Source organism: Corythoichthys intestinalis, chromosome 14 (assembly GCF_030265065.1).
Source record: "Corythoichthys intestinalis isolate RoL2023-P3 chromosome 14, ASM3026506v1, whole genome shotgun sequence".
In the NCBI taxonomy this organism is placed as follows: Eukaryota; Metazoa; Chordata; class Actinopteri; order Syngnathiformes; family Syngnathidae; genus Corythoichthys; species Corythoichthys intestinalis.
The window spans coordinates 55,092,257-55,164,345 of record NC_080408.1 but is presented as its reverse complement, the minus strand read 5'-3'; positions in this window follow the sequence as shown (position 1 = coordinate 55,164,345).

The following is a 72,089-nucleotide window of genomic DNA, read 5'->3' as shown; positions in this document are numbered from 1 at the left end:
CTGCGCAGAAGTCAACCAAACTTCACCCAATAGTGTATTTTATCACAATCTAGTAGTTACATTTGGAAATTTAGTTTTAGGACATTTGGTTTGAGCGCAATTATTAAACTTAGGTCAAAAAAGCCATTTAAGCCTTTTCACAGTGAGATCTATGCGATATGGCCGAGAAATGTAATTTTGATGTTAACTCCCAAACCGCTGCGCAGAAGTAAACCAAACTTCACCCATTAGTGTATTGTATCACAATCTAGTAGTTACATGTAGAAATTTGGTTCTAGGACATTTGATTTGAGCGCAATCCTCAAACTTAGGTCAAAAAAGCCATTTAAGCCTTTTCACAGTGAGATCTATGCGATATGGCCGAGAAATGTAATTTTGAAGTTAACTCCCAAACCGCTGCGCAGAAGTCAACCAAACTTCACCCAATAGTGTATTGTATCACAATCTAGTAGTTACATTTGAAAATTTTGTTCTAGGACATTTTGTTTGAACGCAATCATCAAACTTAATTAAAAAAGTCATTTAAGCCTTTTCACAGTGAGATCTATGCGATATGGCCGAGAAATGTAATTTTGATGTTAACTCCCAAACCGCTGTGCAGAAGTCAACCAAACTTCACCCAATAGTGTATTGTATCACAATCTAGTAGTTACATTTGAAAATTTTGTTCTAGGACATTTTGTTTGAGCGCAATCCTCAAACTTAGGTCAAAAAAGCCATTTAAGCCTTTTCACAGTGAGATCTATGCGATATGGCCGAGAAATGTAATTTTGATGTTAACTCCCAAACCGCTGCGCAGAAGTCAACCAAACTTCACCCAATAGTGTATTTTATCACAATCTAGTATTTACATTTGGAAATTTTGTTCTAGGACATTTTGTTTGAGCGCAATCCTCAAACTTAGGTCAAAAAAGCCATTTAAGCCTTTTCACAGTGAGATCTATGCGATATGGCCGAGAAATGTAATTTTGATGTTAACTCCCAAACCGCTGCGCAGAAGTAAACCAAACTTCACCCATTAGTGTATTGTATCACAATCTAGTAGTTACATGTGGAAATTTGGTTCTAGGACATTTGATTTGAGCGCAATCCTCAAACTTAGGTCAAAAAAGCCATTTAAGCCTTTTCACAGTGAGATCTATGCGATATGGCCGAGAAATGTAATTTTGATGTTAACTCCCAAACCGCTGCGTAGAAGTCAACCAAACTTCACCCAATAGTGTATTGTATCACAATCTAGTAGTTACATTTGAAAATTTTGTTCTAGGACATTTTGTTTGAACGCAATCATCAAACTTAATTAAAAAAGTCATTTAAGCCTTTTCACAGTGAGATCTATGCGATATGGCCGAGAAATGTAATTTTGATGTTAACTCCCAAACCGCTGCGCAGAAGTCAACCAAACTTCACCCAATAGTGTATTGTATCACAATCTAGTAGTTACATTTGAAAATTTTGTTCTAGGACATTTTGTTTGAGCGCAATCCTCAAACTTAGGTCAAAAAAGCCATTTAAGCCTTTTCACAGTGAGATCTATGCGATATGGCCGAGAAATGTAATTTTGATGTTAACTCCCAAACCGCTGCGCAGAAGTCAACCAAACTTCACCCAATAGTGTATTGTATCACATTCTAGTAGTTACATTTGGAAATTTCGTTCTAGGACATTTTGTTTGAGCGCAATCCTCAAACCTAGGTCAAAAAAGCCATTTAAGCCTTTTCACAGTGAGATCTATGCGATATGGCCGAGAAATGTAATTTTGATGTTAACTCCCAAACCGCTGCGCAGAAGTCAACCAAACTTCACCCATTAGTGTATTGTATCACAATCTAGTAATTACATGTGGAAATTTGGTTCTAGGACATTTGATTTGAGCGCAATCCTCAAACTTAGGTCAAAAAAGCCATTTAAGCCTTTTCACAGTGAGATCTATGCGATATGGCCGAGAAATGTAATTTTGATGTTAACTCCCAAACCGCTGCGCAGAAGTAAACCAAACTTCACCCATTAGTGTATTGTATCACAATCTAGTAGTTACATGTGGAAATTTGGTTCTAGGACATTTGATTTGAGCGCAATCCTCAAACTTAGGTTAAAAAAGCCATTTAAGCCTTTTCACAGTGAGATCTATGCGATATGGCCGAGAAATGTAATTTTGATGTTAACTCCCAAACCGCTGCGCAGAAGTCAACCAAACTTCACCCAATAGTGTATTGTATCACATTCTAGTAGTTACATTTGAAAATTTCGTTCTAGGACATTTGGTTTGAGCGCAATCATTAAACTTAATTAAAAAAGTCATTTAAGCCTTTTCACAGTGAGATCTATGCGATATGGCCAAGAAATGTAATTTTGATGTTAACTCCCAAACCGCTGCGCAGAAGTCAACTAAACTTCACCCAATAGTGTATTGTATCACAATCTAGTAGTTACATTTGAAAATTTTGTTCTAGGACATTTTGTTTGAACGCAATCATCAAACTTAATTAAAAAAGTCATTTAAGCCTTTTCACAGTGAGATCTATGCGATATGGCCGAGAAATGTAATTTTGATGTTAACTCCCAAACCGCTGCGCAGAAGTCAACCAAACTTCACCCAATAGTGTATTGTATCACAATCTAGTAGTTACATTTGAAAATTTTGTTCTAGGAAATTTTGTTTGAGCGCAATCATCAAACTTAATTAAAAAAGTCATTTAAGCCTTTTCACAGTGAGATCTATGCGATATGGCCGAGAAATGTAATTTTGATGTTAACTCCCAAACCTCTGCGCAGAAGTAAACCAAACTTCACCCAATAGTGTATTGTATCACAATCTAGTAGTTACATTTAAAAATTTTGTTCTAGGACATTTTGTTTGAACGCAATCATCAAACTTAATTAAAAAAGTCATTTAAGCCTTTTCACAGTGAGATCTATGCGATATGGCCGAGAAATGTAATTTTGATGTTAACTCCCAAACCGCTGCGCAGAAGTCAACCAAACTTCACCCATTAGTGTATTGTATCACAATCTAGTAATTACATGTGGAAATTTGGTTCTAGGACATTTGATTTGAGCGCAATCCTCAAACTTAGGTCAAAAAAGCCATTTAAGCCTTTTCACAGTGAGATCTATGCGATATGGCCGAGAAATGTAATTTTGATGTTAACTCCCAAACCGCTGCGCAGAAGTCAACCAAACTTCACCCAATAGTGTATTTTATCACAATCTAGTAGTTACATTTGGAAATTTTGTTCTAGGACATTTTGTTTGAGCGCAATCCTCAAACTTAGGTCAAAAAAGCCATTTAAGCCTTTTCACAGTGAGATCTATGCGATATGGCCGAGAAATGTAATTTTGATGTTAACTCCCAAACCGCTGCGCAGAAGTAAACCAAACTTCACCCATTAGTGTATTGTATCACAATCTAGTAGTTACATGTGGAAATTTGGTTCTAGGACATTTGATTTGAGCGCAATCCTCAAACTTAGGTCAAAAAAGCCATTTAAGCCTTTTCACAGTGAGATCTATGCGATATGGCCGAGAAATGTAATTTTGATGTTAACTCCCAAACCGCTGCGTAGAAGTCAACCAAACTTCACCCAATAGTGTATTGTATCACAATCTAGTAGTTACATTTGAAAATTTTGTTCTAGGACATTTTGTTTGAACGCAATCATCAAACTTAATTAAAAAAGTCATTTAAGCCTTTTCACAGTGAGATCTATGCGATATGGCCGAGAAATGTAATTTTGATGTTAACTCCCAAACCGCTGCGCAGAAGTCAACCAAACTTCACCCAATAGTGTATTGTATCACAATCTAGTAGTTACATTTGAAAATTTTGTTCTAGGACATTTTGTTTGAGCGCAATCCTCAAACTTAGGTCAAAAAAGCCATTTAAGCCTTTTCACAGTGAGATCTATGCGATATGGCCGAGAAATGTAATTTTGATGTTAACTCCCAAACCGCTGCGCAGAAGTCAACCAAACTTCACCCAATAGTGTATTGTATCACATTCTAGTAGTTACATTTGGAAATTTCGTTCTAGGACATTTTGTTTGAGCGCAATCCTCAAACCTAGGTCAAAAAAGCCATTTAAGCCTTTTCACAGTGAGATCTATGCGATATGGCCGAGAAATGTAATTTTGATGTTAACTCCCAAACCGCTGCGCAGAAGTCAACCAAACTTCACCCATTAGTGTATTGTATCACAATCTAGTAATTACATGTGGAAATTTGGTTCTAGGACATTTGATTTGAGCGCAATCCTCAAACTTAGGTCAAAAAAGCCATTTAAGCCTTTTCACAGTGAGATCTATGCGATATGGCCGAGAAATGTAATTTTGATGTTAACTCCCAAACCGCTGCGCAGAAGTAAACCAAACTTCACCCATTAGTGTATTGTATCACAATCTAGTAGTTACATGTGGAAATTTGGTTCTAGGACATTTGATTTGAGCGCAATCCTCAAACTTAGGTTAAAAAAGCCATTTAAGCCTTTTCACAGTGAGATCTATGCGATATGGCCGAGAAATGTAATTTTGATGTTAACTCCCAAACCGCTGCGCAGAAGTCAACCAAACTTCACCCAATAGTGTATTGTATCACATTCTAGTAGTTACATTTGAAAATTTCGTTCTAGGACATTTGGTTTGAGCGCAATCATTAAACTTAATTAAAAAAGTCATTTAAGCCTTTTCACAGTGAGATCTATGCGATATGGCCAAGAAATGTAATTTTGATGTTAACTCCCAAACCGCTGCGCAGAAGTCAACTAAACTTCACCCAATAGTGTATTGTATCACAATCTAGTAGTTACATTTGAAAATTTTGTTCTAGGACATTTTGTTTGAACGCAATCATCAAACTTAATTAAAAAAGTCATTTAAGCCTTTTCACAGTGAGATCTATGCGATATGGCCGAGAAATGTAATTTTGATGTTAACTCACAAACCGCTGCGCAGAAGTCAACCAAACTTCACCCAATAGTGTATTGTATCACAATCTAGTAGTTACATTTGAAAATTTAGTTCTAGGAAATTTTGTTTGAGCGCAATCATCAAACTTAATTAAAAAAGTCATTTAAGCCTTTTCACAGTGAGATCTATGCGATATGGCCGAGAAATGTAATTTTGATGTTAACTCCCAAACCGCTGCGCAGAAGTCAACCAAACTTCACCCATTATTGTATTGTATCACAATCTAGTAGTTACATGTGGAAATTTGGTTCTAGGACATTTGATTTGAGCGCAATCCTCAAACTTAGGTCAAAAAAGCCATTTAAGCCTTTTCACAGTGAGATCTATGCGATATGGCCGAGAAATGTAATTTTGATGTTAACTCCCAAACCGCTGCGCAGAAGTCAACCAAACTTCACCCAATAGTGTATTTTATCACAATCTAGTAGTTACATTTGGAAATTTAGTTTTAGGACATTTGGTTTGAGCGCAATTATTAAACTTAGGTCAAAAAAGCCATTTAAGCCTTTTCACAGTGAGATCTATGCGATATGGCCGAGAAATGTAATTTTGATGTTAACTCCCAAACCTCTGCGCAGAAGTAAACCAAACTTCACCCATTAGTGTATTGTATCACAATCTAGTAGTTACATGTGGAAATTTGGTTCTAGGACATTTGATTTGAGCGCAATCTTCAAACTTAGGTCAAAAAAGCCATTTAAGCCTTTTCACAGTGAGATCTATGCGATATGGCCGAGAAATGTAATTTTGACGTTAACTCACAAACCGCTGCGCAGAAGTCAACCAAACTTCACCCAATAGTGTATTGTATCACAATCTAGTAGTTACATTTGAAAATTTTGTTCTAGGACATTTTGTTTGAACGCAATCATCAAACTTAATTAAAAAAGTCATTTAAGCCTTTTCACAGTGAGATCTATGCGATATGGCCGAGAAATGTAATTTTGATGTTAACTCCCAAACCGCTGCGCAGAAGTCAACCAAACTTCACCCAATAGTGTATTGTATCACAATCTAGTAGTTACATTTGAAAATTTTGTTCTAGGACATTTTGTTTGAACGCAATCATCAAACTTAATTAAAAAAGTCATTTAAGCCTTTTCACAGTGAGATCTATGCGATATGGCCGAGAAATGTAATTTTGATGTTAACTCCCAAACCGCTGCGCAGAAGTCAACCAAACTTCACCCAATAGTGTATTGTATCACAATCTAGTAGTTACATTTGAAAATTTTGTTCTAGGACATTTTGTTTGAGCGCAATCCTCAAACTTAGGTCAAAAAAGCCATTTAAGCCTTTTCACAGTGAGATCTATGCGATATGGCCGAGAAATGTAATTTTGATGTTAACTCCCAAACCGCTGCGCAGAAGTAAACCAAACTTCACCCATTAGTGTATTGTATCACAATCTAGTAGTTACATGTGGAAATTTGGTTCTAGGTCATTTGATTTGAGCGCAATCCTCAAACTTAGGTCAAAAAAGCCATTTAAGCCTTTTCACAGTGAGATCTATGCGATATGGCCGAGAAATGTAATTTTGATGTTAAATCCCAAACCGCTGCGCAGAAGTCAACTAAACTTCACCCAATAGTGTATTGTATCACATTCTAGTAGTTACATTTGAAAATTTCGTTCTAGGACATTTGGTTTGAGCGCAATCATTAAACTTAATTAAAAAAGTCATTTAAGCCTTTTCACAGTGAGATCTATGCGATATGGCCGAGAAATGTAATTTTGATGTTAACTCCCAAACCGCTGCGCAGAAGTCAACTAACTTCACCCAATAGTGTATTGTATCACAATCTAGTAGTTACATTTGAAAATTTTGTTCTAGGACATTTTGTTTGAACGCAATCATCAAACTTAATTAAAAAAGTCATTTAAGCCTTTTCACAGTGAGATCTATGCGATATGGCCGAGAAATGTAATTTTGATGTTAACTCCCAAACCGCTGCGCAGAAGTCAACCAAACTTCACCCAATAGTGTATTGTATCACATTCTAGTAGTTACGTTTGAAAATTTCGTTCTAGGACATTTTGTTTGAACGCAATCATCAAACTTAATTAAAAAAGTCATTTAAGCCTTTTCACAGTGAGATCTATGCGATATGGCCGAGAAATGTAATTTTGATGTTAACTCCCAAACCGCTGCGCAGAAGTCAACCAAACTTCACCCAATAGTGTATTGTATCACAATCTAGTAGTTACATTTGAAAATTTTGTTCTAGGAAATTTTGTTTGAGCGCAATCATCAAACTTAATTAAAAAAGTCATTTAAGCCTTTCCACAGTGAGATCTATGCGATATGGCCGAGAAATGTAATTTTGATGTTAACTCCCAAACCGCTGCGCAGAAGTCAACCAAACTTCACCCATTAGTGTATTGTATCACAATCTAGTAGTTACATGTGAAAATTTTGTTCTAGGACATTTGATTTGAGCGCAATCCTCAAACTTAGGTCAAAAAAGCCATTTAAGCCTTTTCACAGTGAGATCTATGCGATATGGCCGAGAAATGTAATTTTGATGTTAACTCCCAAACCGCTGCGCAGAAGTCAACCAAACTTCACCCAATAGTGTATTTTATCACAATCTAGTAGTTACATTTGGAAATTTAGTTTTAGGACATTTGGTTTGAGCGCAATTATTAAACTTAGGTCAAAAAAGCCATTTAAGCCTTTTCACAGTGAGATCTATGCGATATGGCCGAGAAATGTAATTTTGATGTTAACTCCCAAACCGCTGCGCAGAAGTAAACCAAACTTCACCCATTAGTGTATTGTATCACAATCTAGTAGTTACATGTGGAAATTTGGTTCTAGGACATTTGATTTGAGCGCAATCCTCAAACTTAGGTCAAAAAAGCCATTTAAGCCTTTTCACAGTGAGATCTATGCGATATGGCCGAGAAATGTAATTTTGATGTTAACTCCCAAACCGCTGCCCAGAAGTAAACCAAACTTCACCCATTAGTGTATTGTATCACATTCTAGTAGTTACATTTGAAAATTTCGTTCTAGGACATTTGGTTTGAACGCAATCATCAAACTTAATTAAAAAAGTCATTTAAGCCTTTTCACAGTGAGATCTATGCGATATGGCCGAGAAATGTAATTTTGATGTTAATTCCCAAACCGCTGCGCAGAAGTCAACCAAACTTCACCCAATAGTGTATTGTATCACATTCTAGTAGTTACATTTGAAAATTTCGTTCTAGGACATTTTGTTTGAACGCAATCATCAAACTTAATTAAAAAAGTCATTTAAGCCTTTTCACAGTGAGATCTATGCGATATGGCCGAGAAATGTAATTTTGATGTTAACTCCCAAACCGCTGCGCAGAAGTCAACCAAACTTCACCCAATAGTGTATTGTATCACAATCTAGTAGTTACATTTGAAAATTTTGTTCTAGGAAATTTTGTTTGAGCGCAATCATCAAACTTAATTAAAAAAGTCATTTAAGCCTTTTCACAGTGAGATCTATGCGATATGGCCGAGAAATGTAATTTTGATGTTAACTCCCAAACCGCTGCGCAGAAGTCAACCAAACTTCACCCATTAGTGTATTGTATCACAATCTAGTAGTTACATGTGGAAATTTTGTTCTAGGACATTTGATTTGAGCGCAATCCTCAAACTTAGGTCAAAAAAGCCATTTAAGCCTTTTCACAGTGAGATCTATGCGATATGGCCGAGAAATGTAATTTTGATGTTAACTCCCAAACCGCTGCGCAGAAGTCAACCAAACTTCACCCAATAGTGTATTTTATCACAATCTAGTAGTTACATTTGGAAATTTAGTTTTAGGACATTTGGTTTGAGCGCAATTATTAAACTTAGGTCAAAAAAGCCATTTAAGCCTTTTCACAGTGAGATCTATGCGATATGGCCGAGAAATGTAATTTTGATGTTAACTCCCAAACCGCTGCGCAGAAGTAAACCAAACTTCACCCATTAGTGTATTGTATCACAATCTAGTAGTTACATGTGGAAATTTGGTTCTAGGACATTTGATTTGAGCGCAATCCTCAAACTTAGGTCAAAAAAGCCATTTAAGCCTTTTCACAGTGAGATCTATGCGATATGGCCGAGAAATGTAATTTTGATGTTAACTCCCAAACCGCTGCGTAGAAGTCAACCAAACTTCACCCAATAGTGTATTGTATCACAATCTAGTAGTTACATTTGAAAATTTTGTTCTAGGACATTTTGTTTGAACGCAATCATCAAACTTAATTAAAAAAGTCATTTAAGCCTTTTCACAGTGAGATCTATGCGATATGGCCGAGAAATGTAATTTTGATGTTAACTCCCAAACCGCTGCGCAGAAGTCAACCAAACTTCACCCAATAGTGTATTGTATCACAATCTAGTAGTTACATTTGAAAATTTTGTTCTAGGACATTTTGTTTGAGCGCAATCCTCAAACTTAGGTCAAAAAAGCCATTTAAGCCTTTTCACAGTGAGATCTATGCGATATGGCCGAGAAATGTAATTTTGATGTTAACTCCCAAACCGCTGCGCAGAAGTCAACCAAACTTCACCCAATAGTGTATTGTATCACATTCTAGTAGTTACATTTGGAAATTTCGTTCTAGGACATTTTGTTTGAGCGCAATCCTCAAACCTAGGTCAAAAAAGCCATTTAAGCCTTTTCACAGTGAGATCTATGCGATATGGCCGAGAAATGTAATTTTGATGTTAACTCCCAAACCGCTGCGCAGAAGTCAACCAAACTTCACCCATTAGTGTATTGTATCACAATCTAGTAATTACATGTGGAAATTTGGTTCTAGGACATTTGATTTGAGCGCAATCCTCAAACTTAGGTCAAAAAAGCCATTTAAGCCTTTTCACAGTGAGATCTATGCGATATGGCCGAGAAATGTAATTTTGATGTTAACTCCCAAACCGCTGCGCAGAAGTAAACCAAACTTCACCCATTAGTGTATTGTATCACAATCTAGTAGTTACATGTGGAAATTTGGTTCTAGGACATTTGATTTGAGCGCAATCCTCAAACTTAGGTTAAAAAAGCCATTTAAGCCTTTTCACAGTGAGATCTATGCGATATGGCCGAGAAATGTAATTTTGATGTTAACTCCCAAACCGCTGCGCAGAAGTCAACCAAACTTCACCCAATAGTGTATTGTATCACATTCTAGTAGTTACATTTGAAAATTTCGTTCTAGGACATTTGGTTTGAGCGCAATCATTAAACTTAATTAAAAAAGTCATTTAAGCCTTTTCACAGTGAGATCTATGCGATATGGCCAAGAAATGTAATTTTGATGTTAACTCCCAAACCGCTGCGCAGAAGTCAACTAAACTTCACCCAATAGTGTATTGTATCACAATCTAGTAGTTACATTTGAAAATTTTGTTCTAGGACATTTTGTTTGAACGCAATCATCAAACTTAATTAAAAAAGTCATTTAAGCCTTTTCACAGTGAGATCTATGCGATATGGCCGAGAAATGTAATTTTGATGTTAACTCCCAAACCGCTGCGCAGAAGTCAACCAAACTTCACCCAATAGTGTATTGTATCACAATCTAGTAGTTACATTTGAAAATTTTGTTCTAGGAAATTTTGTTTGAGCGCAATCATCAAACTTAATTAAAAAAGTCATTTAAGCCTTTTCACAGTGAGATCTATGCGATATGGCCGAGAAATGTAATTTTGATGTTAACTCCCAAACCGCTGCGCAGAAGTCAACCAAACTTCACCCATTATTGTATTGTATCACAATCTAGTAGTTACATGTGGAAATTTGGTTCTAGGACATTTGATTTGAGCGCAATCCTCAAACTTAGGTCAAAAAAGCCATTTAAGCCTTTTCACAGTGAGATCTATGCGATATGGCCGAGAAATGTAATTTTGATGTTAACTCCCAAACCGCTGCGCAGAAGTAAACCAAACTTCACCCATTAGTGTATTGTATCACAATCTAGTAGTTACATGTGGAAATTTGGTTCTAGGACATTTGATTTGAGCGCAATCCTCAAACTTAGGTCAAAAAAGCCATTTAAGCCTTTTCACAGTGAGATCTATGCGATATGGCCGAGAAATGTAATTTTGATGTTAAATCCCAAACCGCTGCGCAGAAGTCAACTAAACTTCACCCAATAGTGTATTGTATCACATTCTAGTAGTTACATTTGAAAATTTCGTTCTAGGAAATTTGGTTTGAGCGCAATCATTAAACTTAATTAAAAAAGTCATTTAAGCCTTTTCACAGTGAGATCTATGCGATATGGCCGAGAAATGTAATTTTGATGTTAACTCCCAAACCGCTGCGCAGAAGTCAACTAAACTTCACCCAATAGTGTATTGTATCACAATCTAGTAGTTACATTTAAAAAATTTTTTCTAGGACATTTTGTTTGAACGCAATCATCAAACTTAATTAAAAAAGTCATTTAAGCCTTTTCACAGTGAGATCTATGCGATATGGCCGAGAAATGTAATTTTGATGTTAACTCCCAAACCGCTGCGCAGAAGTCAACCAAACTTCACCCAATAGTGTATTGTATCACAATCTAGTAGTTACATTTGAAAATTTTGTTCTAGAAAATTTTGTTTGAGCGCAATCATCAAACTTAATTAAAAAAGTCATTTAAGGCTTTTCACAGTGAGATCTATGCGATATGGCCGAGAAATGTAATTTTGATGTTAACTCCCAAACCGCTGCGCAGAAGTCAACCAAACTTCACCCATTAGTGTATTGTATCACAATCTAGTAGTTACATGTGGAAATTTGGTTCTAGGACATTTGATTTGAGCGCAATCCTCAAACTTAGGTCAAAAAAGCCATTTAAGCCTTTTCACAGTGAGAGCTATGCGATATGGCCGAGAAATGTAATTTTGATGTTAACTCCCAAACCGCTGCGCAGAAGTCAACCAAACTTCACCCAATAGTGTATTTTATCACAATCTAGTAGTTACATTTGGAAATTTAGTTTTAGGACATTTGGTTTGAGCGCAATTATTAAACTTAGGTCAAAAAAGCCATTTAAGCCTTTTCACAGTGAGATCTATGCGATATGGCCGAGAAATGTAATTTTGATGTTAACTCCCAAACCGCTGCGCAGAAGTAAACCAAACTTCACCCATTAGTGTATTGTATCACAATCTAGTAGTTACATGTGGAAATTTGGTTCTAGGACATTAGATTTGAGCGCAATCCTCAAACTTAGGTCAAAAAAGCCATTTAAGCCTTTTCACAGTGAGATCTATGCGATATGGCCGAGAAATGTAATTTTGATGTTAACTCCCAAACCGCTGCGCAGAAGTCAACCAAACTTCACCCAATAGTGTATTGTATCACAATCTAGTAGTTACATTTGAAAATTTTGTTCTAGGACATTTTGTTTGAACGCAATCATCAAACTTAATTAAAAAAGTCATTTAAGCCTTTTCACAGTGAGATCTATGCGATATGGCCGAGAAATGTAATTTTGATGTTAACTCCCAAACCGCTGCGCAGAAGTCAACCAAACTTCACCCAATAGTGTATTGTATCACAATCTAGTAGTTACATTTGAAAATTTTGTTCTAGGAAATTTTGTTTGAGCGCAATCATCAAACTTAATTAAAAAAGTCATTTAAGCCTTTTCACAGTGAGATCTATGCGATATGGCCGAGAAATGTAATTTTGATGTTAACTCCCAAACCGCTGCGCAGAAGTCAACCAAACTTCACCCATTATTGTATTGTATCACAATCTAGTAGTTACATGTGGAAATTTGGTTCTAGGACATTTGATTTGAGCGCAATCCTCAAACTTAGGTCAAAAAAGCCATTTAAGCCTTTTCACAGTGAGATCTATGCGATATGGCCGAGAAATGTAATTTTGATGTTAACTCCCAAACCGCTGCGCAGAAGTCAACCAAACTTCACCCAATAGTGTATTTTATCACAATCTAGTAGTTACATTTGGAAATTTAGTTTTAGGACATTTGGTTTGAGCGCAATTATTAAACTTAGGTCAAAAAAGCCATTTAAGCCTTTTCACAGTGAGATCTATGCGATATGGCCGAGAAATGTAATTTTGATGTTAACTCCCAAACCTCTGCGCAGAAGTAAACCAAACTTCACCCATTAGTGTATTGTATCACAATCTAGTAGTTACATGTGGAAATTTGGTTCTAGGACATTTGATTTGAGCGCAATCCTCAAACTTAGGTCAAAAAAGCCATTTAAGCCTTTTCACAGTGAGATCTATGCGATATGGCCGAGAAATGTAATTTTGATGTTAACTCCCAAACCGCTGCGCAGAAGTCAAACTTCACCCAATAGTGTATTGTATCACAATCTAGTAGTTACATTTGAAAATTTTGTTCTAGGACATTTTGTTTGAACGCAATCATCAAACTTAATTAAAAAAGTCATTTAAGCCTTTTCACAGTGAGATCTATGCGATATGGCCGAGAAATGTAATTTTGATGTTAACTCCCAAACCGCTGCGCAGAAGTCAACCAAACTTCACCCAATAGTGTATTGTATCACAATCTAGTAGTTACATTTGAAAATTTTGTTCTAGGACATTTTGTTTGAGCGCAATCCTCAAACCTAGGTCAAAAAAGCCATTTAAGCCTTTTCACAGTGAGATCTATGCGATATGGCCGAGAAATGTAATTTTGATGTTAACTCCCAAACCGCTGCGCAGAAGTCAACCAAACTTCACCCAATAGTGTATTGTATCACATTCTAGTAGTTACATTTGAAAATTTCGTTCTAGGACATTTGGTTTGAGCGCAATCATTAAACTTAGGTCAAAAAAGCCATTTAAGCCTTTTCACAGTGAGATCTATGCGATATGGCCGAGAAATGTAATTTTGATGTTAACTCCCAAACCGCTGCGCAGAAGTAAACCAAACTTCACCCATTAGTGTATTGTATCACAATCTAGTAGTTACATGTAGAAATTTGGTTCTAGGACATTTGATTTGAGCGCAATCCTCAAACTTAGGTCAAAAAAGCCATTTAAGCCTTTTCACAGTGAGATCTATGCGATATGGCCGAGAAATGTAATTTTGACGTTAACTCAAAAACCGCTGCGCAGAAGTCAACCAAACTTCACCCAATAGTGTATTGTATCACAATCTAGTAGTTACATTTGAAAATTTTGTTCTAGGACATTTTGTTTGAACGCAATCATCAAACTTAATTAAAAAAGTCATTTAAGCCTTTTCACAGTGAGATCTATGCGATATGGCCGAGAAATGTAATTTTGATGTTAACTCCCAAACCGCTGCGCAGAAGTCAACCAAACTTCACCCAATAGTGTATTGTATCACAATCTAGTAGTTACATTTGAAAATTTTGTTCTAGGACATTTTGTTTGAACGCAATCATCAAACTTAATTAAAAAAGTCATTTAAGCCTTTTCACAGTGAGATCTATGCGATATGGCCGAGAAATGTAATTTTGATGTTAACTCCCAAACCGCTGCGCAGAAGTCAACCAAACTTCACCCAATAGTGTATTGTATCACAATCTAGTAGTTACATTTGAAAATTTTGTTCTAGGACATTTTGTTTGAGCGCAATCCTCAAACTTAGGTCAAAAAAGCCATTTAAGCCTTTTCACAGTGAGATCTATGCGATATGGCCGAGAAATGTAATTTTGATGTTAACTCCCAAACCGCTGCGCAGAAGTAAACCAAACTTCACCCATTAGTGTATTGTATCACAATCTAGTAGTTACATGTGGAAATTTGGTTCTAGGACATTTGATTTGAGCGCAATCCTCAAACTTAGGTCAAAAAAGCCATTTAAGCCTTTTCACAGTGAGATCTATGCGATATGGCCGAGAAATGTAATTTTGATGTTAACTCCCAAACTGCTGCGCAGAAGTCAACCAAACTTCACCCAATAGTGTATTGTATCACAATCTAGTAGTTACATTTGAAAATTTTGTTTTAGGACATTTTGTTTGAACGCAATCATCAAACTTAATTAAAAAAGTCATTTAAGCCTTTTCACAGTGAGATCTATGCGATATGGCCGAGAAATGTAATTTTGATGTTAACTCCCAAACCGCTGCGTGGAAGTCAACCAAACTTCACCCAATAGTGTATTGTATCACATTCTAGTAGTTACATTTGAAAATTTCGTTCTAGGACATTTGGTTTGAGCGCAATCATTAAACTTAGGTCAAAAAAGCCATTTAAGCCTTTTCACAGTGAGATCTATGCGATATGGCTGAGAAATGTAATTTTGATGTTAACTCCCAAACCGCTGCGCAGAAGTCAACCAAACTTCACCCAATATTGTATTGTATCACAATCTAGTAGTTACATTTGAAAATTTTGTTCTAGGAAATTTTGTTTGAGCGCAATCATCAAACTTAATTAAAAAAGTCATTTAAGCCTTTTCACAGTGAGATCTATGCGATATGGCCGAGAAATGTAATTTTGATGTTAACTCCCAAACCGCTGCGCAGAAGTCAACCAAACTTCACCCATTAGTGTATTGTATCACAATCTAGTAGTTACATGTGGAAATTTGGTTATAGGACATTTGATTTAAGCGCAATCCTCAAACTTAGGTCAAAAAAGCCATTTAAGCCTTTTCACAGTGAGATCTATGCGATATGGCCGAGAAATGTAATTTTGATGTTAACTCCCAAACCGCTGCGCAGAAGTCAACCAAACTTCACCCAATAGTGTATTGTGTCACATTCTAGTAGTTACATTTGAAAATTTTGTTCTAGGACATTTGGCTTGAGCGCAATCATTAAACTTAGGTCAAAAAAGCCATTTAAGCCTTTTCACAGTGAGATCTATGCGATATGGCCGAGAAATGTAATTTTGATGTTAACTCCCAAACCGCTGCGCAGAAGTAAACCAAACTTCACCCATTAGTGTATTGTATCACAATCTAGTAGTTACATGTGGAAATTTGGTTCTAGGACATTTGATTTGAGCGCAATCCTCAAACTTAGGTCAAAAAAGCCATTTAAGCCTTTTCACAGTGAGATCTATGCGATATGGCCGAGAAATGTAATTTTGATGTTAAATCCCAAACCGCTGCGCAGAAGTCAACTAAACTTCACCCAATAGTGTATTGTATCACATTCTAGTAGTTACATTTGAAAATTTCGTTCTAGGACATTTGGTTTGAGCGCAATCATTAAACTTAATTAAAAAAGTCATTTAAGCCTTTTCACAGTGAGATCTATGCGATATGGCCAAGAAATGTAATTTTGATGTTAACTCCCAAACCGCTGCGCAGAAGTCAACTAAACTTCACCCAATAGTGTATTGTATCACAATCTAGTAGTTACATTTGAAAATTTTGTTCTAGGACATTTTGTTTGAACGCAATCATCAAACTTAATTAAAAAAGTCATTTAAGCCTTTTCATAGTGAGATCTATGCGATATGGCCGAGAAATGTAATTTTGATGTTAACTCCCAAACCGCTACGCAGAAGTCAACCAAACTTCACCCATTAGTGTATTGTATCACAATCTAGTAGTTACATGTGGAAATTTGGTTCTAGGACATTTGATTTGAGCGCAATCCTCAAACTTAGGTCAAAAAAGCCATTTAAGCCTTTTCACAGTGAGATCTATGCGATATGGCCGAGAAATGTAATTTTGATGTTAACTCCCAAACCGCTGCGCAGAAGTCAACCAAACTTCACCCAATAGTGTATTTTATCACAATCTAGTAGTTACATTTGGAAATTTAGTTTTAGGACATTTGGTTTGAGCGCAATTATTAAACTTAGGTCAAAAAAGCCATTTAAGCCTTTTCACAGTGAGATCTATGCGATATGGCCGAGAAATGTAATTTTGATGTTAACTCCCAAACCGCTGCGCAGAAGTAAACCAAACTTCACCCATTAGTGTATTGTATCACAATCTAGTAGTTACATGTGGAAATTTGGTTCTAGGACATTTGATTTGAGCGCAATCCTCAAACTTAGGTTAAAAAAGCCATTTAAGCCTTTTCACAGTGAGATCTATGCGATATGGCCGAGAAATGTAATTTTGATGTTAACTCCCAAACCGCTGCGCAGAAGTCAACCAAACTTCACCCAATAGTGTATTGTATCACATTCTAGTAGTTACATTTGAAAATTTCGTTCTAGGACATTTGGTTTGAGCGCAATCATTAAACTTAATTAAAAAAGTCATTTAAGCCTTTTCACAGTGAGATCTATGCGATATGGCCAAGAAATGTAATTTTGATGTTAACTCCCAAACCGCTGCGCAGAAGTCAACTAAACTTCACCCAATAGTGTATTGTATCACAATCTAGTAGTTACATTTGAAAATTTTGTTCTAGGACATTTTGTTTGAACGCAATCATCAAACTTAATTAAAAAAGTCATTTAAGCCTTTTCACAGTGAGATCTATGCGATATGGCCGAGAAATGTAATTTTGATGTTAACTCCCAAACCGCTGCGCAGAAGTCAACCAAACTTCACCCAATAGTGTATTGTATCACAATCTAGTAGTTACATTTGAATATTTTGTTCTAGGAAATTTTGTTTGAGCGCAATCATCAAACTTAATTAAAAAAGTCATTTAAGCCTTTTCACAGTGAGATCTATGCGATATGGCCGAGAAATGTAATTTTGATGTTAACTCCCAAACCGCTGCGCAGAAGTCAACCAAACTTCACCCATTATTGTATTGTATCACAATCTAGTAGTTACATGTGGAAATTTGGTTCTAGGACATTTGATTTGAGCGCAATCCTCAAACTTAGGTCAAAAAAGCCATTTAAGCCTTTTCACAGTGAGATCTATGCGATATGGCCGAGAAATGTAATTTTGATGTTAACTCCCAAACCGCTGCGCAGAAGTCAACCAAACTTCACCCAATAGTGTATTTTATCACAATCTAGTAGTTACATTTGGAAATTTAGTTTTAGGACATTTGGTTTGAGCGCAATTATTAAACTTAGGTCAAAAAAGCCATTTAAGCCTTTTCACAGTGAGATCTATGCGATATGGCCGAGAAATGTAATTTTGATGTTAACTCCCAAACCTCTGCGCAGAAGTAAACCAAACTTCACCCATTAGTGTATTGTATCACAATCTAGTAGTTACATGTGGAAATTTGGTTCTAGGACATTTGATTTGAGCGCAATCCTCAAACTTAGGTCAAAAAAGCCATTTAAGCCTTTTCACAGTGAGATCTATGCGATATGGCCGAGAAATGTAATTTTGATGTTAACTCCCAAACCGCTGCGCAGAAGTCAAACTTCACCCAATAGTGTATTGTATCACAATCTAGTAGTTACATTTGAAAATTTTGTTCTAGGACATTTTGTTTGAACGCAATCATCAAACTTAATTAAAAAAGTCATTTAAGCCTTTTCACAGTGAGATCTATGCGATATGGCCGAGAAATGTAATTTTGATGTTAACTCCCAAACCGCTGCGCAGAAGTCAACCAAACTTCACCCAATAGTGTATTGTATCACAATCTAGTAGTTACATTTGAAAATTTTGTTCTAGGACATTTTGTTTGAGCGCAATCCTCAAACCTAGGTCAAAAAAGCCATTTAAGCCTTTTCACAGTGAGATCTATGCGATATGGCCGAGAAATGTAATTTTGATGTTAACTCCCAAACCGCTGCGCAGAAGTCAACCAAACTTCACCCAATAGTGTATTGTATCACATTCTAGTAGTTACATTTGAAAATTTCGTTCTAGGACATTTGGTTTGAGCGCAATCATTAAACTTAGGTCAAAAAAGCCATTTAAGCCTTTTCACAGTGAGATCTATGCGATATGGCCGAGAAATGTAATTTTGATGTTAACTCCCAAACCGCTGCGCAGAAGTAAACCAAACTTCACCCATTAGTGTATTGTATCACAATCTAGTAGTTACATGTGGAAATTTGGTTCTAGGACATTTGATTTGAGCGCAATCCTCAAACTTAGGTCAAAAAAGCCATTTAAGCCTTTTCACAGTGAGGTCTATGCGATATGGCCGAGAAATGTAATTTTGACGTTAACTCAAAAACCGCTGCGCAGAAGTCAACCAAACTTCATCCAATAGTGTATTGTATCACAATCTAGTAGTTACATTTGAAAATTTTGTTCTAGGACATTTTGTTTGAACGCAATCATCAAACTTAATTAAAAAAGTCATTTAAGCCTTTTCACAGTGAGATCTATGCGATATGGCCGAGAAATGTAATTTTGATGTTAACTCCCAAACCGCTGCGCAGAAGTCAACCAAACTTCACCCAATAGTGTATTGTATCACAATCTAGTAGTTACATTTGAAAATTTTGTTCTAGGACATTTTGTTTGAACGCAATCATCAAACTTAATTAAAAAAGTCATTTAAGCCTTTTCACAGTGAGATCTATGCGATATGGCCGAGAAATGTAATTTTGATGTTAACTCCCAAACCGCTGCGCAGAAGTCAACCAAACTTCACCCAATAGTGTATTGTATCACAATCTAGTAGTTACATTTGAAAATTTTGTTCTAGGACATTTTGTTTGAGCGCAATCCTCAAACTTAGGTCAAAAAAGCCATTTAAGCCTTTTCACAGTGAGATCTATGCGATATGGCCGAGAAATGTAATTTTGATGTTAACTCCCAAACCGCTGCGCAGAAGTCAACCAAACTTCACCCAATAGTGTATTGTATCACATTCTAGTAGTTACATTTGAAAATTTCGTTCTAGGACATTTGGTTTGAGCGCAATCATTAAACTTAGGTCAAAAAAGCCATTTAAGCCTTTTCACAGTGAGATCTATGCGATATGGCCGAGAAATGTAATTTTGATGTTAACTCCCAAACCGCTGCGCAGAAGTAAACCAAACTTCACCCATTAGTGTATTGTATCACAATCTAGTAGTTACATGTGGAAATTTGGTTCTAGGACATTTTGTTTGAACGCAATCCTCAAACTTAGATCAAAAAAGTCATTTAAGCCTTTTCACAGTGAGATCTATGCGATATGGCCGAGAAATGTAATTTTGATGTTAAATCCCAAACCGCTGCGCAGAAGTCAACTAAACTTCACCCAATAGTGTATTGTATCACATTCTAGTAGTTACATTTGAAAATTTCGTTCTAGGACATTTGGTTTGAGCGCAATCATTAAACTTAATTAAAAAAGTCATTTAAGCCTTTTCACAGTGAGATCTATGCGATATGGCCGAGAAATGTAATTTTGATGTTAACTCCCAAACCGCTGCGCAGAAGTCAACTAAACTTCACCCAATAGTGTATTGTATCACAATCTAGTAGTTACATTTGAAAATTTTGTTCTAGGACATTTTGTTTGAACGCAATCATCAAACTTAATTAAAAAAGTCATTTAAGCCTTTTCACAGTGAGATCTATGCGATATGGCCGAGAAATGTAATTTTGATGTTAACTCCCAAACCGCTGCGCAGAAGTCAACCAAACTTCACCCAATAGTGTATTGTATCACAATCTAGTAGTTACATTTGAAAATTTTGTTCTAAGAAATTTTGTTTGAGCGCAATCATCAAACTTAATTAAAAAAGTCATTTAAGCCTTTTCACAGTGAGATCTATGCGATATGGCCGAGAAATGTAATTTTGATGTTAACTCCCAAACCGCTGCGCAGAAGTCAACCAAACTTCACCCATTAGTGTATTGTATCACAATCTAGTAGTTACATGTGGAAATTTGGTTCTAGGACATTTGATTTGAGCGCAATCCTCAAACTTAGGTCAAAAAAGCCATTTAAGCCTTTTCACAGTGAGATCTATGCGATATGGCCGAGAAATGTAATTTTGATGTTAACTCCCAAACCGCTGCGCAGAAGTAAACCAAACTTCACCCAATAGTGTATTTTATCACAATCTAGTAGTTACATTTGGAAATTTAGTTTTAGGACATTTGGTTTGAGCGCAATTATTAAACTTAGGTCAAAAAAGCCATTTAAGCCTTTTCACAGTGAGATCTATGCGATATGGCCGAGAAATGTAATTTTGATGTTAAATCCCAAACCGCTGCGCAGAAGTAAACCAAACTTCACCCATTAGTGTATTGTATCACAATCTAGTAGTTACATGTGGAAATTTGGTTCTAGGACATTTGATTTGAGCGCAATCCTCAAACTTAGGTCAAAAAAGCCATTTAAGCCTTTTCACAGTGAGATCTATGCGATATGGCCGAGAAATGTAATTTTGATGTTAACTCCCAAACCGCTGCGCAGAAGTCAACCAAACTTCACCCAATAGTGTATTGTATCACAATCTAGTAGTTACATTTGAAAATTTTGTTCTAGGACATTTGATTTGAGCGCAATCCTCAAACTTAGGTCAAAAAAGCCATTTAAGCCTTTTCACAGTGAGATCTATGCGATATGGCCGAGAAATGTAATTTTGACGTTAACTCCCAAACCGCTGCGCAGAAGTCAACCAAACTTCACCCAATAGTGTATTGTATCACAATCTATTAGTTACATTTGAAAATTTTGTTCTAGGACATTTTGTTTGAACGCAATCATCAAACTTAATTAAAAAAGTCATTTAAGCCTTTTCACAATGAGATCTATGCGATATGGCCGAGAAATGTAATTTTGATGTTAACTCCCAAACCGCTGCGCAGAAGTCAACCAAACTTCACCCAATAGTGTATTGTATCACAATCTAGTAGTTACATTTGAAAATTTTGTTCTAGGACATTTTGTTTGAGCGCAATCCTCAAACTTAGGTCAAAAAAGCCATTTAAGCCTTTTCACAGTGAGATCTATGCGATATGACCGAGAAATGTAATTTTGATGTTAACTCCCAAACCGCTGCGCAGAAGTAAACCAAACTTCACCCATTAGTGTATTGTATCACAATCTAGTAGTTACATGTGGAAATTTGGTTCTAGGACATTTGATTTGAGCGCAATCCTCAAACTTAGGTCAAAAAAGCCATTTAAGCCTTTTCACAGTGAGATCTATGCGATATGGCCGAGAAATGTAATTTTGATGTTAAATCCCAAACCGCTGCGCAGAAGTCAACTAAACTTCACCCAATAGTGTATTGTATCACATTCTAGTAGTTACATTTGAAAATTTCGTTCTAGGACATTTGGTTTGAGCGCAATCATTAAACTTAATTAAAAAAGTCATTTAAGCCTTTTCACAGTGAGATCTATGCGATATGGCCGAGAAATGTAATTTTGATGTTAACTCCCAAACCGCTGCGCAGAAGTCAACTAAACTTCACCCAATAGTGTATTGTATCACAATCTAGTAGTTACATTTGAAAATTTTGTTCTAGGACATTTTGTTTGAACGCAATCATCAAACTTAATTAAAAAAGTCATTTAAGCCTTTTCACAATGAGATCTATGCGATATGGCCGAGAAATGTAATTTTGATGTTAACTCCCAAACCGCTGCGCAGAAGTCAACCAAACTTCACCCAATAGTGTATTGTATCACAATCTAGTAGTTACATTTGAAAATTTTTTTCTAGTAAATTTTGTTTGAGCGCAATCATCAAACTTAATTAAAAAAGTCATTTAAGCCTTTTCACAGTGAGATCTATGCGATTTGGCCGAGAAATGTAATTTTGATAACTCCCAAACCGCTGCGCAGAGGTCAACCAAACTTCACCCATTAGTGTATTGTATCACAATCTAGTAGTTACATGTGGAAATTTGGTTCTAGGACATTTGATTTGAGCGCAATCCTCAAACTTAGGTCAAAAAAGCCATTTAAGCCTTTTCACAGTGAGATCTATGCGATATGGCCGAGAAATGTAATTTTGATGTTAACTCCCAAACCGCTGCGCAGAAGTCAACCAAACTTCAACCAATAGTGTATTTTATCACAATCTAGTAGTTACATTTGGAAATTTAGTTTTAGGACATTTGGTTTGAGCGCAATTATTAAACTTAGGTCAAAAAAGCCATTTAAGCCTTTTCACAGTGAGATCTATGCGATATGGCCGAGAAATGTAATTTTGATGTTAACTCCCAAACCGCTGCGCGGAAGTCAACCAAACTTCACCCAATAGTGTATTGTATCACATTCTAGTAGTTACATTTGAAAATTTCGTTCTAGGACATTTGGTTTGAGCGCAATCATTAAACTTAGGTCAAAAAAGCCATTTAAGCCTTTTCACAGTGAGATCTATGCGATATGGCCGAGAAATGTAATTTTGATGTTAACTCCCAAACCGCTGCGCAGAAGTCAACCAAACTTCACCCAATATTGTATTGTATCACAATCTAGTAGTTACATTTGAAAATTTTGTTCTAGGAAATTTTGTTTGAGCGCAATCATCAAACTTAATTAAAAAAGTCATTTAAGCCTTTTCACAGTGAGATCTATGCGATATGGCCGAGAAATGTAATTTTGATGTTAACTCCCAAACCGCTGCGCAGAAGTCAACCAAACTTCACCCATTAGTGTATTGTATCACAATCTAGTAGTTACATGTGGAAATTTGGTTATAGGACATTTGATTTAAGCGCAATCCTCAAACTTAGGTCAAAAAAGCCATTTAAGCCTTTTCACAGTGAGATCTATGCGATATGGCCGAGAAATGTAATTTTGATGTTAACTCCCAAACCGCTGCGCAGAAGTCAACCAAACTTCACCCAATAGTGTATTGTATCACATTCTAGTAGTTACATTTGGAAATTTGGTTCTAGGACATTTGATTTGAGCGCAATCCTCAAACCTAGGTCGAAAAAGCCATTTAAGCCTTTTCACAGTGAGATCTATGCGATATGGCCAAGAAATGTAATTTTGATGTTAACTCCCAAACCGCTGCGCAGAAGTCAACTAAACTTCACCCAATAGTGTATTGTATCACAATCTAGTAGTTACATTTGAAAATTTTGTTCTAGGACATTTTGTTTGAACGCAATCATCAAACTTAATTAAAAAAGTCATTTAAGCCTTTTCACAGTGAGATCTATGCGATATGGCCGAGAAATGTAATTTTGATGTTAACTCCCAAACCGCTGCGCAGAAGTCAACCAAACTTCACCCATTAGTGTATTGTATCACAATCTAGTAGTTACATGTGGAAATTTGGTTCTAGGACATTTGATTTGAGCGCAATCCTCAAACTTAGGTCAAAAAAGCCATTTAAGCCTTTTCACAGTGAGATCTATGCGATATGGCCGAGAAATGTAATTTTGATGTTAACTCCCAAACCTCTGCGCAGAAGTAAACCAAACTTCACCCATTAGTGTATTGTATCACAATCTAGTAGTTACATGTAGAAATTTGGTTCTAGGACATTTGATTTGAGCGCAATCCTCAAACTTAGGTCAAAAAAGCCATTTAAGCCTTTTCACAGTGAGATCTATGCGATATGGCCGAGAAATGTAATTTTGATGTTAACTCCCAAACCGCTGCGCAGAAGTCAACCAAACTTCACCCAATAGTGTATTGTATCACAATCTAGTAGTTACATTTGAAAATTTTGTTCTAGGACATTTTGTTTGAACGCAATCATCAAACTTAATTAAAAAAGTCATTTAAGCCTTTTCACAGTGAGATCTATGCGATATGGCCGAGAAATGTAATTTTGATGTTAACTCCCAAACCGCTGCGCAAAAGTCAACCAAACTTCACCCAATAGTGTATTGTATCACAATCTAGTAGTTACATTTGAAAATTTTGTTCTAGGACATTTTGTTTGAGCGCAATCCTCAAACCTAGGTCAAAAAAGCCATTTAAGCCTTTTCACAGTGAGATCTGCGATATGGCCGAGAAATGTAATTTTGATGTTAACTCCCAAACCGCTGCGCAGAAGTCAACCAAACTTCAACCAATAGTGTATTGTATCACATTCTAGTAGTTACATTTGAAAATTTCGTTCTAGGACATTTGGTTTGAGCGCAATCATTAAACTTAGGTCAAAAAAGCCATTTAAGCCTTTTCACAGTGAGATCTATGCGATATGGCCGAGAAATGTAATTTTGATGTTAACTCCCAAACCGCTGCGCAGAAGTAAACCAAACTTCACCCATTAGTGTATTGTATCACAATCTAGTAGTTACATGTGGAAATTTGGTTCTAGGACATTTGATTTGAGCGCAATCCTCAAACTTAGGTCAAAAAAGCCATTTAAGCCTTTTCACAGTGAGATCTATGCGATATGGCCGAGAAATGTAATTTTGACGTTAACTCCCAAACCGCTGCGCAGAAGTCAACCAAACTTCACCCAATAGTGTATTGTATCACTAGTAGTTACATTTGAAAATTTTGTTCTAGGACATTTGATTTGAGCGCAATCCTCAAACTTAGGTCAAAAAAGCCATTTAAGCCTTTTCACAGTGAGATCTATGCGATATGGCCGAGAAATGTAATTTTGATGTTAAATCCCAAACCGCTGCGCAGAAGTCAACTAAACTTCACCCAATAGTGTATTGTATCACATTCTAGTAGTTACATTTGAAAATTTCGTTCTAGGACATTTGGTTTGAGCGCAATCATTAAACTTAATTAAAAAAGTCATTTAAGCCTTTTCACAGTGAGATCTATGCGATATGGCCGAGAAATGTAATTTTGATGTTAACTCCCAAACCGCTGCGCAGAAGTCAACTAAACTTCACCCAATAGTGTATTGTATCACAATCTAGTAGTTACATTTGAAAATTTTGTTCTAGGACATTTTGTTTGAACGCAATCATCAAACTTAATTAAAAAAGTCATTTAAGCCTTTTCACAGTGAGATCTATGCGATATGGCCGAGAAATGTAATTTTGATGTTAACTCCCAAACCGCTGCGCAGAAGTCAACCAAACTTCACCCAATAGTGTATTGTATCACAATCTAGTAGTTACATTTGAAAATTTTGTTCTAGTAAATTTTGTTTGAGCGCAATCATCAAACTTAATTAAAAAAGTCATTTAAGCCTTTTCACAGTGAGATCTATGCGATTTGGCCGAGAAATGTAATTTTGATGTTAACTCCCAAACCGCTGCGCAGAGGTCAACCAAACTTCACCCATTAGTGTATTGTATCACAATCTAGTAGTTACATGTGGAAATTTGGTTCTAGGACATTTGATTTGAGCGCAATCCTCAAACTTAGGTCAAAAAAGCCATTTAAGCCTTTTCACAGTGAGATCTATGCGATATGGCCGAGAAATGTAATTTTGATGTTAACTCCCAAACCGCTGCGCAGAAGTCAACCAAACTTCACCCAATAGTGTATTTTATCACAATCTAGTAGTTACATTTGGAAATTTAGTTTTAGGACATTTGGTTTGAGCGCAATTATTAAACTTAGGTCAAAAAAGCCATTTAAGCCTTTTCACAGTGAGATCTATGCGATATGGCCGAGAAATGTAATTTTGATGTTAACTCCCAAACCGCTGCGCAGAAGTAAACCAAACTTCACCCATTAGTGTATTGTATCACAATCTAGTAGTTACATGTGGAAATTTGGTTCTAGGACATTTGATTTGAGCGCAATCCTCAAACTTAGGTCAAAAAAGCCATTTAAGCCTTTTCACAGTGAGATCTATGCGATATGGCCGAGAAATGTAATTTTGATGTTAACTCCCAAACCGCTGCGCAGAAGTCAACCAAACTTCACCCAATAGTGTATTGTATCACAATCTAGTAGTTACATTTGAAAATTTTGTTCTAGGACATTTTGTTTGAACGCAATCATCAAACTTAATTAAAAAAGTCATTTAAGCCTTTTCACAGTGAGATCTATGCGATATGGCCGAGAAATGTAATTTTGATGTTAACTCCCAAACCGCTGCGCAGAAGTCAACCAAACTTCACCCAATAGTGTATTGTATCACAATCTAGTAGTTACATTTGAAAATTTTGTTCTAGGACATTTTGTTTGAACGCAATCATCAAACTTAATTAAAAAAGTCATTTAAGCCTTTTCACAGTGAGATCTATGCGATATGGCCGAGAAATGTAATTTTGATGTTAACTCCCAAACCGCTGCGCAGAAGTCAACCAAACTTCACCCAATAGTGTATTGTATCACAATCTAGTAGTTACATTTGAAAATTTTGTTCTAGGACATTTTGTTTGAGCGCAATCCTCAAACCTAGGTCAAAAAAGCCATTTAAGCCTTTTCACAGTGAGATCTATGCGATATGGCCGAGAAATGTAATTTTGATGTTAACTCCCAAACCGCTGCGCAGAAGTCAACCAAACTTCACCCAATAGTGTATTGTATCACATTCTAGTAGTTACATTTGAAAATTTCGTTCTAGGACATTTGGTTTGAGCGCAATCATTAAACTTAGGTCAAAAAAGCCATTTAAGCCTTTTCACAGTGAGATCTATGCGATATGGCCGAGAAATGTAATTTTGATGTTAACTCCCAAACCGCTGCGCAGAAGTAAACCAAACTTCACCCATTAGTGTATTGTATCACAATCTAGTAGTTACATGTGGAAATTTGGTTCTAGGACATTTGATTTGAGCGCAATCCTCAAACTTAGGTCAAAAAAGCCATTTAAGCCTTTTCACAGTGAGATCTATGCGATATGGCCGAGAAATGTAATTTTGACGTTAACTCCCAAACCGCTGCGCAGAAGTCAACCAAACTTCACCCAATAGTGTATTGTATCACAATCTATTAGTTACATTTGAAAATTTTGTTCTAGGACATTTTGTTTGAACGCAATCATCAAACTTAATTAAAAAAGTCATTTAAGCCTTTTCACAGTGAGATCTATGCGATATGGCCGAGAAATGTAATTTTGATGTTAACTCCCAAACCGCTGCGCAGAAGTCAACCAAACTTCACCCAATAGTGTATTGTATCACAATCTAGTAGTTACATTTGAAAATTTTGTTCTAGGACATTTTGTTTGAGCGCAATCCTCAAACTTAGGTCAAAAAAGCCATTTAAGCCTTTTCACAGTGAGATCTATGCGATATGACCGAGAAATGTAATTTTGATGTTAACTCCCAAACCGCTGCGCAGAAGTAAACCAAACTTCACCCATTAGTGTATTGTATCACAATCTAGTAGTTACATGTGGAAATTTGGTTCTAGGACATTTGATTTGAGCGCAATCCTCAAACTTAGGTCAAAAAAGCCATTTAAGCCTTTTCACAGTGAGATCTATGCGATATGGCCGAGAAATGTAATTTTGATGTTAAATCCCAAACCGCTGCGCAGAAGTCAACTAAACTTCACCCAATAGTGTATTGTATCACATTCTAGTAGTTACATTTGAAAATTTCGTTCTAGGACATTTGGTTTGAGCGCAATCATTAAACTTAATTAAAAAAGTCATTTAAGCCTTTTCACAGTGAGATATATGCGATATGGCCGAGAAATGTAATTTTGATGTTAACTCCCAAACCGCTGCGCAGAAGTCAACTAAACTTCACCCAATAGTGTATTGTATCACAATCTAGTAGTTACATTTGAAAATTTTGTTCTAGGACATTTTGTTTGAACGCAATCATCAAACTTAATTAAAAAAGTCATTTAAGCCTTTTCACAATGAGATCTATGCGATATGGCCGAGAAATGTAATTTTGATGTTAACTCCCAAACCGCTGCGCAGAAGTCAACCAAACTTCACCCAATAGTGTATTGTATCACAATCTAGTAGTTACATTTGAAAATTTTGTTCTAGTAAATTTTGTTTGAGCGCAATCATCAAACTTAATTAAAAAAGTCATTTAAGCCTTTTCACAGTGAGATCTATGCGATTTGGCCGAGAAATGTAATTTTGATAACTCCCAAACCGCTGCGCAGAGGTCAACCAAACTTCACCCATTAGTGTATTGTATCACAATCTAGTAGTTACATGTGGAAATTTGGTTCTAGGACATTTGATTTGAGCGCAATCCTCAAACTTAGGTCAAAAAAGCCATTTAAGCCTTTTCACAGTGAGATCTATGCGATATGGCCGAGAAATGTAATTTTGATGTTAACTCCCAAACCGCTGCGCAGAAGTCAACCAAACTTCAACCAATAGTGTATTTTATCACAATCTAGTAGTTACATTTGGAAATTTAGTTTTAGGACATTTGGTTTGAGCGCAATTATTAAACTTAGGTCAAAAAAGCCATTTAAGCCTTTTCACAGTGAGATCTATGCGATATGGCCGAGAAATGTAATTTTGATGTTAACTCCCAAACCGCTGCGCGGAAGTCAACCAAACTTCACCCAATAGTGTATTGTATCACATTCTAGTAGTTACATTTGAAAATTTCGTTCTAGGACATTTGGTTTGAGCGCAATCATTAAACTTAGGTCAAAAAAGCCATTTAAGCCTTTTCACAGTGAGATCTATGCGATATGGCCGAGAAATGTAATTTTGATGTTAACTCCCAAACCGCTGCGCAGAAGTCAACCAAACTTCACCCAATATTGTATTGTATCACAATCTAGTAGTTACATTTGAAAATTTTGTTCTAGGAAATTTTGTTTGAGCGCAATCATCAAACTTAATTAAAAAAGTCATTTAAGCCTTTTCACAGTGAGATCTATGCGATATGGCCGAGAAATGTAATTTTGATGTTAACTCCCAAACCGCTGCGCAGAAGTCAACCAAACTTCACCCATTAGTGTATTGTATCACAATCTAGTAGTTACATGTGGAAATTTGGTTATAGGACATTTGATTTAAGCGCAATCCTCAAACTTAGGTCAAAAAAGCCATTTAAGCCTTTTCACAGTGAGATCTATGCGATATGGCCGAGAAATGTAATTTTGATGTTAACTCCCAAACCGCTGCGCAGAAGTCAACCAAACTTCACCCAATAGTGTATTGTATCACATTCTAGTAGTTACATTTGGAAATTTGGTTCTAGGACATTTGATTTGAGCGCAATCCTCAAACCTAGGTCGAAAAAGCCATTTAAGCCTTTTCACAGTGAGATCTATGCGATATGTCCAAGAAATGTAATTTTGATGTTAACTCCCAAACCGCTGCGCAGAAGTCAACTAAACTTCACCCAATAGTGTATTGTATCACAATCTAGTAGTTACATTTGAAAATTTTGTTCTAGGACATTTTGTTTGAACGCAATCATCAAACTTAATTAAAAAAGTCATTTAAGCCTTTTCACAGTGAGATCTATGCGATATGGCCGAGAAATGTAATTTTGATGTTAACTCCCAAACCGCTGCGCAGAAGTCAACCAAACTTCACCCATTAGTGTATTGTATCACAATCTAGTAGTTATATGTGGAAATTTGGTTCTAGGACATTTGATTTGAGCGCAATCCTCAAACTTAGGTCAAAAAAGCCATTTAAGCCTTTTCACAGTGAGATCTATGCGATATGGCCGAGAAATGTAATTTTGATGTTAACTCCCAAACCTCTGCGCAGAAGTAAACCAAACTTCACCCATTAGTGTATTGTATCACAATCTAGTAGTTACATGTAGAAATTTGGTTCTAGGACATTTGATTTGAGCGCAATCCTCAAACTTAGGTCAAAAAAGCCATTTAAGCCTTTTCACAGTGAGATCTATGCGATATGGCCGAGAAATGTAATTTTGATGTTAACTCCCAAACCGCTGCGCAGAAGTCAACCAAACTTCACCCAATAGTGTATTGTATCACAATCTAGTAGTTACATTTGAAAATTTTGTTCTAGGACATTTTGTTTGAACGCAATCATCAAACTTAATTAAAAAAGTCATTTAAGCCTTTTCACAGTGAGATCTATGCGATATGGCCGAGAAATGTAATTTTGATGTTAACTCCCAAACCGCTGCGCAAAAGTCAACCAAACTTCACCCAATAGTGTATTGTATCACAATCTAGTAGTTACATTTGAAAATTTTGTTCTAGGACATTTTGTTTGAGCGCAATCCTCAAACCTAGGTCAAAAAAGCCATTTAAGCCTTTTCACAGTGAGATCTATGCGATATGGCCGAGAAATGTAATTTTGATGTTAACTCCCAAACCGCTGCGCAGAAGTCAACCAAACTTCACCCAATAGTGTATTGTATCACATTCTAGTAGTTACATTTGAAAATTTCGTTCTAGGACATTTGGTTTGAGCGCAATCATTAAACTTAGGTCAAAAAAGCCATTTAAGCCTTTTCACAGTGAGATCTATGCGATATGGCCGAGAAATGTAATTTTGATGTTAACTCCCAAACCGCTGCGCAGAAGTAAACCAAACTTCACCCATTAGTGTATTGTATCACAATCTAGTAGTTACATGTGGAAATTTGGTTCTAGGACATTTGATTTGAGCGCAATCCTCAAACTTAGGTCAAAAAAGCCATTTAAGCCTTTTCACAGTGAGATCTATGCGATATGGCCGAGAAATGTAATTTTGATGTTAACTCCCAAACCGCTGCGCAGAAGTCAACCAAACTTCACCCAATAGTGTATTGTATCACAATCTAGTAGTTACATTTGAAAATTTTGTTCTAGGACATTTTGTTTGAACGCAATCATCAAACTTAATTAAAAAAGTCATTTAAGCCTTTTCACAGTGAGATCTATGCGATATGGCCGAGAAATGTAATTTTGATGTTAACTCCCAAACCGCTGCGCAGAAGTCAACCAAACTTCACCCAATAGTGTATTGTATCACAATCTAGTAGTTACATTTGAAAATTTTGTTCTAGGACATTTTGTTTGAGCGCAATCCTCAAACTTAGGTCAAAAAAGCCATTTAAGCCTTTTCACAGTGAGATCTATGCGATATGACCGAGAAATGTAATTTTGATGTTAACTCCCAAATTGCTGCGCAGAAGTAAACCAAACTTCACCCATTAGTGTATTGTATCACAATCTAGTAGTTACATGTGGAAATTTGGTTCTAGGACATTTGATTTGAGCGCAATCCTCAAACTTAGGTCAAAAAAGCCATTTAAGCCTTTTCACAGTGAGATCTATGCGATATGGCCGAGAAATGTAATTTTGATGTTAAATCCCAAACCGCTGCGCAGAAGTCAACTAAACTTCACCCAATAGTGTATTGTATCACATTCTAGTAGTTACATTTGAAAATTTCGTTCTAGGACATTTGGTTTGAGCGCAATCATTAAACTTAATTAAAAAAGTCATTTAAGCCTTTTCACAGTGAGATCTATGCGATATGGCCGAGAAATGTAATTTTGATGTTAACTCCCAAACCGCTGCGCAGAAGTCAACTAAACTTCACCCAATAGTGTATTGTATCACAATCTAGTAGTTACATTTGAAAATTTTGTTCTAGGACATTTTGTTTGAACGCAATCATCAAACTTAATTAAAAAAGTCATTTAAGCCTTTTCACAGTGAGATCTATGCGATATGGCCGAGAAATGTAATTTTGATGTTAACTCCCAAACCGCTGCGCAGAAGTCAACCAAACTTCACCCAATAGTGTATTGTATCACAATCTAGTAGTTACATTTGAAAATTTTGTTCTAGTAAATTTTGTTTGAGCGCAATCATCAAACTTAATTAAAAAAGTCATTTAAGCCTTTTCACAGTGAGATCTATGCGATTTGGCCGAGAAATGTAATTTTGATGTTAACTCCCAAACCGCTGCGCAGAGGTCAACCAAACTTCACCCATTAGTGTATTGTATCACAATCTAGTAGTTACATGTGGAAATTTGGTTCTAGGACATTTGATTTGAGCGCAATCCTCAAACTTAGGTCAAAAAAGCCATTTAAGCCTTTTCACAGTGAGATCTATGCGATATGGCCGAGAAATGTAATTTTGATGTTAACTCCCAAACCGCTGCGCAGAAGTCAACCAAACTTCACCCAATAGTGTATTTTATCACAATCTAGTAGTTACATTTGGAAATTTAGTTTTAGGACATTTGGTTTGAGCGCAATCATTAAACTTAGGTCAAAAAAGCCATTTAAGCCTTTTCACAGTGAGATCTATGCGATATGGCCGAGAAATGTAATTTTGATGTTAACTCCCAAACCGCTGCGCAGAAGTAAACCAAACTTCACCCATTAGTGTATTGTATCACAATCTAGTAGTTACATGTGGAAATTTGGTTCTAGGACATTTGATTTGAGCGCAATCCTCAAACTTAGGTCAAAAAAGCCATTTAAGCCTTTTCACAGTGAGATCTATGCGATATGGCCGAGAAATGTAATTTTGATGTTAACTCCCAAACCGCTGCGCAGAAGTCAACCAAACTTCACCCAATAGTGTATTGTATCACAATCTAGTAGTTACATTTGAAAATTTTGTTCTAGGACATTTTGTTTGAACGCAATCATCAAACTTAATTAAAAAAGTCATTTAAGCCTTTTCACAGTGAGATCTATGCGATATGGCCGAGAAATGTAATTTTGATGTTAACTCCCAAACCGCTGCGCAGAAGTCAACCAAACTTCACCCAATAGTGTATTGTATCACAATCTAGTAGTTACATTTGAAAATTTTGTTCTAGGACATTTTGTTTGAGCGCAATCCTCAAACTTAGGTCAAAAAAGCCATTTAAGCCTTTTCACAGTGAGATCTATGCGATATGGCCGAGAAATGTAATTTTTATGTTAACTCCCAAACCGCTGCGCAGAAGTCAACCAAACTTCACCCAATAGTGTATTGTATCACATTCTAGTAGTTACATTTGAAAATTTCGTTCTAGGACATTTGGTTTGAGCGCAATCATTAAACTTAGGTCAAAAAAGCCATTTAAGCCTTTTCACAGTGAGATCTATGCGATATGGCCGAGAAATGTAATTTTGATGTTAACTCCCAAACCGCTGTGCAGAAGTCAACCAAACTTCACCCAATAGTGTATTGTATCACATTCTAGTAGTTACATTTGAAAATTTCGTTCTAGGACATTTGGTTTGAGCGCAATCATCAAACTTAGGTCAAAAAAGCCATTTAAGCCTTTTCACAGTGAGATCTATGCGATATGGCCGAGAAATGTAATTTTGATGTTAACTCCCAAACCGCTGCGCAGAAGTCAACCAAACTTCACCCAATAGTGTATTGTATCACAATCTAGTAGTTACATTTGAAAATTTTGTTCTAGGAAATTTTGTTTGAGCGCAATCATCAAACTTAATTAAAAAAGTCATTTAAGCCTTTTCACAGTGAGATCTATGCGATATGGCCGAGAAATGTAATTTTGATGTTAACTCCCAAACCGCTGCGCAGAAGTCAACCAAACTTCACCCATTAGTGTATTGTATCACAATCTAGTAGTTACATGTGAAAATTTGTTTCTAGGACATTTGATTTGAGCGCAATCCTCAAACTTAGGTCAAAAAAGCCATTTAAGCCTTTTCACAGTGAGATCTATGCGATATGGCCGAGAAATGTAATTTTGATGTTAACTCCCAAACCGCTGCGCAGAAGTCAACCAAACTTCACCCAATAGTGTATTGTATCACATTCTAGTAGTTACATTTGAAAATTTCGTTCTAGGACATTTGGTTTGAGCGCAATTATTAAACTTAGGTCAAAAAAGCCATTTAAGCCTTTTCACAGTGAGATCTATGCGATATGGCCGAGAAATGTAATTTTGATGTTAACTCCCAAACCGCTGCGCAGAAGTAAACCAAACTTCACCCATTAGTGTATTGTATCACAATCTAGTAGTTACATGTGGAAATTTGGTTCTAGGACATTTGATTTGAGCGCAATCCTCAAACTTAGATCAAAAAAGCCATTTAAGCCTTTTCACAGTGAGATCTATGCGATATGGCCGAGAAATGTAATTTTGATGTTAAATCCCAAACCGCTGCGCAGAAGTCAACTAAACTTCACCCAATAGTGTATTGTATCACATTCTAGTAGTTACATTTGAAAATTTCGTTCTAGGACATTTGGTTTGAGCGCAATCATTAAACTTAATTAAAAAAGTCATTTAAGCCTTTTCACAGTGAGATCTATGCGATATGGCCGAGAAATGTAATTTTGATGTTAACTCCCAAACCGCTGCGCAGAAGTCAACTAAACTTCACCCAATAGTGTATTGTATCACAATCTAGTAGTTACATTTGAAAATTTTGTTCTAGGACATTTTGTTTGAACGCAATCATCAAACTTAATTAAAAAAGTCATTTAAGCCTTTTCACAGTGAGATCTATGCGATATGGCCGAGAAATGTAATTTTGATGTTAACTCCCAAACCGCTGCGCAGAAGTCAACCAAACTTCACCCAATAGTGTATTGTATCACAATCTAGTAGTTACATTTGAAAATTTTGTTCTAAGAAATTTTGTTTGAGCGCAATCATCAAACTTAATTAAAAAAGTCATTTAAGCCTTTTCACAGTGAGATCTATGCGATATGGCCGAGAAATGTAATTTTGATGTTAACTCCCAAACCGCTGCGCAGAAGTCAACCAAACTTCACCCATTAGTGTATTGTATCACAATCTAGTAGTTACATGTGGAAATTTGGTTCTAGGACATTTGATTTGAGCGCAATCCTCAAACTTAGGTCAAAAAAGCCATTTAAGCCTTTTCACAGTGAGATCTATGCGATATGGCCGAGAAATGTAATTTTGATGTTAACTCCCAAACCGCTGCGCAGAAGTCAACCAAACTTCACCCAATAGTGTATTTTATCACAATCTAGTAGTTACATTTGGAAATTTAGTTTTAGGACATTTGGTTTGAGCGCAATTATTAAACTTAGGTCAAAAAAGCCATTTAAGCCTTTTCACAGTGAGATCTATGCGATATGGCCGAGAAATGTAATTTTGATGTTAACTCCCAAACCGCTGCGCAGAAGTAAACCAAACTTCACCCATTAGTGTATTGTATCACAATCTAGTAGTTACATGTGGAAATTTGGTTCTAGGACATTTGATTTGAGCGCAATCCTCAAACTTAGGTCAAAAAAGCCATTTAAGCCTTTTCACAGTGAGATCTATGCGATATGGCCGAGAAATGTAATTTTGATGTTAACTCCCAAACCGCTGCGCAGAAGTCAACCAAACTTCACCCAATAGTGTATTGTATCACAATCTAGTAGTTACATTTGAAAATTTTGTTCTAGGACATTTTGTTTGAACGCAATCATCAAACTTAATTAAAAAAGTCATTTAAGCCTTTTCACAGTGAGATCTATGCGATATGGCCGAGAAATGTAATTTTGATGTTAACTCCCAAACCGCTGCGCAGAAGTCAACTAAACTTCACCCAATAGTGTATTGTATCACAATCTAGTAGTTACATTTGAAAATTTTGTTCTAGGACATTTTGTTTGAACGCAATCATCAAACTTAATTAAAAAAGTCATTTAAGCCTTTTCACAGTGAGATCTATGCGATATGGCCGAGAAATGTAATTTTGATGTTAACTCCCAAACCGCTGCGCAGAAGTCAACCAAACTTCACCCAATAGTGTATTGTATCACAATCTAGTAGTTACATTTGAAAATTTTGTTCTAGTAAATTTTGTTTGAGCGCAATCATCAAATTTAATTAAAAAAGTCATTTAAGCCTTTTCACAGTGAGATCTATGCGATTTGGCCGAGAAATGTAATTTTGATGTTAACTCCCAAACCGCTGCGCAGAGGTCAACCAAACTTCACCCATTAGTGTATTGTATCACAATCTAGTAGTTACATGTGGAAATTTGGTTCTAGGACATTTGATTTGAGCGCAATCCTCAAACTTAGGTCAAAAAAGCCATTTAAGCCTTTTCACAGTGAGATCTATGCGATATGGCCGAGAAATGTAATTTTGATGTTAACTCCCAAACCGCTGCGCAGAAGTCAACCAAACTTCACCCAATAGTGTATTTTATCACAATCTAGTAGTTACATTTGGAAATTTAGTTTTAGGACATTTGGTTTGAGCGCAATTATTAAACTTAGGTCAAAAAAGCCATTTAAGCCTTTTCACAGTGAGATCTATGCGATATGGCCGAGAAATGTAATTTTGATGTTAACTCCCAAACCGCTGCGCAGAAGTAAACCAAACTTCACCCATTAGTGTATTGTATCACAATCTAGTAGTTACATGTGGAAATTTGGTTCTAGGACATTTGATTTGAGCGCAATCCTCAAACTTAGGTCAAAAAAGCCATTTAAGCCTTTTCACAGTGAGATCTATGCGATATGGCCGAGAAATGTAATTTTGATGTTAACTCCCAAACCGCTGCGCAGAAGTCAACCAAACTTCACCCAATAGTGTATTGTATCACAATCTAGTAGTTACATTTGAAAATTTTGTTCTAGGACATTTTGTTTGAACGCAATCATCAAACTTAATTAAAAAAGTCATTTAAGCCTTTTCACAGTGAGATCTATGCGATATGGCCGAGAAATGTAATTTTGATGTTAACTCCCAAACCGCTGCGCAGAAGTCAACCAAACTTCACCCAATAGTGTATTGTATCACAATCTAGTAGTTACATTTGAAAATTTTGTTCTAGGACATTTTGTTTGAGCGCAATCCTCAAACTTAGGTCAAAAAGGCCATTTAAGCCTTTTCACAGTGAGATCTATGCGATATGGCCGAGAAATGTAATTTTGATGTTAACTCCCAAACCGCTGCGCAGAAGTCAACCAAACTTCACCCAATAGTGTATTGTATCACATTCTAGTAGTTACATTTGAAAATTTCGTTCTAGGACATTTGGTTTGAGCGCAATCATTAAACTTAGGTCAAAAAAGCCATTTAAGCCTTTTCACAGTGAGATCTATGCGATATGGCCGAGAAATGTAATTTTGATGTTAACTCCCAAACCGCTGCGCAGAAGTAAACCAAACTTCACCCATTAGTGTATTGTATCACAATCTAGTAGTTACATGTGGAAATTTGGTTCTAGGACATTTGATTTGAGCGCAATCCTCAAACTTAGGTCAAAAAAGCCATTTAAGCCTTTTCACAGTGAGATCTATGCGATATGGCCGAGAAATGTAATCTTGACGTTAACTCCCAAACCGCTGCGCAGAAGTCAACCAAACTTCACCCAATAGTGTATTGTATCACAATCTAGTAGTTACATTTGAAAATTTTGTTTTAGGACATTTTGTTTGAACGCAATCATCAAACTTAATTAAAAAAGTCATTTAAGCCTTTTCACAGTGAGATCTATGCGATATGGCCGAGAAATGTAATTTTGATGTTAACTCCCAAACCGCTGCGCAGAAGTCAACCAAACTTCACCCAATAGTGTATTGTATCACATTCTAGTAGTTACATTTGAAAATTTCGTTCTAGGACATTTGGTTTGAGCGCAATCATCAAACTTAGGTCAAAAAAGCCATTTAAGCCTTTTCACAGTGAGATCTATGCGATATGGCCGAGAAATGTAATTTTGATGTTAACTCCCAAACCGCTGCGCAGAAGTCAACCAAACTTCACCCAATAGTGTATTGTATCACAATCTAGTAGTTACATTTGAAAATTTTGTTCTAGGAAATTTTGTTTGAGCGCAATCATCAAACTTAATTAAAAAAGTCATTTAAGCCTTTTCACAGTGAGATCTATGCGATATGGCCGAGAAATGTAATTTTGATAACTCCCAAACCGCTGCGCAGAAGTCAACCAAACTTCACCCATTAGTGTATTGTATCACAATCTAGTAGTTACATGTGAAAATTTGTTTCTAGGACATTTGATTTGAGCGCAATCCTCAAACTTAGGTCAAAAAAGCCATTTAAGCCTTTTCACAGTGAGATCTATGCGATATGGCCGAGAAATGTAATTTTGATGTTAACTCCCAAACCGCTGCGCAGAAGTCAACCAAACTTCACCCAATAGTGTATTGTATCACATTCTAGTAGTTACATTTGAAAATTTCGTTCTAGGACATTTGGTTTGAGCGCAATTATTAAACTTAGGTCAAAAAAGCCATTTAAGCCTTTTCACAGTGAGATCTATGCGATATGGCCGAGAAATGTAATTTTGATGTTAACTCCCAAACCGCTGCGCAGAAGTAAACCAAACTTCACCCAATAGTGTATTTTATCACAATCTAGTAGTTACATTTGGAAATTTAGTTTTAGGACATTTGGTTTGAGCGCAATTATTAAACTTAGGTCAAAAAAGCCATTTAAGCCTTTTCACAGTGAGATCTATGCGATATGGCCGAGAAATGTAATTTTGATGTTAACTCCCAAACCGCTGCGCAGAAGTAAACCAAACTTCACCCATTAGTGTATTGTATCACAATCTAGTAGTTACATGTGGAAATTTGGTTCTAGGACATTTGATTTGAGCGCAATCCTCAAACTTAGGTCAAAAAAGCCATTTAAGCCTTTTCACAGTGAGATCTATGCGATATGGCCGAGAAATGTAATTTTGATGTTAACTCCCAAACCGCTGCGCAGAAGTCAACCAAACTTCACCCAATAGTGTATTGTATCACAATCTAGTAGTTACATTTGAAAATTTTGTTCTAGGACATTTTGTTTGAACGCAATCATCAAACTTAATTAAAAAAGTCATTTAAGCCTTTTCACAGTGAGATCTATGCGATATGGCCGAGAAATGTAATTTTGATGTTAACTCCCAAACCGCTGCGCAGAAGTCAACCAAACTTCACCCAATAGTGTATTGTATCACAATCTAGTAGTTACATTTGAAAATTTTGTTCTAGGACATTTTGTTTGAGCGCAATCCTCAAACTTAGGTCAAAAAGGCCATTTAAGCCTTTTCACAGTGAGATCTATGCGATATGGCCGAGAAATGTAATTTTGATGTTAACTCCCAAACCGCTGCGCAGAAGTCAACCAAACTTCACCCAATAGTGTATTGTATCACATTCTAGTAGTTACATTTGAAAATTTCGTTCTAGGACATTTGGTTTGAGCGCAATCATTAAACTTAGGTCAAAAAAGCCATTTAAGCCTTTTCACAGTGAGATCTATGCGATATGGCCGAGAAATGTAATTTTGATGTTAACTCCCAAACCGCTGCGCAGAAGTAAACCAAACTTCACCCATTAGTGTATTGTATCACAATCTAGTAGTTACATGTGGAAATTTGGTTCTAGGACATTTGATTTGAGCGCAATCCTCAAACTTAGGTCAAAAAAGCCATTTAAGCCTTTTCACAGTGAGATCTATGCGATATGGCCGAGAAATGTAATCTTGACGTTAACTCCCAAACCGCTGCGCAGAAGTCAACCAAACTTCACCCAATAGTGTATTGTATCACAATCTAGTAGTTACATTTGAAAATTTTGTTTTAGGACATTTTGTTTGAACGCAATCATCAAACTTAATTAAAAAAGTCATTTAAGCCTTTTCACAGTGAGATCTATGCGATATGGCCGAGAAATGTAATTTTGATGTTAACTCCCAAACCGCTGCGCAGAAGTCAACCAAACTTCACCCAATAGTGTATTGTATCACATTCTAGTAGTTACATTTGAAAATTTCGTTCTAGGACATTTGGTTTGAGCGCAATCATCAAACTTAGGTCAAAAAAGCCATTTAAGCCTTTTCACAGTGAGATCTATGCGATATGGCCGAGAAATGTAATTTTGATGTTAACTCCCAAACCGCTGCGCAGAAGTCAACCAAACTTCACCCAATAGTGTATTGTATCACAATCTAGTAGTTACATTTGAAAATTTTGTTCTAGGAAATTTTGTTTGAGCGCAATCATCAAACTTAATTAAAAAAGTCATTTAAGCCTTTTCACAGTGAGATCTATGCGATATGGCCGAGAAATGTAATTTTGATAACTCCCAAACCGCTGCGCAGAAGTCAACCAAACTTCACCCATTAGTGTATTGTATCACAATCTAGTAGTTACATGTGAAAATTTGTTTCTAGGACATTTGATTTGAGCGCAATCCTCAAACTTAGGTCAAAAAAGCCATTTAAGCCTTTTCACAGTGAGATCTATGCGATATGGCCGAGAAATGTAATTTTGATGTTAACTCCCAAACCGCTGCGCAGAAGTCAACCAAACTTCACCCAATAGTGTATTGTATCACATTCTAGTAGTTACATTTGAAAATTTCGTTCTAGGACATTTGGTTTGAGCGCAATTATTAAACTTAGGTCAAAAAAGCCATTTAAGCCTTTTCACAGTGAGATCTATGCGATATGGCCGAGAAATGTAATTTTGATGTTAACTCCCAAACCGCTGCGCAGAAGTAAACCAAACTTCACCCATTAGTGTATTGTATCACAATCTAGTAGTTACATGTGGAAATTTGGTTCTAGGACATTTGATTTGAGCGCAATCCTCAAACTTAGATCAAAAAAGCCATTTAAGCCTTTTCACAGTGAGATCTATGCGATATGGCCGAGAAATGTAATTTTGATGTTAAATCCCAAACCGCTGCGCAGAAGTCAACTAAACTTCACCCAATAGTGTATTGTATCACATTCTAGTAGTTACATTTGAAAATTTCGTTCTAGGACATTTGGTTTGAGCGCAATCATTAAACTTAATTAAAAAAGTCATTTAAGCCTTTTCACAGTGAGATCTATGCGATATGGCCGAGAAATGTAATTTTGATGTTAACTCCCAAACCGCTGCGCAGAAGTCAACTAAACTTCACCCAATAGTGTATTGTATCACAATCTAGTAGTTACATTTGAAAATTTTGTTCTAGGACATTTTGTTTGAACGCAATCATCAAACTTAATTAAAAAAGTCATTTAAGCCTTTTCACAGTGAGATCTATGCGATATGGCCGAGAAATGTAATTTTGATGTTAACTCCCAAACCGCTGCGCAGAAGTCAACCAAACTTCACCCAATAGTGTATTGTATCACAATCTAGTAGTTACATTTGAAAATTTTGTTCTAAGAAATTTTGTTTGAGCGCAATCATCAAACTTAATTAAAAAAGTCATTTAAGCCTTTTCACAGTGAGATCTATGCGATATGGCCGAGAAATGTAATTTTGATGTTAACTCCCAAACCGCTGCGCAGAAGTCAACCAAACTTCACCCATTAGTGTATTGTATCACAATCTAGTAGTTACATGTGGAAATTTGGTTCTAGGACATTTGATTTGAGCGCAATCCTCAAACTTAGGTCAAAAAAGCCATTTAAGCCTTTTCACAGTGAGATCTATGCGATATGGCCGAGAAATGTAATTTTGATGTTAACTCCCAAACCGCTGCGCAGAAGTCAACCAAACTTCACCCAATAGTGTATTTTATCACAATCTAGTAGTTACATTTGGAAATTTAGTTTTAGGACATTTGGTTTGAGCGCAATTATTAAACTTAGGTCAAAAAAGCCATTTAAGCCTTTTCACAGTGAGATCTATGCGATATGGCCGAGAAATGTAATTTTGATGTTAACTCCCAAACCGCTGCGCAGAAGTAAACCAAACTTCACCCATTAGTGTATTGTATCACAATCTAGTAGTTACATGTGGAAATTTGGTTCTAGGACATTTGATTTGAGCGCAATCCTCAAACTTAGGTCAAAAAAGCCATTTAAGCCTTTTCACAGTGAGATCTATGCGATATGGCCGAGAAATGTAATTTTGATGTTAACTCCCAAACCGCTGCGCAGAAGTCAACCAAACTTCACCCAATAGTGTATTGTATCACAATCTAGTAGTTACATTTGAAAATTTTGTTCTAGGACATTTTGTTTGAACGCAATCATCAAACTTAATTAAAAAAGTCATTTAAGCCTTTTCACAGTGAGATCTATGCGATATGGCCGAGAAATGTAATTTTGATGTTAACTCCCAAACCGCTGCGCAGAAGTCAACCAAACTTCACCCAATAGTGTATTGTATCACAATCTAGTAGTTACATTTGAAAATTTTGTTCTAGGACATTTTGTTTGAGCGCAATCCTCAAACTTAGGTCAAAAAAGCCATTTAAGCCTTTTCACAGTGAGATCTATGCGATATGGCCGAGAAATGTAATTTTGATGTTAACTCCCAAACCGCTGCGCAGAAGTCAACCAAACTTCACCCAATAGTGTATTGTATCACATTCTAGTAGTTACATTTGAAAATTTCGTTCTAGGACATTTGGTTTGAGCGCAATCATTAAACTTAGGTCAAAAAAGCCATTTAAGCCTTTTCACAGTGAGATCTATGCGATATGGCCGAGAAATGTAATTTTGATGTTAACTCCCAAACCGCTGCGCAGAAGTAAACCAAACTTCACCCATTAGTGTATTGTATCACAATCTAGTAGTTACATGTGGAAATTTGGTTCTAGGACATTTGATTTGAGCGCAATCCTCAAACTTAGGTCAAAAAAGCAATTTAAGCCTTTTCACAGTGAGATCTATGCGATATGGCCGAGAAATGTAATTTTGACGTTAACTCCCAAACCGCTGCGCAGAAGTCAACCAAACTTCACCCAATAGTGTATTGTATCACAATCTAGTAGTTACATTTGAAAATTTTGTTCTAGGACATTTTGTTTGAACGCAATCATCAAACTTAATTAAAAAAGTCATTTAAGCCTTTTCACAGTGAGATCTATGCGATATGGCCGAGAAATGTAATTTTGATGTTAACTCCCAAACCGCTGCGCAGAAGTCAACCAAACTTCACCCAATAGTGTATTGTATCACAATCTAGTAGTTACATTTGAAAATTTTGTTCTAGGACATTTTGTTTGAACGCAATCATCAAACTTAATTAAAAAAGTCATTTAAGCCTTTTCACAGTGAGATCTATGCGATATGGCCGAGAAATGTAATTTTGATGTTAACTCCCAAACCGCTGCGCAGAAGTCAACCAAACTTCACCCAATAGTGTATTGTATCACAATCTAGTAGTTACATTTGAAAATTTTGTTCTAGGACATTTTGTTTGAGCGCAATCCTCAAACTTAGGTCAAAAAAGCCATTTAAGCCTTTTCACAGTAAGATCTATGCGATATGGCCGAGAAATGTAATTTTGATGTTAACTCCCAAACCGCTGCGCAGAAGTAAACCAAACTTCACCCATTAGTGTATTGTATCACAATCTAGTAGTTACATGTGGAAATTTGGTTCTAGGACATTTGATTTGAGCGCAATCCTCAAACTTAGGTCAAAAAAGCCATTTAAGCCTTTTCACAGTGAGATCTATGCGATATGGCCGAGAAATGTAATTTTGATGTTAAATCCCAAACCGCTGCGCAGAAGTCAACTAAACTTCACCCAATAGTGTATTGTATCACATTCTAGTAGTTACATTTGAAAATTTCGTTCTAGGACATTTGGTTTGAGCGCAATCATTAAACTTAATTAAAAAAGTCATTTAAGCCTTTTCACAGTGAGATCTATGCGATATGGCCGAGAAATGTAATTTTGATGTTAACTCCCAAACCGCTGCGCAGAAGTAAACCAAACTTCACCCATTAGTGTATTGTATCACAATCTAGTAGTTACATGTGGAAATTTGGTTCTAGGACATTTGATTTGAGCGCAATCCTCAAACTTAGGTCAAAAAAGCCATTTAAGCCTTTTCACAGTGAGATCTATGCGATATGGCCGAGAAATGTAATTTTGATGTTAACTCCCAAACCGCTGCGCAGAAGTCAACCAAACTTCACCCAATAGTGTATTGTATCACAATCTAGTAGTTACATTTGAAAATTTTGTTCTAGGACATTTTGTTTGAACGCAATCATCAAACTTAATTAAAAAAGTCATTTAAGCCTTTTCACAGTGAGATCTATGCGATATGGCCGAGAAATGTAATTTTGATGTTAACTCCCAAACCGCTGCGCAGAAGTCAACCAAACTTCACCCAATAGTGTATTGTATCACAATCTAGTAGTTACATTTGAAAATTTTGTTCTAGGACATTTTGTTTGAGCGCAATCCTCAAACTTAGGTCAAAAAGGCCATTTAAGCCTTTTCACAGTGAGATCTATGCGATATGGCCGAGAAATGTAATTTTGATGTTAACTCCCAAACCGCTGCGCAGAAGTCAACCAAACTTCACCCAATAGTGTATTGTATCACATTCTAGTAGTTACATTTGAAAATTTCGTTCTAGGACATTTGGTTTGAGCGCAATCATTAAACTTAGGTCAAAAAAGCCATTTAAGCCTTTTCACAGTGAGATCTATGCGATATGGCCGAGAAATGTAATTTTGATGTTAACTCCCAAACCGCTGCGCAGAAGTAAACCAAACTTCACCCATTAGTGTATTGTATCACAATCTAGTAGTTACATGTGGAAATTTGGTTCTAGGACATTTGATTTGAGCGCAATCCTCAAACTTAGGTCAAAAAAGCCATTTAAGCCTTTTCACAGTGAGATCTATGCGATATGGCCGAGAAATGTAATCTTGACGTTAACTCCCAAACCGCTGCGCAGAAGTCAACCAAACTTCACCCAATAGTGTATTGTATCACAATCTAGTAGTTACATTTGAAAATTTTGTTTTAGGACATTTTGTTTGAACGCAATCATCAAACTTAATTAAAAAAGTCATTTAAGCCTTTTCACAGTGAGATCTATGCGATATGGCCGAGAAATGTAATTTTGATGTTAACTCCCATACCGCTGCGCAGAAGTCAACCAAACTTCACCCAATAGTGTATTGTATCACATTCTAGTAGTTACATTTGAAAATTTCGTTCTAGGACATTTGGTTTGAGCGCAATCATCAAACTTAGGTCAAAAAAGCCATTTAAGCCTTTTCACAGTGAGATCTATGCGATATGGCCGAGAAATGTAATTTTGATGTTAACTCCCAAACCGCTGCGCAGAAGTCAACCAAACTTCACCCAATAGTGTATTGTATCACAATCTAGTAGTTACATTTGAAAATTTTGTTCTAGGAAATTTTGTTTGAGCGCAATCATCAAACTTAATTAAAAAAGTCATTTAAGCCTTTTCACAGTGAGATCTATGCGATATGGCCGAGAAATGTAATTTTGATAACTCCCAAACCGCTGCGCAGAAGTCAACCAAACTTCACCCATTAGTGTATTGTATCACAATCTAGTAGTTACATGTGAAAATTTGTTTCTAGGACATTTGATTTGAGCGCAATCCTCAAACTTAGGTCAAAAAAGCCATTTAAGCCTTTTCACAGTGAGATCTATGCGATATGGCCGAGAAATGTAATTTTGATGTTAACTCCCAAACCGCTGCGCAGAAGTCAACCAAACTTCACCCAATAGTGTATTGTATCACATTCTAGTAGTTACATTTGAAAATTTCGTTCTAGGACATTTGGTTTGAGCGCAATTATTAAACTTAGGTCAAAAAAGCCATTTAAGCCTTTTCACAGTGAGATCTATGCGATATGGCCGAGAAATGTAATTTTGATGTTAACTCCCAAACCGCTGCGCAGAAGTAAACCAAACTTCACCCATTAGTGTATTGTATCACAATCTAGTAGTTACATGTGGAAATTTGGTTCTAGGACATTTGATTTGAGCGCAATCCTCAAACTTAGATCAAAAAAGCCATTTAAGCCTTTTCACAGTGAGATCTATGCGATATGGCCGAGAAATGTAATTTTGATGTTAAATCCCAAACCGCTGCGCAGAAGTCAACTAAACTTCACCCAATAGTGTATTGTATCACATTCTAGTAGTTACATTTGAAAATTTCGTTCTAGGACATTTGGTTTGAGCGCAATCATTAAACTTAATTAAAAAAGTCATTTAAGCCTTTTCACAGTGAGATCTATGCGATATGGCCGAGAAATGTAATTTTGATGTTAACTCCCAAACCGCTGCGCAGAAGTCAACTAAACTTCACCCAATAGTGTATTGTATCACAATCTAGTAGTTACATTTGAAAATTTTGTTCTAGGACATTTTGTTTGAACGCAATCATCAAACTTAATTAAAAAAGTCATTTAAGCCTTTTCACAGTGAGATCTATGCGATATGGCCGAGAAATGTAATTTTGATGTTAACTCCCAAACCGCTGCGCAGAAGTCAACCAAACTTCACCCAATAGTGTATTGTATCACAATCTAGTAGTTACATTTGAAAATTTTGTTCTAAGAAATTTTGTTTGAGCGCAATCATCAAACTTAATTAAAAAAGTCATTTAAGCCTTTTCACAGTGAGATCTATGCGATATGGCCGAGAAATGTAATTTTGATGTTAACTCCCAAACCGCTGCGCAGAAGTCAACCAAACTTCACCCATTAGTGTATTGTATCACAATCTAGTAGTTACATGTGGAAATTTGGTTCTAGGACATTTGATTTGAGCGCAATCCTCAAACTTAGGTCAAAAAAGCCATTTAAGCCTTTTCACAGTGAGATCTATGCGATATGGCCGAGAAATGTAATTTTGATGTTAACTCCCAAACCGCTGCGCAGAAGTCAACCAAACTTCACCCAATAGTGTATTTTATCACAATCTAGTAGTTACATTTGGAAATTTAGTTTTAGGACATTTGGTTTGAGCGCAATTATTAAACTTAGGTCAAAAAAGCCATTTAAGCCTTTTCACAGTGAGATCTATGCGATATGGCCGAGAAATGTAATTTTGATGTTAACTCCCAAACCGCTGCGCAGAAGTAAACCAAACTTCACCCATTAGTGTATTGTATCACAATCTAGTAGTTACATGTGGAAATTTGGTTCTAGGACATTTGATTTGAGCGCAATCCTCAAACTTAGGTCAAAAAAGCCATTTAAGCCTTTTCACAGTGAGATCTATGCGATATGGCCGAGAAATGTAATTTTGATGTTAACTCCCAAACCGCTGCGCAGAAGTCAACCAAACTTCACCCAATAGTGTATTGTATCACAATCTAGTAGTTACATTTGAAAATTTTGTTCTAGGACATTTTGTTTAAACGCAATCATCAAACTTAATTAAAAAAGTCATTTAAGCCTTTTCACAGTGAGATCTATGCGATATGGCCGAGAAATGTAATTTTGATGTTAACTCCCAAACCGCTGCGCAGAAGTCAACCAAACTTCACCCAATAGTGTATTGTATCACAATCTAGTAGTTACATTTGAAAATTTTGTTCTAGGACATTTTGTTTGAGCGCAATCCTCAAACTTAGGTCAAAAAAGCCATTTAAGCCTTTTCACAGTGAGATCTATGCGATATGGCCGAGAAATGTAATTTTGATGTTAACTCCCAAACCGCTGCGCAGAAGTCAACCAAACTTCACCCAATAGTGTATTGTATCACATTCTAGTAGTTACATTTGAAAATTTCGTTCTAGGACATTTGGTTTGAGCGCAATCATTAAACTTAGGTCAAAAAAGCCATTTAAGCCTTTTCACAGTGAGATCTATGCGATATGGCCGAGAAATGTAATTTTGATGTTAACTCCCAAACCGCTGCGCAGAAGTAAACCAAACTTCACCCATTAGTGTATTGTATCACAATCTAGTAGTTACATGTGGAAATTTGGTTCTAGGACATTTGATTTGAGCGCAATCCTCAAACTTAGGTCAAAAAAGCCATTTAAGCCTTTTCACAGTGAGATCTATGCGATATGGCCGAGAAATGTAATCTTGACGTTAACTCCCAAACCGCTGCGCAGAAGTCAACCAAACTTCACCCAATAGTGTATTGTATCACAATCTAGTAGTTACATTTGAAAATTTTGTTTTAGGACATTTTGTTTGAACGCAATCATCAAACTTAATTAAAAAAGTCATTTAAGCCTTTTCACAGTGAGATCTATGCGATATGGCCGAGAAATGTAATTTTGATGTTAACTCCCAAACCGCTGCGCAGAAGTCAACCAAACTTCACCCAATAGTGTATTGTATCACATTCTAGTAGTTACATTTGAAAATTTCGTTCTAGGACATTTGGTTTGAGCGCAATCATCAAACTTAGGTCAAAAAAGCCATTTAAGCCTTTTCACAGTGAGATCTATGCGATATGGCCGAGAAATGTAATTTTGATGTTAACTCCCAAACCGCTGCGCAGAAGTCAACCAAACTTCACCCAATAGTGTATTGTATCACAATCTAGTAGTTACATTTGAAAATTTTGTTCTAGGAAATTTTGTTTGAGCGCAATCATCAAACTTAATTAAAAAAGTCATTTAAGCCTTTTCACAGTGAGATCTATGCGATATGGCCGAGAAATGTAATTTTGATAACTCCCAAACCGCTGCGCAGAAGTCAACCAAACTTCACCCATTAGTGTATTGTATCACAATCTAGTAGTTACATGTGAAAATTTGTTTCTAGGACATTTGATTGGAGCGCAATCCTCAAACTTAGGTCAAAAAAGCCATTTAAGCCTTTTCACAGTGAGATCTATGCGATATGGCCGAGAAATGTAATTTTGATGTTAACTCCCAAACCGCTGCGCAGAAGTCAACCAAACTTCACCCAATAGTGTATTGTATCACATTCTAGTAGTTACATTTGAAAATTTCGTTCTAGGACATTTGGTTTGAGCGCAATTATTAAACTTAGGTCAAAAAAGCCATTTAAGCCTTTTCACAGTGAGATCTATGCGATATGGCCGAGAAATGTAATTTTGATGTTAACTCCCAAACCGCTGCGCAGAAGTAAACCAAACTTCACCCATTAGTGTATTGTATCACAATCTAGTAGTTACATGTGGAAATTTGGTTCTAGGACATTTGATTTGAGCGCAATCCTCAAACTTAGATCAAAAAAGCCATTTAAGCCTTTTCACAGTGAGATCTATGCGATATGGCCGAGAAATGTAATTTTGATGTTAAATCCCAAACCGCTGCGCAGAAGTCAACTAAACTTCACCCAATAGTGTATTGTATCACATTCTAGTAGTTACATTTGAAAATTTCGTTCTAGGACATTTGATTTGAGCGCAATCCTCAAACTTAGGTCAAAAAAGCCATTTAAGCCTTTTCACAGTGAGATCTATGCGATATGGCCGAGAAATGTAATTTTGATGTTAACTCCCAAACCGCTGCGCAGAAGTCAACCAAACTTCACCCAATAGTGTATTTTATCACAATCTAGTAGTTACATTTGGAAATTTAGTTTTAGGACATTTGGTTTGAGCGCAATTATTAAACTTAGGTCAAAAAAGCCATTTAAGCCTTTTCACAGTGAGATCTATGCGATATGGCCGAGAAATGTAATTTTGATGTTAACTCCCAAACCGCTGCGCAGAAGTAAACCAAACTTCACCCATTAGTGTATTGTATCACAATCTAGTAGTTACATGTGGAAATTTGGTTCTAGGACATTTGATTTGAGCGCAATCCTCAAACTTAGGTCAAAAAAGCCATTTAAGCCTTTTCACAGTGAGATCTATGCGATATGGCCGAGAAATGTAATTTTGATGTTAACTCCCAAACCGCTGCGCAGAAGTCAACCAAACTTCACCCAATAGTGTATTGTATCACAATCTAGTAGTTACATTTGAAAATTTTGTTCTAGGACATTTTGTTTGAACGCAATCATCAAACTTAATTAAAAAAGTCATTTAAGCCTTTTCACAGTGAGATCTATGCGATATGGCCGAGAAATGTAATTTTGATGTTAACTCCCAAACCGCTGCGCAGAAGTCAACCAAACTTCACCCAATAGTGTATTGTATCACAATCTAGTAGTTACATTTGAAAATTTTGTTCTAGGACATTTTGTTTGAGCGCAATCCTCAAACTTAGGTCAAAAAAGCCATTTAAGCCTTTTCACAGTGAGATCTATGCGATATGGCCGAGAAATGTAATTTTGATGTTAACTCCCAAACCGCTGCGCAGATGTCAACCAAACTTCACCCAATAGTGTATTGTATCACATTCTAGTAGTTACATTTGAAAATTTCGTTCTAGGACATTTGGTTTGAGCGCAATCATTAAACTTAGGTCAAAAAAGCCATTTAAGCCTTTTCACAGTGAGATCTATGCGATATGGCCGAGAAATGTAATTTTGATGTTAACTCCCAAACCGCTGCGCAGAAGTAAACCAAACTTCACCCATTAGTGTATTGTATCACAATCTAGTAGTTACATGTGGAAATTTGGTTCTAGGACATTTGATTTGAGCGCAATCCTCAAACTTAGGTCAAAAAAGCAATTTAAGCCTTTTCACAGTGAGATCTATGCGATATGGCCGAGAAATGTAATTTTGACGTTAACTCCCAAACCGCTGCGCAGAAGTCAACCAAACTTTACCCAATAGTGTATTGTATCACAATCTAGTAGTTACATTTGAAAATTTTGTTCTAGGACATTTTGTTTGAACGCAATCATCAAACTTAATTAAAAAAGTCATTTAAGCCTTTTCACAGTGAGATCTATGCGATATGGCCGAGAAATGTAATTTTGATGTTAACTCCCAAACCGCTGCGCAGAAGTCAACCAAACTTCACCCAATAGTGTATTGTATCACAATCTAGTAGTTACATTTGAAAATTTTGTTCTAGGACATTTTGTTTGAACGCAATCATCAAACTTAATTAAAAAAGTCATTTAAGCCTTTTCACAGTGAGATCTATGCGATATGGCCGAGAAATGTAATTTTGATGTTAACTCCCAAACCGCTGCGCAGAAGTCAACCAAACTTCACCCAATAGTGTATTGTATCACAATCTAGTAGTTACATTTGAAAATTTTGTTCTAGGACATTTTGTTTGAGCGCAATCCTCAAACTTAGGTCAAAAAAGCCATTTAAGCCTTTTCACAGTAAGATCTATGCGATATGGCCGAGAAATGTAATTTTGATGTTAACTCCCAAACCGCTGCGCAGAAGTAAACCAAACTTCACCCATTAGTGTATTGTATCACAATCTAGTAGTTACATGTGGAAATTTGGTTCTAGGACATTTGATTTGAGCGCAATCCTCAAACTTAGGTCAAAAAAGCCATTTAAGCCTTTTCACAGTGAGATCTATGCGATATGGCCGAGAAATGTAATTTTGATGTTAAATCCCAAACCGCTGCGCAGAAGTCAACTAAACTTCACCCAATAGTGTATTGTATCACATTCTAGTAGTTACATTTGAAAATTTCGTTCTAGGACATTTGGTTTGAGCGCAATCATTAAACTTAATTAAAAAAGTCATTTAAGCCTTTTCACAGTGAGATCTATGCGATATGGCCGAGAAATGTAATTTTGATGTTAACTCCCAAACCGCTGCGCAGAAGTCAACTAAACTTCACCCAATAGTGTATTGTATCACAATCTAGTAGTTACATTTAAAAATTTTGTTCTAGGACATTTTGTTTGAACGCAATCATCAAACTTAATTAAAAAAGTCATTTAAGCCTTTTCACAGAGAGATCTATGCGATATGGCCGAGAAATGTAATTTTGATGTTAACTCCCAAACCGCTGCGCAGAAGTCAACCAAACTTCACCCAATAGTGTATTGTATCACATTCTAGTAGTTACATTTGAAAATTTCGTTCTAGGACATTTGGTTTGAGCGCAATTATTAAACTTAGGTCAAAAAAGCCATTTAAGCCTTTTCACAGTGAGATCTATGCGATATGGCCGAGAAATGTAATTTTGATGTTAACTCCCAAACCGCTGCGCAGAAGTAAACCAAACTTCACCCATTAGTGTATTGTATCACAATCTAGTAGTTACATGTGGAAATTTGGTTCTAGGACATTTGATTTGAGCGCAATCCTCAAACTTAGATCAAAAAAGCCATTTAAGCCTTTTCACAGTGAGATCTATGCGATATGGCCGAGAAATGTAATTTTGATGTTAAATCCCAAACCGCTGCGCAGAAGTCAACTAAACTTCACCCAATAGTGTATTGTATCACATTCTAGTAGTTACATTTGAAAATTTCGTTCTAGGACATTTGGTTTGAGCGCAATCATTAAACTTAATTAAAAAAGTCATTTAAGCCTTTTCACAGTGAGATCTATGCGATATGGCCGAGAAATGTAATTTTGATGTTAACTCCCAAACCGCTGCGCAGAAGTCAACTAAACTTCACCCAATAGTGTATTGTATCACAATCTAGTAGTTACATTTGAAAATTTTGTTCTAGGACATTTTGTTTGAACGCAATCATCAAACTTAATTAAAAAAGTCATTTAAGCCTTTTCACAGTGAGATCTATGCGATATGGCCGAGAAATGTAATTTTGATGTTAACTCCCAAACCGCTGCGCAGAAGTCAACCAAACTTCACCCAATAGTGTATTGTATCACAATCTAGTAGTTACATTTGAAAATTTTGTTCTAAGAAATTTTGTTTGTGCGCAATCATCAAACTTAATTAAAAAAGTCATTTAAGCCTTTTCACAGTGAGATCTATGCGATATGGCCGAGAAATGTAATTTTGATGTTAACTCCCAAACCGCTGCGCAGAAGTCAACCAAACTTCACCCATTAGTGTATTGTATCACAATCTAGTAGTTACATGTGGAAATTTGGTTCTAGGACATTTGATTTGAGCGCAATCCTCAAACTTAGGTCAAAAAAGCCATTTAAGCCTTTTCACAGTGAGATCTATGCGATATGGCCGAGAAATGTAATTTTGATGTTAACTCCCAAACCGCTGCGCAGAAGTCAACCAAACTTCACCCAATAGTGTATTTTATCACAATCTAGTAGTTACATTTGGAAATTTAGTTTTAGGACATTTGGTTTGAGCGCAATTATTAAACTTAGGTCAAAAAAGCCATTTAAGCCTTTTCACAGTGAGATCTATGCGATATGGCCGAGAAATGTAATTTTGATGTTAACTCCCAAACCGCTGCGCAGAAGTCAACCAAACTTCACCCAATAGTGTATTGTATCACATTCTAGTAGTTACATTTGAAAATTTCGTTCTAGGACATTTGGTTTGAGCGCAATTATTAAACTTAGGTCAAAAAAGCCATTTAAGCCTTTTCACAGTGAGATCTATGCGATATGGCCGAGAAATGTAATTTTGATGTTAACTCCCAAACCGCTGCGCAGAAGTAAACCAAACTTCACCCATTAGTGTATTGTATCACAATCTAGTAGTTACATGTGGAAATTTGGTTCTAGGACATTTGATTTGAGCGCAATCCTCAAACTTAGATCAAAAAAGCCTTTTCACAGTGAGATCTATGCGATATGGCCGAGAAATGTAATTTTGATGTTAAATCCCAAACCGCTGCGCAGAAGTCAACTAAACTTCACCCAATAGTGTATTGTATCACATTCTAGTAGTTACATTTGAAAATTTCGTTCTAGGACATTTGGTTTGAGCGCAATCATTAAACTTAATTAAAAAAGTCATTTAAGCCTTTTCACAGTGAGATCTATGCGATATGGCCAAGAAATGTAATTTTGATGTTAACTCCCAAACCGCTGCGCAGAAGTCAACTAAACTTCACCCAATAGTGTATTGTATCACAATCTAGTAGTTACATTTGAAAATTTTGTTCTAGGACATTTTGTTTGAACGCAATCATCAAACTTAATTAAAAAAGTCATTTAAGCCTTTTCACAGTGAGATCTATGCGATATGGCCGAGAAATGTAATTTTGATGTTAACTCCCAAACCGCTGCGCAGAAGTCAACCAAACTTCACCCAATAGTGTATTGTATCACAATCTAGTAGTTACATTTGAAAATTTTGTTCTAAGAAATTTTGTTTGAGCGCAATCATCAAACTTAATTAAAAAAGTCATTTAAGCCTTTTCACAGTGAGATCTATGCGATATGGCCGAGAAATGTAATTTTGATGTTAACTCCCAAACCGCTGCGCAGAAGTCAACCAAACTTCACCCAGTAGTGTATTGTATCACAATCTAGTAGTTACATGTGGAAATTTGGTTCTAGGACATTTGTTTTGAGCGCAATCCTCAAACTTAGGTCAAAAAAGCCATTTAAGCCTTTTCACAGTGAGATCTATGCGATATGGCCGAGAAATGTAATTTTGATGTTAACTCCCAAACCGCTGCGCAGAAGTCAACCAAACTTCACCCAATAGTGTATTTTATCACAATCTAGTAGTTACATTTGGAAATTTAGTTTTAGGACATTTGGTTTGAGCGCAATTATTAAACTTAGGTCAAAAAAGCCATTTAAGCCTTTTCACAGTGAGATCTATGCGATATGGCCGAGAAATGTAATTTTGATGTTAACTCCCAAACCGCTGCGCAGAAGTAAACCAAACTTCACCCATTAGTGTATTGTATCACAATCTAGTAGTTACATGTGGAAATTTGGTTCTAGGACATTTGATTTGAGCGCAATCCTCAAACTTAGGTCAAAAAAGCCATTTAAGCCTTTTCACAGTGAGATCTATGCGATATGGCCGAGAAATGTAATTTTGATGTTAACTCCCAAACCGCTGCGCAGAAGTAAACCAAACTTCACCCATTAGTGTATTGTATCACAATCTAGTAGTTACATGTGGAAATTTGGTTCTAGGACATTTGATTTGAGCGCAATCCTCAGACTTAGATCAAAAAAGCCATTTAAGCCTTTTCACAGTGAGATCTATGCGATATGGCCGAGAAATGTAATTTTGATGTTAAATCCCAAACCGCTGCGCAGAAGTCAACTAAACTTCACCCAATAGTGTATTGTATCACATTCTAGTAGTTACATTTGAAAATTTCGTTCTAGGACATTTGGTTTGAGCGCAATCATTAAACTTAATTAAAAAAGTCATTTAAGCCTTTTCACAGTGAGATCTATGCGATATGGCCGAGAAATGTAATTTTGATGTTAACTCCCAAACCGCTGCGCAGAAGTCAACTAAACTTCACCCAATAGTGTATTGTATCACAATCTAGTAGTTACATTTGAAAATTTTGTTCTAGGACATTTTGTTTGAACGCAATCATCAAACTTAATTAAAAAAGTCATTTAAGCCTTTTCACAGTGAGATCTATGCGATATGGCCGAGAAATGTAATTTTGATGTTAACTCCCAAACCGCTGCGCAGAAGTCAACCAAACTTCACCCAATAGTGTATTGTATCACAATCTAGTAGTTACATTTGAAAATTTTGTTCTAAGAAATTTTGTTTGTGCGCAATCATCAAACTTAATTAAAAAAGTCATTTAAGCCTTTTCACAGTGAGATCTATGCGATATGGCCGAGAAATGTAATTTTGATGTTAACTCCCAAACCGCTGCGCAGAAGTCAACCAAACTTCACCCATTAGTGTATTGTATCACAATCTAGTAGTTACATGTGGAAATTTGGTTCTAGGACATTTGATTTGAGCGCAATCCTCAAACTTAGGTCAAAAAAGCCATTTAAGCCTTTTCACAGTGAGATCTATGCGATATGGCCGAGAAATGTAATTTTGATGTTAACTCCCAAACCGCTGCGCAGAAGTCAACCAAACTTCACCCAATAGTGTATTTTATCACAATCTAGTAGTTACATTTGGAAATTTAGTTTTAGGACATTTGGTTTGAGCGCAATTATTAAACTTAGGTCAAAAAAGCCATTTAAGCCTTTTCACAGTGAGATCTATGCGATATGGCCGAGAAATGTAATTTTGATGTTAACTCCCAAACCGCTGCGCAGAAGTCAACCAAACTTCACCCAATAGTGTATTGTATCACATTCTAGTAGTTACATTTGAAAATTTCGTTCTAGGACATTTGGTTTGAGCGCAATTATTAAACTTAGGTCAAAAAAGCCATTTAAGCCTTTTCACAGTGAGATCTATGCGATATGGCCGAGAAATGTAATTTTGATGTTAACTCCCAAACCGCTGCGCAGAAGTAAACCAAACTTCACCCATTAGTGTATTGTATCACAATCTAGTAGTTACATGTGGAAATTTGGTTCTAGGACATTTGATTTGAGCGCAATCCTCAAACTTAGATCAAAAAAGCCTTTTCACAGTGAGATCTATGCGATATGGCCGAGAAATGTAATTTTGATGTTAAATCCCAAACCGCTGCGCAGAAGTCAACTAAACTTCACCCAATAGTGTATTGTATCACATTCTAGTAGTTACATTTGAAAATTTCGTTCTAGGACATTTGGTTTGAGCGCAATCATTAAACTTAATTAAAAAAGTCATTTAAGCCTTTTCACAGTGAGATCTATGCGATATGGCCAAGAAATGTAATTTTGATGTTAACTCCCAAACCGCTGCGCAGAAGTCAACTAAACTTCACCCAATAGTGTATTGTATCACAATCTAGTAGTTACATTTGAAAATTTTGTTCTAGGACATTTTGTTTGAACGCAATCATCAAACTTAATTAAAAAAGTCATTTAAGCCTTTTCACAGTGAGATCTATGCGATATGGCCGAGAAATGTAATTTTGATGTTAACTCCCAAACCGCTGCGCAGAAGTCAACCAAACTTCACCCAATAGTGTATTGTATCACAATCTAGTAGTTACATTTGAAAATTTTGTTCTAAGAAATTTTGTTTGAGCGCAATCATCAAACTTAATTAAAAAAGTCATTTAAGCCTTTTCACAGTGAGATCTATGCGATATGGCCGAGAAATGTAATTTTGATGTTAACTCCCAAACCGCTGCGCAGAAGTCAACCAAACTTCACCCAGTAGTGTATTGTATCACAATCTAGTAGTTACATGTGGAAATTTGGTTCTAGGACATTTGTTTTGAGCGCAATCCTCAAACTTAGGTCAAAAAAGCCATTTAAGCCTTTTCACAGTGAGATCTATGCGATATGGCCGAGAAATGTAATTTTGATGTTAACTCCCAAACCGCTGCGCAGAAGTCAACCAAACTTCACCCAATAGTGTATTTTATCACAATCTAGTAGTTACATTTGGAAATTTAGTTTTAGGACATTTGGTTTGAGCGCAATTATTAAACTTAGGTCAAAAAAGCCATTTAAGCCTTTTCACAGTGAGATCTATGCGATATGGCCGAGAAATGTAATTTTGATGTTAACTCCCAAACCGCTGCGCAGAAGTAAACCAAACTTCACCCATTAGTGTATTGTATCACAATCTAGTAGTTACATGTGGAAATTTGGTTCTAGGACATTTGATTTGAGCGCAATCCTCAAACTTAGGTCAAAAAAGCCATTTAAGCCTTTTCACAGTGAGATCTATGCGATATGGCCGAGAAATGTAATTTTGATGTTAACTCCCAAACCGCTGCGCAGAAGTAAACCAAACTTCACCCATTAGTGTATTGTATCACAATCTAGTAGTTACATGTGGAAATTTGGTTCTAGGACATTTGATTTGAGCGCAATCCTCAGACTTAGATCAAAAAAGCCATTTAAGCCTTTTCACAGTGAGATCTATGCGATATGGCCGAGAAATGTAATTTTGATGTTAAATCCCAAACCGCTGCGCAGAAGTCAACTAAACTTCACCCAATAGTGTATTGTATCACATTCTAGTAGTTACATTTGAAAATTTCGTTCTAGGACATTTGGTTTGAGCGCAATCATTAAACTTAATTAAAAAAGTCATTTAAGCCTTTTCACAGTGAGATCTATGCGATATGGCCGAGAAATGTAATTTTGATGTTAACTCCCAAACCGCTGCGCAGAAGTCAACTAAACTTCACCCAATAGTGTATTGTATCACAATCTAGTAGTTACATTTGAAAATTTTGTTCTAGGACATTTTGTTTGAACGCAATCATCAAACTTAATTAAAAAAGTCATTTAAGCCTTTTCACAGTGAGATCTATGCGATATGGCCGAGAAATGTAATTTTGATGTTAACTCCCAAACCGCTGCGCAGAAGTCAACCAAACTTCACCCAATAGTGTATTGTATCACAATCTAGTAGTTACATTTGAAAATTTTGTTCTAAGAAATTTTGTTTGTGCGCAATCATCAAACTTAATTAAAAAAGTCATTTAAGCCTTTTCACAGTGAGATCTATGCGATATGGCCGAGAAATGTAATTTTGATGTTAACTCCCAAACCGCTGCGCAGAAGTCAACCAAACTTCACCCATTAGTGTATTGTATCACAATCTAGTAGTTACATGTGGAAATTTGGTTCTAGGACATTTGATTTGAGCGCAATCCTCAAACTTAGGTCAAAAAAGCCATTTAAGCCTTTTCACAGTGAGATCTATGCGATATGGCCGAGAAATGTAATTTTGATGTTAACTCCCAAACCGCTGCGCAGAAGTCAACCAAACTTCACCCAATAGTGTATTTTATCACAATCTAGTAGTTACATTTGGAAATTTAGTTTTAGGACATTTGGTTTGAGCGCAATTATTAAACTTAGGTCAAAAAAGCCATTTAAGCCTTTTCACAGTGAGATCTATGCGATATGGCCGAGAAATGTAATTTTGATGTTAACTCCCAAACCGCTGCGCAGAAGTCAACCAAACTTCACCCAATAGTGTATTGTATCACATTCTAGTAGTTACATTTGAAAATTTCGTTCTAGGACATTTGGTTTGAGCGCAATTATTAAACTTAGGTCAAAAAAGCCATTTAAGCCTTTTCACAGTGAGATCTATGCGATATGGCCGAGAAATGTAATTTTGATGTTAACTCCCAAACCGCTGCGCAGAAGTAAACCAAACTTCACCCATTAGTGTATTGTATCACAATCTAGTAGTTACATGTGGAAATTTGGTTCTAGGACATTTGATTTGAGCGCAATCCTCAAACTTAGATCAAAAAAGCCATTTAAGCCTTTTCACAGTGAGATCTATGCGATATGGCCGAGAAATGTAATTTTGATGTTAAATCCCAAACCGCTGCGCAGAAGTCAACTAAACTTCACCCAATAGTGTATTGTATCACATTCTAGTAGTTACATTTGAAAATTTCGTTCTAGGACATTTGGTTTGAGCGCAATCATTAAACTTAATTAAAAAAGTCATTTAAGCCTTTTCACAGTGAGATCTATGCGATATGGCCAAGAAATGTAATTTTGATGTTAACTCCCAAACCGCTGCGCAGAAGTCAACTAAACTTCACCCAATAGTGTATTGTATCACAATCTAGTAGTTACATTTGAAAATTTTGTTCTAGGACATTTTGTTTGAACGCAATCATCAAACTTAATTAAAAAAGTCATTTAAGCCTTTTCACAGTGAGATCTATGCGATATGGCCGAGAAATGTAATTTTGATGTTAACTCCCAAACCGCTGCGCAGAAGTCAACCAAACTTCACCCAATAGTGTATTGTATCACAATCTAGTAGTTACATTTGAAAATTTTGTTCTAAGAAATTTTGTTTGAGCGCAATCATCAAACTTAATTAAAAAAGTCATTTAAGCCTTTTCACAGTGAGATCTATGCGATATGGCCGAGAAATGTAATTTTGATGTTAACTCCCAAACCGCTGCGCAGAAGTCAACCAAACTTCACCCATTAGTGTATTGTATCACAATCTAGTAGTTACATGTGGAAATTTGGTTCTAGGACATTTGATTTGAGCGCAATCCTCAAACTTAGGTCAAAAAAGCCATTTAAGCCTTTTCACAGTGAGATCTATGCGATATGGCCGAGAAATGTAATTTTGATGTTAACTCCCAAACCGCTGCGCAGAAGTCAACCAAACTTCACCCAATAGTGTATTTTATCACAATCTAGTAGTTACATTTGGAAATTTAGTTTTAGGACATTTGGTTTGAGCGCAATTATTAAACTTAGGTCAAAAAAGCCATTTAAGCCTTTTCACAGTGAGATCTATGCGATATGGCCGAGAAATGTAATTTTGATGTTAACTCCCAAACCGCTGCGCAGAAGTAAACCAAACTTCACCCATTAGTGTATTGTATCACAATCTAGTAGTTACATGTGGAAATTTGGTTCTAGGACATTTGATTTGAGCGCAATCCTCAAACTTAGGTCAAAAAAGCCATTTAAGCCTTTTCACAGTGAGATCTATGCGATATGGCCGAGAAATGTAATTTTGATGTTAACTCCCAAACCGCTGCGCAGAAGTCAACCAAACTTCACCCAATAGTGTATTGTATCACAATCTAGTAGTTACATTTGAAAATTTTGTTTTAGGACATTTTGTTTGAACGCAATCATCAAACTTAATTAAAAAAGTCATTTAAGCCTTTTCACAGTGAGATCTATGCGATATGGCCGAGAAATGTAATTTTGATGTTAACTCCCAAACCGCTGCGCAGAAGTCAACCAAACTTCACCCAATAGTGTATTGTATCACATTCTAGTAGTTACATTTGAAAATTTCGTTCTAGGACATTTGGTTTGAGCGCAATCATCAAACTTAGGTCAAAAAAGCCATTTAAGCCTTTTCACAGTGAGATCTATGCGATATGGCCGAGAAATGTAATTTTGATGTTAACTCCCAAACCGCTGCGCAGAAGTTAACCAAACTTCACCCAATAGTGTATTGTATCACAATCTAGTAGTTACATTTGAAAATTTTGTTCTAGGAAATTTTGTTTGAGCGCAATCATCAAACTTAATTAAAAAAGTCATTTAAGCCTTTTCACAGTGAGATCTATGCGATATGGCCGAGAAATGTAATTTTGATGTTAACTCCCAAACCGCTGCGCAGAAGTCAACCAAACTTCACCCATTAGTGTATTGTATCACAATCTAGTAGTTACATGTGAAAATTTGTTTCTAGGACATTTGATTTGAGCGCAATCCTCAAACTTAGGTCAAAAAAGCCATTTAAGCCTTTTCACAGTGAGATCTATGCGATATGGCCGAGAAATGTAATTTTGATGTTAACTCCCAAACCGCTGCGCAGAAGTCAACCAAACTTCACCCAATAGTGTATTGTATCACATTCTAGTAGTTACATTTGAAAATTTCGTTCTAGGACATTTGGTTTGAGCGCAATTATTAAACTTAGGTCAAAAAAGCCATTTAAGCCTTTTCACAGTGAGATCTATGCGATATGGCCGAGAAATGTAATTTTGATGTTAACTCCCAAACCGCTGCGCAGAAGTAAACCAAACTTCACCCATTAGTGTATTGTATCACAATCTAGTAGTTACATGTGGAAATTTGGTTCTAGGACATTTGATTTGAGCGCAATCCTCAAACTTAGATCAAAAAAGCCATTTAAGCCTTTTCACAGTGAGATCTATGCGATATGGCCGAGAAATGTAATTTTGATGTTAAATCCCAAACCGCTGCGCAGAAGTCAACTAAACTTCACCCAATAGTGTATTGTATCACATTCTAGTAGTTACATTTGAAAATTTCGTTCGAGGACATTTGGTTTGAGCGCAATCATTAAACTTAATTAAAAAAGTCATTTAAGCCTTTTCACAGTGAGATCTATGCGATATGGCCGAGAAATGTAATTTTGATGTTAACTCCCAAACCGCTGCGCAGAAGTCAACTAAACTTCACCCAATAGTGTATTGTATCACAATCTAGTAGTTACATTTGAAAATTTTGTTCTAGGACATTTGATTTGAGCGCAATCCTCAAACTTAGGTCAAAAAAGCCATTTAAGCCTTTTCACAGTGAGATCTATGCGATATGGCCGAGAAATGTAATTTTGATGTTAACTCCCAAACCGCTGCGCAGAAGTCAACCAAACTTCACCCAATAGTGTATTTTATCACAATCTAGTAGTTACATTTGGAAATTTAGTTTTAGGACATTTGGTTTGAGCGCAATTATTAAACTTAGGTCAAAAAAGCCATTTAAGCCTTTTCACAGTGAGATCTATGCGATATGGCCGAGAAATGTAATTTTGATGTTAACTCCCAAACCGCTGCGCAGAAGTAAACCAAACTTCACCCATTAGTGTATTGTATCACAATCTAGTAGTTACATGTGGAAATTTGGTTCTAGGACATTTGATTTGAGCGCAATCCTCAAACTTAGGTCAAAAAAGCCATTTAAGCCTTTTCACAGTGAGATCTATGCGATATGGCCGAGAAATGTAATTTTGATGTTAACTCCCAAACCGCTGCGCAGAAGTCAACCAAACTTCACCCAATAGTGTATTGTATCACAATCTAGTAGTTACATTTGAAAATTTTGTTCTAGGACATTTTGTTTGAACGCAATCATCAAACTTAATTAAAAAAGTCATTTAAGCCTTTTCACAGTGAGATCTATGCGATATGGCCGAGAAATGTAATTTTGATGTTAACTCCCAAACCGCTGCGCAGAAGTCAACTAAACTTCACCCAATAGTGTATTGTATCACAATCTAGTAGTTACATTTGAAAATTTTGTTCTAGGACATTTTGTTTGAACGCAATCATCAAACTTAATTAAAAAAGTCATTTAAGCCTTTTCACAGTGAGATCTATGCGATATGGCCGAGAAATGTAATTTTGATGTTAACTCCCAAACCGCTGCGCAGAAGTCAACCAAACTTCACCCAATAGTGTATTGTATCACAATCTAGTAGTTACATTTGAAAATTTTGTTCTAGTAAATTTTGTTTGAGCGCAATCATCAAACTTAATTAAAAAAGTCATTTAAGCCTTTTCACAGTGAGATCTATGCGATTTGGCCGAGAAATGTAATTTTGATGTTAACTCCCAAACCGCTGCGCAGAGGTCAACCAAACTTCACCCATTAGTGTATTGTATCACAATCTAGTAGTTACATGTGGAAATTTGGTTCTAGGACATTTGATTTGAGCGCAATCCTCAAACTTAGGTCAAAAAAGCCATTTAAGCCTTTTCACAGTGAGATCTATGCGATATGGCCGAGAAATGTAATTTTGATGTTAACTCCCAAACCGCTGCGCAGAAGTCAACCAAACTTCACCCAATAGTGTATTTTATCACAATCTAGTAGTTACATTTGGAAATTTAGTTTTAGGACATTTGGTTTGAGCGCAATTATTAAACTTAGGTCAAAAAAGCCATTTAAGCCTTTTCACAGTGAGATCTGTGCGATATGGCCGAGAAATGTAATTTTGATGTTAACTCCCAAACCGCTGCGCAGAAGTAAACCAAACTTCACCCATTAGTGTATTGTATCACAATCTAGTAGTTACATGTGGAAATTTGGTTCTAGGACATTTGATTTGAGCGCAATCCTCAAACTTAGGTCAAAAAAGCCATTTAAGCCTTTTCACAGTGAGATCTATGCGATATGGCCGAGAAATGTAATTTTGATGTTAACTCCCAAACCGCTGCGCAGAAGTCAACCAAACTTCACCCAATAGTGTATTGTATCACAATCTAGTAGTTACATTTGAAAATTTTGTTCTAGGACATTTTGTTTGAACGCAATCATCAAACTTAATTAAAAAAGTCATTTAAGCCTTTTCACAGTGAGATCTATGCGATATGGCCGAGAAATGTAATTTTGATGTTAACTCCCAAACCGCTTCGCAGAAGTCAACCAAACTTCACCCAATAGTGTATTGTATCACAATCTAGTAGTTACATTTGAAAATTTTGTTCTAGGACATTTTGTTTGAGCGCAATCCTCAAACTTAGGTCAAAAAAGCCATTTAAGCCTTTTCACAGTGAGATCTATGCGATATGGCCGAGAAATGTAATTTTGACGTTAACTCCCAAACCGCTGCGCAGAAGTCAACCAAACTTCACCCAATAGTGTATTGTATCACAATCTAGTAGTTACATTTGAAAATTTTGTTCTAGGACATTTTGTTTGAACGCAATCATCAAACTTAATTAAAAAAGTCATTTAAGCCTTTTCACAGTGAGATCTATGCGATATGGCCGAGAAATGTAATTTTGATGTTAACTCCCAAACCGCTGCGCAGAAGTCAACCAAACTTCACCCAATAGTGTATTGTATCACAATCTAGTAGTTACATTTGAAAATTTTGTTCTAGGACATTTTGTTTGAGCGCAATCCTCAAACTTAGGTCAAAAAAGCCATTTAAGCCTTTTCACAGTGAGATCTATGCGATATGGCCGAGAAATGTAATTTTGATGTTAACTCCCAAACCGCTGCGCAGAAGTCAACCAAACTTCACCCAATAGTGTATTGTATCACATTCTAGTAGTTACATTGGAAAATTTCGTTCTAGGACATTTGGTTTGAGCGCAATCATTAAACTTAGGTCAAAAAAGCCATTTAAGCCTTTTCACAGTGAGATCTATGCGATATGGCCGAGAAATGTAATTTTGATGTTAACTCCCAAACCGCTGCGCAGAAGTCAACCAAACTTCACCCAATAGTGTATTGTATCACAATCTAGTAGTTACATTTGAAAATTTTGTTCTAGGACATTTTGTTTGAACGCAATCATCAAACTTAATTAAAAAAGTCATTTAAGCCTTTTCACAGTGAGATCTATGCGATATGGCCGAGAAATGTAATTTTGATGTTAACTCCCAAACCGCTGCGCAGAAGTCAACTAAACTTCACCCAATAGTGTATTGTATCACAATCTAGTAGTTACATTTGAAAATTTTGTTCTAGGACATTTTGTTTGAACGCAATCATCAAACTTAATTAAAAAAGTCATTTAAGCCTTTTCACAGTGAGATCTATGCGATATGGCCGAGAAATGTAATTTTGATGTTAACTCCCAAACCGCTGCGCAGAAGTCAACCAAACTTCACCCAATAGTGTATTGTATCACAATCTAGTAGTTACATTTGAAAATTTTGTTCTAGTAAATTTTGTTTGAGCGCAATCATCAAACTTAATTAAAAAAGTCATTTAAGCCTTTTCACAGTGAGATCTATGCGATTTGGCCGAGAAATGTAATTTTGATGTTAACTCCCAAACCGCTGCGCAGAGGTCAACCAAACTTCACCCATTAGTGTATTGTATCACAATCTAGTAGTTACATGTGGAAATTTGGTTCTAGGACATTTGATTTGAGCGCAATCCTCAAACTTAGGTCAAAAAAGCCATTTAAGCCTTTTCACAGTGAGATCTATGCGATATGGCCGAGAAATGTAATTTTGATGTTAACTCCCAAACCGCTGCGCAGAAGTCAACCAAACTTCACCCAATAGTGTATTTTATCACAATCTAGTAGTTACATTTGGAAATTTAGTTTTAGGACATTTGGTTTGAGCGCAATTATTAAACTTAGGTCAAAAAAGCCATTTAAGCCTTTTCACAGTGAGATCTGTGCGATATGGCCGAGAAATGTAATTTTGATGTTAACTCCCAAACCGCTGCGCAGAAGTAAACCAAACTTCACCCATTAGTGTATTGTATCACAATCTAGTAGTTACATGTGGAAATTTGGTTCTAGGACATTTGATTTGAGCGCAATCCTCAAACTTAGGTCAAAAAAGCCATTTAAGCCTTTTCACAGTGAGATCTATGCGATATGGCCGAGAAATGTAATTTTGATGTTAACTCCCAAACCGCTGCGCAGAAGTCAACCAAACTTCACCCAATAGTGTATTGTATCACAATCTAGTAGTTACATTTGAAAATTTTGTTCTAGGACATTTTGTTTGAACGCAATCATCAAACTTAATTAAAAAAGTCATTTAAGCCTTTTCACAGTGAGATCTATGCGATATGGCCGAGAAATGTAATTTTGACGTTAACTCCCAAACCGCTGCGCAGAAGTCAACCAAACTTCACCCAATAGTGTATTGTATCACAATCTAGTAGTTACATTTGAAAATTTTGTTCTAGGACATTTTGTTTGAACGCAATCATCAAACTTAATTAAAAAAGTCATTTAAGCCTTTTCACAGTGAGATCTATGCGATATGGCCGAGAAATGTAATTTTGATGTTAACTCCCAAACCGCTGCGCAGAAGTCAACCAAACTTCACCCAATAGTGTATTGTATCACAATCTAGTAGTTACATTTGAAAATTTTGTTCTAGGACATTTTGTTTGAGCGCAATCCTCAAACTTAGGTCAAAAAAGCCATTTAAGCCTTTTCACAGTGAGATCTATGCGATATGGCCGAGAAATGTAATTTTGATGTTAACTCCCAAACCGCTGCGCAGAAGTCAACCAAACTTCACCCAATAGTGTATTGTATCACATTCTAGTAGTTACATTGGAAAATTTCGTTCTAGGACATTTGGTTTGAGCGCAATCATTAAACTTAGGTCAAAAAAGCCATTTAAGCCTTTTCACAGTGAGATCTATGCGATATGGCCGAGAAATGTAATTTTGATGTTAACTCCCAAACCGCTGCGCAGAAGTCAACCAAACTTCACCCAATAGTGTATTGTATCACAATCTAGTAGTTACATTTGAAAATTTTGTTCTAGGACATTTTGTTTGAACGCAATCATCAAACTTAATTAAAAAAGTCATTTAAGCCTTTTCACAGTGAGATCTATGCGATATGGCCGAGAAATGTAATTTTGATGTTAACTCCCAAACCGCTGCGCAGAAGTCAACTAAACTTCACCCAATAGTGTATTGTATCACAATCTAGTAGTTACATTTGAAAATTTTGTTCTAGGACATTTTGTTTGAACGCAATCATCAAACTTAATTAAAAAAGTCATTTAAGCCTTTTCACAGTGAGATCTATGCGATATGGCCGAGAAATGTAATTTTGATGTTAACTCCCAAACCGCTGCGCAGAAGTCAACCAAACTTCACCCAATAGTGTATTGTATCACAATCTAGTAGTTACATTTGAAAATTTTGTTCTAGTAAATTTTGTTTGAGCGCAATCATCAAACTTAATTAAAAAAGTCATTTAAGCCTTTTCACAGTGAGATCTATGCGATTTGGCCGAGAAATGTAATTTTGATGTTAACTCCCAAACCGCTGCGCAGAGGTCAACCAAACTTCACCCATTAGTGTATTGTATCACAATCTAGTAGTTACATGTGGAAATTTGGTTCTAGGACATTTGATTTGAGCGCAATCCTCAAACTTAGGTCAAAAAAGCCATTTAAGCCTTTTCACAGTGAGATCTATGCGATATGGCCGAGAAATGTAATTTTGATGTTAACTCCCAAACCGCTGCGCAGAAGTCAACCAAACTTCACCCAATAGTGTATTTTATCACAATCTAGTAGTTACATTTGGAAATTTAGTTTTAGGACATTTGGTTTGAGCGCAATTATTAAACTTAGGTCAAAAAAGCCATTTAAGCCTTTTCACAGTGAGATCTGTGCGATATGGCCGAGAAATGTAATTTAGATGTTAACTCCCAAACCGCTGCGCAGAAGTAAACCAAACTTCACCCATTAGTGTATTGTATCACAATCTAGTAGTTACATGTGGAAATTTGGTTCTAGGACATTTGATTTGAGCGCAATCCTCAAACTTAGGTCAAAAAAGCCATTTAAGCCTTTTCACAGTGAGATCTATGCGATATGGCCGAGAAATGTAATTTTGATGTTAACTCCCAAACCGCTGCGCAGAAGTCAACCAAACTTCACCCAATAGTGTATTGTATCACAATCTAGTAGTTACATTTGAAAATTTTGTTCTAGGAAATTTTGTTTGAGCGCAATCATCAAACTTAATTAAAAAAGTCATTTAAGCCTTTTCACAGTGAGATCTATGCGATATGGCCGAGAAATGTAATTTTGATGTTAACTCCCAAACCGCTGCGCAGAAGTCAACCAAACTTCACCCATTAGTGTATTGTATCACAATCTAGTAGTTACATGTGAAAATTTGTTTCTAGGACATTTGATTTGAGCGCAATCCTCAAACTTAGGTCAAAAAAGCCATTTAAGCCTTTTCACAGTGAGATCTATGCGATATGGCCGAGCAATGTAATTTTGATGTTAACTCCCAAACCGCTGCGCAGAAGTCAACCAAACTTCACCCAATAGTGTATTGTATCACAATCTAGTAGTTACATTTGAAAATTTCGTTCTAGGACATTTGGTTTGAGCGCAATTATTAAACTTAGGTCAAAAAAGCCATTTAAGCCTTTTCACAGTGAGATCTATGCGATATGGCCGAGAAATGTAATTTTGATGTTAACTCCCAAACCGCTGCGCAGAAGTAAACCAAACTTCACCCATTAGTGTATTGTATCACAATCTAGTAGTTACATGTGGAAATTTGGTTCTAGGACATTTGATTTGAGCGCAATCCTCAAACTTAGATCAAAAAAGCCATTTAAGCCTTTTCACAGTGAGATCTATGCGATATGGCCGAGAAATGTAATTTTGATGTTAAATCCCAAACCGCTGCGCAGAAGTCAACTAAACTTCACCCAATAGTGTATTGTATCACATTCTAGTAGTTACATTTGAAAATTTCGTTCTAGGACATTTGGTTTGAGCGCAATCATTAAACTTAATTAAAAAAGTCATTTAAGCCTTTTCACAGTGAGATCTATGCGATATGGCCGAGAAATGTAATTTTGATGTTAACTCCCAAACCGCTGCGCAGAAGTCAACTAAACTTCACCCAATAGTGTATTGTATCACAATCTAGTAGTTACATTTGAAAATTTTGTTCTAGGACATTTTGTTTGAACGCAATCATCAAACTTAATTAAAAAAGTCATTTAAGCCTTTTCACAGTGAGATCTATGCGATATGGCCGAGAAATGTAATTTTGATGTTAACTCCCAAACCGCTGCGCAGAAGTCAACCAAACTTCACCCATTAGTGTATTGTATCACAATCTAGTAGTTACATTTGAAAATTTTGTTCTAAGAAATTTTGTTTGAGCGCAATCATCAAACTTAATTAAAAAAGTCATTTAAGGCTTTTCACAGTGAGATCTATGCGATATGGCCGAGAAATGTAATTTTGATGTTAACTCCCAAACCGCTGCGCAGAAGTCAACCAAACTTCACCCATTAGTGTATTGTATCACAATCTAGTAGTTACATGTGGAAATTTGGTTCTAGGACATTTGATTTCAGCGCAATCCTCAAACTTAGGTCAAAAAAGCCATTTAAGCCTTTTCACAGTGAGATCTATGCGATATGGCCGAGAAATGTAATTTTGATGTTAACTCCCAAACCGCTGCGCAGAAGTCAACCAAACTTCACCCAATAGTGTATTTTATCACAATCTAGTAGTTACATTTGGAAATTTAGTTTTAGGACATTTGGTTTGAGCGCAATTATTAAACTTAGGTCAAAAAAGCCATTTAAGCCTTTTCACAGTGAGATCTATGCGATATGGCCGAGAAATGTAATTTTGATGTTAACTCCCAAACCGCTGCGCAGAAGTAAACCAAACTTCACCCATTAGTGTATTGTATCACAATCTAGTAGTTACATGTGGAAATTTGGTTCTAGGACATTTGATTTGAGCGCAATCCTCAAACTTAGGTCAAAAAAGCCATTTAAGCCTTTTCACAGTGAGATCTATGCGATATGGCCGAGAAATGTAATTTTGATGTTAACTCCCAAACCGCTGCGCAGAAGTCAACCAAACTTCACCCAATAGTGTATTGTATCACAATCTAGTAGTTACATTTGAAAATTTTGTTCTAGGACATTTTGTTTGAACGCAATCATCAAACTTAATTAAAAAAGTCATTTAAGCCTTTTCACAGTGAGATCTATGCGATATGGCCGAGAAATGTAATTTTGATGTTAACTCCCAAACCGCTGCGCAGAAGTCAACCAAACTTCACCCAATAGTGTATTGTATCACAATCTAGTAGTTACATTTGAAAATTTTGTTCTAGGACATTTTGTTTGAGCGCAATCCTCAAACTTAGGTCAAAAAAGCCATTTAAGCCTTTTCACAGTGAGATCTATGCGATATGGCCGAGAAATGTAATTTTGATGTTAACTCCCAAACCGCTGCGCAGAAGTCAACCAAACTTCACCCAATAGTGTATTGTATCACATTCTAGTAGTTACATTTGAAAATTTCGTTCTAGGACATTTGGTTTGAGCGCAATCATTAAACTTAGGTCAAAAAAGCCATTTAAGCCTTTTCACAGTGAGATCTATGCGATATGGCCGAGAAATGTAATTTTGATGTTAACTCCCAAACCGCTGCGCAGAAGTAAACCAAACTTCACCCATTAGTGTATTGTATCACAATCTAGTAGTTACATGTGGAAATTTGGTTCTAGGACATTTGATTTGAGCGCAATCCTCAAACTTAGGTCAAAAAAGCAATTTAAGCCTTTTCACAGTGAGATCTATGCGATATGGCCGAGAAATGTAATTTTGACGTTAACTCCCAAACCGCTGCGCAGAAGTCAACCAAACTTCACCCAATAGTGTATTGTATCAGAATCTAGTAGTTACATTTGAAAATTTTGTTCTAGGACATTTTGTTTGAACGCAATCATCAAACTTAATTAAAAAAGTCATTTAAGCCTTTTCACAGTGAGATCTATGCGATATGGCCGAGAAATGTAATTTTGATGTTAACTCCCAAACCGCTGCGCAGAAGTCAACCAAACTTCACCCAATAGTGTATTGTATCACAATCTAGTAGTTACATTTGAAAATTTTGTTCTAGGACATTTTGTTTGAACGCAATCATCAAACTTAATTAAAAAAGTCATTTAAGCCTTTTCACAGTGAGATCTATGCGATATGGCCGAGAAATGTAATTTTGATGTTAACTCCCAAACCGCTGCGCAGAAGTCAACCAAACTTCACCCAATAGTGTATTGTATCACAATCTAGTAGTTACATTTGAAAATTTTGTTCTAGGACATTTTGTTTGAGCGCAATCCTCAAACTTAGGACAAAAAAGCCATTTAAGCCTTTTCACAGTAAGATCTATGCGATATGGCCGAGAAATGTAATTTTGATGTTAACTCCCAAACCGTTGCGCAGAAGTAAACCAAACTTCACCCATTAGTGTATTGTATCACAATCTAGTAGTTACATGTGGAAATTTGGTTCTAGGACATTTGATTTGAGCGCAATCCTCAAACTTAGGTCAAAAAAGCCATTTAAGCCTTTTCACAGTGAGATCTATGCGATATGGCCGAGAAATGTAATTTTGATGTTAAATCCCAAACCGCTGCGCAGAAGTCAACTAAACTTCACCCAATAGTGTATTGTATCACATTCTAGTAGTTACATTTGAAAATTTCGTTCTAGGACATTTGGTTTGAGCGCAATCATTAAACTTAATTAAAAAAGTCATTTAAGCCTTTTCACAGTGAGATCTATGCGATATGGCCGAGAAATGTAATTTTGATGTTAACTCCCAAACCGCTGCGCAGAAGTCAACTAAACTTCACCCAATAGTGTATTGTATCACAATCTAGTAGTTACATTTAAAAATTTTTTTCTAGGACATTTTGTTTGAACGCAATCATCAAACTTAATTAAAAAAGTCATTTAAGCCTTTTCACAGTGAGATCTATGCGATATGGCCGAGAAATGTAATTTTGATGTTAACTCCCAAACCGCTGCGCAGAAGTCAACCAAACTTCACCCAATAGTGTATTGTATCACAATCTAGTAGTTACATTTGAAAATTTTGTTCTAGGAAATTTTGTTTGAGCGCAATCATCAAACTTAATTAAAAAAGTCATTTAAGCCTTTTCACAGTGAGATCTATGCGATATGGCCGAGAAATGTAATTTTGATGTTAACTCCCAAACCGCTGCGCAGAAGTCAACCAAACTTCACCCATTAGTGTATTGTATCACAATCTAGTAGTTACATGTGGAAATTTGGTTCTAGGACATTTGATTTGAGCGCAATCCTCAAACTTAGGTCAAAAAAGCCATTTAAGCCTTTTCACAGTGAGAGCTATGCGATATGGCCGAGAAATGTAATTTTGATGTTAACTCCCAAACCGCTGCGCAGAAGTCAAC